We start from the raw sequence: 72,089 nt of genomic DNA, 5'->3' as shown, positions 1-72,089 counted from the left end.
CCCTAGGAAATATTCGTAAAGGAACATTTGTAGAAAGATGGTATTGACTGGAGACACCATGTTCATACGACCAACAGAGCGTTCCATGTGGGAGTGGACGAGGTCGAGCTCGTGATAAAGGGACCCCAAGAACATTGCAGCTAGAGGGAAACTTTGACCCTGAGAAAGTTTAATGGCTAAGGGAGCAAGGTCAGGGCTGGGCCCATCGTCAGGAGGACCCGGGAAGACGAAGCGAGAGAGCCAAATCAATAAGAAGCCAGCATGGAGAAGTTGGTCTAGACACTTCAGACCATTGAAGGTGTCCTCCCCATCCAATTCCCTAGGTGGGAAATCCCGAAAATAGTAGCGTTGGAGAGAAGAAAAAGTACACTTATTTTCTGTTTCAGGAAAGTCCTCTTGAACGCCATTCTTTTAATAGCGTGTAGCGAGCTTGCCAACCAAGGTAACGGCACTCTAAAACTCAGCAATACTTTTGACCTCGACCTTAGGAATGACCCAAGTGCTGGGATCGTTATCACCAAACAAGTTCATGCACATTAGTTGTACCACATCCTCGAGGGTAGGGGTGAACTCCCTCTAAGAGGTGACAAAGGTATGAGTGTGTGATACCCCTCGGATCCGAGCCACGGGTTGATCAGGCCCAGGCCCAAACCCGAGGGAAATATCAAACAATTAATATGTAAAACGAACACGGAATACAAGGTGATAAAAAAAATATATATATAATGAGCTGAAAGATATCTAAAATATAAAATCCTTTAAAATTAAATACTTAAAATCCCAGATAATAATAATCCAACTCCAAAACCTCCAAGGGTACAACTCAGGAATCCATCCGGTAGACCCCTAATAAGAAAACCAAATTGAACTGAAAAACTAAAAGAAAACCATATAAATGGAGCTCCTATGTTGTTGGAAGAATGAGTGGTCGCATCTGCTCAGCACGAACAAGCTCAAGCCTGGAACTGACGTACACTTGAAAAATAGGAGTGGGTCAGGCCCACGAACAAGTTTTATCATACTACAATCCAAGCAAAAACTCGATATGCATATACACTCTAACCAACTCAACAATAACTATATAATCCGTGTCTATATATATATATATATCCACACTATGGACTCTTACTGGACTATGATACGGGTCTCAACCTGAGTAGATGGTAACATGCAAAACGCACCTGAGTGGGCATGACTACTTAAGCCTAATAGGGTACACCTCAACCAGCATAGCCAGTTACGCGTCCTATTGCATATACGCTCTCTAACCGTTGACTCTGAGACTCAAACTCAAGTCATGGTACCATAATAATATATTTAAAATCCATTCACATTCATCCATAAGAAATCCAGTAAGTCGTTCAGCTTATTCAACCGCACAGACTTAAGTCGTTTAGCTTATTCAACCGCACAGACTTATACATAAAGAGGATTCTATTTTTGTGATCCATACCCTTATTACAAAGTAGGTAGGACTTAGCAATTTGAGCTAATCCAAACCTAATATGTCACCGTCCCATATCGGTACATACAATCCAATCCATCCAACAGTTGATAGAATACATAATTAATGTACATAGCAACTGAACCATAATAAGTATAAATAGAGATATAGACTAACATGCTTACTCCAGTAACTGATAGATCAAAATAATAAGACATATCAATTAATTTCATGATGAACACAAATTAAATAGATAAGCATCATGTTCATCCCATAACTCCGTTACAAATTATCTTACTTGAGCATGCAGATAATTTATTCCTCTCGTCCATAAAACCATGACAAGTCTAATAAAAACCATATTTATTACCATGCTTGTCCATTATTAATAATATCGTATTAATAAAATTGCCACTCACAGAGAATAAATAAATTAAGGTTCAGTAATTTAAAATTCTTCTGTACTGAGATAAAAAAACTTCCGTCGAGACTTACCAATGTTCAAGCTATAAACACCTACTGGTTTATTAAGCATTAATCCACTCTCACAAGTGTTAATTAGACTCAGAACATCTCAAAACACCCAAGTATAGCTTCCTACAGAATCTGAAAATCCCAAAATCCAAGTTCCGTAGCCAAACAAGTCGCAAAAAAACCAAAAACTGATAACCGGTTGAAAGAGCCTGCTCTTGCAAAGAAAGAACTTGCTCTTTCTTGCTTGGAGCAGGCTTTCCTAGTCTTGGAGCTGGCTCCAAGTCCCCTAGAGCCGGCTCTTTGGTTTCCAAGAGCTTGTTTTTTGCTTCAATGAGCCGGCTCTTTGAAATCTTGAGCCGTCTCTTCTTTGTGCTTCATCTCTTCTATGTCCGGCAATTTTCCGACGAACTATTCTTCATCCCTAGGGTTCCTAAGTGTTTTAATTAGATTCCAGTAAGATCAAAAGCCATGTAAATTCCTTATTCAACCAACGGTACTAATTAATCATGAATTATACCACCAAGAATTTAAACTGGAATGTTTTTCCCCTCCAAGCATATACTGTTCAGATGAACACCCACATGAACCATAACCAGTTTAATGATGTCCCTAGGGTATTTCAAAGTTGATTAAATCCCATTATTCATTAATTAACATGAATGAAATTTTATAGTTTACAGGAAAAACATCAAACAACAGTATATAATTTACAAACATCGACAGTTTTAACACAACAGAGCATGGAAAGTTTCAGTTTAAATTTCAATCCTTATATTCCCTGGAGTTGTATTAGATATGCAAAGAACATGAGGCAAAGGGAAAGAGTTAGGATTAGAACTTGCCTATAAGACTCGGTTCAGAAATCTCAGCGTCTTTCTCCTAAGTTGTCCCGGTGATCCTTTGGTTTTCCCTCTCTGTTCTCTCCTAGACTCCTTCAGATTTCTCTCTGTTCTCTTTATGTCGTGAATAGGGTTCTCAAACCCTAAATTGAACGTAATACTTATATTTATAAGTTTACACCAAAACCTTAGTTTAACTAAACCCTAAACTATTTCTTAGTCGGTCCATAGAAAACCTAATTAATACCTGCGTTGGCTACATACGTGACTTCTAAAAACAAAAAACCCTAATTATAATTTCATAACGAATAATTAATTAAAATACTTCTTAAATTAAAACATTTAATAATCAATTCAATTAAAGGCGAACAATAAATTCCAATTTAACGTAATACGGAAAAAAAAAGTGTATAATTAATACAGAATTAAAATACAATTTAATAATTAATTAAGTCACAAAATTACCTTTAAATAACAAGCCATCAATTATTGCAAATAAACAAGCCAATCAACAATTTAAACAAATTTAAAATTCAATTAAAACAAGAAATTAAATACCATGACAATCCTTTTGAAATTAGGGGTATTACAGAGTGTCCCTGCTCCACTGAGATAGCAAAAGTGCGAGGCCTGAGCAATCTCGACTAATTGACAATTCGCGAGTGTTGAGAATGGCGTCCGTTATTCTCGAGTCCTTCAAAATCTTAGCAAACTCGGCATCACTCAAGATGGCATCCGTCCACAGATCCCATCCTCGACCATGACCAGTCTGGTTTGTCTGGGTCGAGTGACGGAAGTCTCCTCGCTCCACTCGGAGTCTTAGTATCGAATTCGGAGAAATAAGAATGCCCTCCCGCGGTACGATTCGCCCTCAAAGAGAAATGACCCCTTTTAGACGTGGTCCACATTGCTCAGTGCGTCACTACTAAGCCAAAAAGTATCACTCGAACCAAAATAAGGCGCAACTCGCTACTCGGTTAGAGGAGGGACACTAGGGACGTCGTCTCGAACTGATTGGGACATAGTTTATGACTTTGAATTTGAACAAGCATGAAGAAAATTATCTACTCGAGCAAGGGTCTGACGGGGAGAAAATGTGTTCTGTTTTACAAAATTTAGACAAATATAGTTTAAATAGTGAGAGGATAGTTCCCGAGGCGTCATATTCCTGACACACGAAAAGACGCGATGCGGAGCTCGAAGCGTCTGAACATTTAATGCACCTATAAAAAGCTAACATATTGACCGAGGGAACCAGAACGACATGACCGTTCAATAAAAATTATTGATATTTACGAAGAGGCATAATAACTTGCTCGAGCTCTCCCTGCCTGCGACCTCGAGCAAGGGGGCAAAATGTTAATGAATACGCCGCATCACCTGCTTATGTGGCATCACCTCTCCCAAAAGACACACCTGGCTAGAATCTGTCTAGCGTGTCATTGAGAAAAGGACAAATGGCCCCGGGCTACTCGTCTCATAGTTGGAAATACTGGCGAAGAAAGAGTCACTACCCTGCACTCCTCTAAGGATGTGCCCCTCTCCAGTCGGATGGGTCCCTCCTCATTGTATTATCACCGCTCGAGGTTCCTTCTTGCAGACGGGACCTCGGGAGCATGTTACCTCTTTTACCTTGAGCTCCCTTTACCTCGAGGACTGAAGTCTTTCCACCTCGAATTCCTGACCTGGAATTTGAGAGAAATTCGAGGACCAAGGTCTGTTCACCCCGAGCTCTTCCCACTCTGAACTCATGGGAGTCTCGAGGGCCATAATTTGAACGGGATCTCGCGAGGTCAAGAAGGCAATACCTTGAGGGGACTTGTTCTCCATTTTTAAACTCGGGAGTCTGAGGAAATGTGGACAGGTGGCTGGGATTCAAGGGCTCGCTTCTCGAAGGCCAACACAAAGGGAAAAGGATACCGATACCCAGGGTTGAGCTCTAGATAGGACTAAAAGGCCTATTAATTATGAAAGACAGCCGACATGACCCGTATTAATGAGGAAGCGCCATTTTCCTTTTGGACTGGGGGGCAAAGTAGTTTTTCCCCTCTGGACTGAAGGGGGAAGATACCTCTACCCGATGAGTAATGTCTCATCTGTCAGAATAAGGGGTCCTCGACCCTTTGAATAAGAGGAAATTCACCTATATAGCTGGTGGGTATTGACCATTCGGAAGCACTATAAATTGGAGAAGTTAATTAGCCTTAAAGGCAGAGTTAAGAAGTTCTCAATAACTAATTACCATCGAGCTTGAATTTACCTGGTATTGCCATACATTGGCTTCTCTTTCTTAATCTTTGGATTCCAGAGAATCCTTTATGTTACTTGGGTCCCCACTTGGATACTAATCTCAGCACTCCCGGCTTACGTGGAATATAATCCTCATTTTGTAAAGAATAACTATCAACAGACAAAAATAGTCAACCTTTCATTTCGTTTATCGAACATGTAAGAAATCTATAGGGGAAATAATTTCATATAGAACATCAACAAATATTTTATTCCTACTGTTTTTTAATTGAGGAATTCAATTTTACAGTGGCTATGATTCTCTGTAAATGGGTACTCATGCTGGCATGCTGTGCGTTAATGATAAAGTAATAAAGGATAAATTGCACTAATACCCCAAGTTTGAATTAAAGATAATCATTTACAACTTAAACACTTTATGGACAATGACATTTTACAAGTTTGGTAAACTGAACAAAGACACTCCCAAACCATGATAAAAGTACGTACTTGCCCTTTGATATCTTAATTGACTCGTGTGAATTATTATATTGCCTTTATAACCTCCTATTAATTGACCAAAATGACCCTCAAAAATGAAAAAATAAATAAAAGCCATCATTTTCAGTGAGGGTATTATTAGGATTCTAAGTGTTCGATATATATATATATTTAAAATAAATACATAATTTTAATTAACTTGGTCTCGTGTAGCTCCTAGTACTAAGTTTTTATAAAATTTAATCCTTTCATCCATAATAAATATAATTAATGATGACTTTTATTAAAAGTGTGGAAGCTCTCACTTGGTTGGAGATATTAAAAGTGTCTTAATAAATTGATGGATTTTATTTGTGTTATTTTTAAAGGTCATTTTAGTCAATTAATTGGAGGTTATAAAGGAAATCTAATGGTTCACATGGGTCATTTTAGAAGTCAAAGGGCAAATATTTGCTTTTATTATGGTTGTGGATGTCTTTGTTCAATTTATCAAATCGGGGGTATCATTGTCTAAAAAATATTTAAGTTATAGATGGTTATCTTTAATCCAAATCTGGGAGTTATCAATGTAATTTACACAATAATAAAATAAAATAAAATAAAATCAAAATCAAAATATACTTTCTTTCCGTCGTCCTTAATTGTACGCTTGATTGATATAAAAGAGATTTTTTTTTTATTTTTTTACATATGAATCAATGAAACCTCGGCAAACATGTAAGACCAAACTCGTACCATGGGATTGTTTGGGACAAACTAATCAATAAGATGATTAAAGGTCTTTAAGAGGATGATGTGTGGGCGAATTCAAAAAGAAGGGGGCGAATAGAGAAGGATATATTCTATTGAACCAGAATGTTGTTCACACATGTTTGAGGCCTAAGGATTGAGCTAGAAGTGGTCCATTTTATAATTATATGATGGTATATAACGGTTAACGTGCATACAAATTGGAATACTTACCAATGATTTGGGGTGCTTGTAATGAAGCTTACTAACGAACCTAAAAACGTGTATTGTTCTGGATTTAATTCATCGTAAGGATGTTGAATTCGTTACACCCATTCCGAGTGAAACCACACAAATCCACTGCCACCACCCACAACCATACTGCCACCATTCACAACCACACCCAAACGTATAGAAATTCAAGTAATTCATGCACAACCCCACTGCCACCACTCACAACCCCACCCAAACATATAGAAATTCAAATAATTCATGCTAAACCACACATTGTCAAATCCAATTGAACTACACAACCCATTTCTGCTACCACCATCACCGATACCTCACTAACCACGGTATCTTAATCGTTTGAAACTCTAACAATTCAAGCTAAATCATACACTAGCAAACCCAATTGAACCCTATAAGCTCACTGCCACTGCCCCCGTTACTGCTTTTTCCTCTGATTTCTCCCTTCTCCATCGTTAATAACCTGTGTACTGTTTACACCAGAGTGTTAAGACTTTCTTGTTCGTGAGACTGTGTATTTTCTTGCCTTTTATTTTAAACGCGGGTTTATCCTTGCTACTGAGGTGAAGACATGTTCATCCGCTTTGATTTTGCATATCTTACTCCCTTCCTCAAAATCCCTTTTGGAGGGTCACATACACCCCTTACAGTCCACCCAAATCATTTTTGTCTTACCTTTCTAATTTCAATAAGCGGACCACTACATCTCCCCATGGCTTTGGTTCTCGATCAGAGATCCATGGATGAGGAAGATAATGCTCTGGTAGTGTTTGGGTGTAAGGCTAGGTAGTGTTTGGGTGTGTATAGAGTTATTAAGGTGTTTGGGTCTAAGGCCAATAAAAGGGTATTGTTGTCCTTTAAGGTTCATAAGGGTATTATAGTCTTTTAAATTTAAAATATTGGTCATGAACAGTAATATTCAACCGGCCAATCGCCGGATAGGGTCATCTGCAACAAAAATGTATAATTTGGGAGTTTCTTGCAACTTTTATAATTCAGGGGAGTTTGTTACAAGTTCACTGATAGTTTAAGGTTTTTTTTTTTTTTTCTATATTTACCCCGGTTAATATTATCTTCCCTTCTCTATTTCGTCATGAGGATGAAAATTTATAAAATAAGTAAAAATGACTTATTTATCCGTCATTTGCTTTCCTCTTTTTTTCCCTCGTACCAAACAACCAAACTTATTCTATCGTTCTATCCTTCCCTCTCACCACCATTTCCTCCGGCCAAACTGAGCATTAATGATTTGACATTTTGGTGAAGGTTTTTGCTCAATGCTAGAACTTTTTTCTAACTTAGTAGACATGGAAAATTATTATTATTATTATTTGAGATAAATAAGGCACACTAGAACATTTTTTGTTTCAATTCATGTGTTTAAACACATGATGGTCCCAGACTCCCCAGCAAGAATTTTATTTTCCCTCCTTCCCTGCAACACCTGGTTAGTAAAATGAATAATCAAAACAAGGGTGAATTGCAAAAAAAAAATTTCCTTATATACAAAATATACAAGAAACACTCATACTATTTATTACTGTGCATATTGACCATTTTTTTTTTTTTATTTCTTTATTTATAAAAACTCCAAAATGCCCTCAAATGCAAGTAAGGAAAATACATATATAATTTCCTAACCGTATCTTCCCCCTCTTATCTCTATGATTTTTCTCCCTCTTTGCCTCGTCTCTCTCTTGTCGGGTGGAATTAAAAATAAAAAATAAAGATGAATAAGAAGAAGGTAGTAAATTAAAAGAGGAAAAGAGACCAAATGAGAATTCTCCGGTCGATATAATCTATTTATATTATGCCACATTACTAGCTTAATTGAAACAAATATTTTTCTTGCTTCTATTACGAACTCAATTGTAAAACAGAGGTTCTATCCGGTATGTAAATTGATTAAGTCACGACGTAGAGGAGGTCCAGCTACCATCTCCATTCTTCAATTAATATGTTTGCCTTTCTTTTCTTTTCTTTTTTTGTGTATGAGTACGTGACATTGACAGTTGCTCTAAACGTCTTTAAACACTTGATAAATTGTGAACGGCAACGAAGAACCCACCAAAGATAGTATATACAAACATATATGTATATATATACACACATACTGCTATTACATGTGGAATCGTATTTGTGAGAATACAGAAAATACCAATTTATCATGAATGTTTGTCGGCAAGCTTGGGCGATATGTCAGACACAGGTGGAGAGAGAGATCACTGGGGTGTGGTGGCATGGAAATGGGCAGTGGGGTGGAGCTGGGTGGTGGAGGGGTGGGTAGTGTTCATGGACGGTACATGCTTCAGAAGGTGTTTAGAGTTAGTATAGAGTTTGTAGTGGAGATGGGAGTGGTGGGGAAGGTGGCGGCAGTGGTGGAGAGGAGACAGAGAATTGCAGAGAGGGATGAAGAGAGAGGAGAGAAAAATAGTGTTTTTCTAATAAAAAAAAAAATAATCATTTTGGTAAAAGGGTTTTTTTGTTTAACAGAAAATTGATTTGTTTAAATTAAAAATGTAGGGGATTTTCTAAACACATATATGCACATTTTATATATAACAGTTTTTTGTTTTTGTTTTTTTCGTGTGTTAAAAAATAAGCCAAGAAAAACTTCAAGGAAACAACATAATTTCGAATTTTTAGCTAAGAATGTTGATAAATTCGTAATGCAAGCCCCTTCGTCGCCATTCAAAATAAATAATCATGTAAATCATTGAATCAATATTTAATTTTCAGGAATAAAATCGGGATTTACAATAAATGGTATGAATCAACGAAGGAATGGGTCATTTTTGGAAGGTGCATTCCAAATGAACATTAGCAATATGATATGCAATGCTTTAATACCTTTTCATGGTGTAATTGATCCTTTTATTTCAAATAATCAAAAGCAATCAGCTTTCCACATAAGAGAACAATTGTTGCAACTTACCCAACGTTCTAACTAAGCCAGCCAATACAAAATATAAAAATGTGGAGGTTGAGCTTTTGACAAAAGCATTGAAACAATCAAGAAATACCATAAACGAAAATCACGCACCACAACTCTATCATCTGAGATTGAGCTTTTGATGTTGACATTGATCACAACCATCCTGTTATTATATGATATCGATCTTTATTATCCAGCTTCCTTGCAATGGATAAACATGGTTAGACATGATAATTGAACATAAAATAATTACTTGTACATCGTTTTTGGCTTGCCGGTCATTAGTCAATGGTTGAAGTCCGTTTCACGAAGACTTTCCAAATGCTCTTATCTTTTCTAACCCAGAAAACACAGCACACTGAAATTCTAACTTGTCATTAAAAAGGAATATTTGATGGTTCATTCTTTTGTTGTAAACTTATGTCCAATATTGGAAGGGGAAGCTTACTCAATGGTTCACACTTTGGTCATCAGAAGTCCATTCCACCAAGAAGACTTTCCCAATGATATTATGTTGTTTTGTAAGAAAACACGACACAATGAAATTATTACTTGTGTGTGACTTTTGTCACAAAAAAACAAGAGGAGGAAATTTGATGGTTCTTTCTTTTGTTGAAATTTTATGTCCAATGTTGGAAGGGGAAGCTTACAGGAAAGTGTGGGCCATCAGACCGTGGCCCTTGATATATAGACTATATATATCAAGGCTCAAATCTCTGAGAGCCTCTTTCTTTTTCAGTCCCTCTCAAAGCCACAATCTGTTTGTGTCTCTCTCAAAGCCATCATAGACTCGCTCTCTTTAATTTCTATAAAGAAGCGCTATTACTATTATGGAAAATAAGATTGTAGTAGTAGTGTTATTGCTTGTATCTTGCCAGCTGGCTGTGTCGTCATTAAGCAGCGGCAGCAACTTCACAGATGAATCTACTCTTGTAGCCTAGAGAGCTCATATCACTTCTGATCCCAAAAATAACATCTTAGCAACCAACTGGTCACAAGGAACCTCCTTTTGCAATTGGGTTGGCGTGTCTTGCACCCGTAAGCACCAAAGAGTGACAGTCTTGAATCTTCCAAACATGGGTCTTGGAGGTACCATTCCCAAAGAAATTGGCAACCTCTCATTCCTTATTTCCTTGGACATGAGCAATAATAGTTTCCATGGCAATCTCCCTCATGAATTGAGTCGTCTGCATCGACTGAAATCATTAAATTTGAGTTTGAATGACCTTAGTGGGGACATTCCTCCAAGTTTCGGATTCCTAACCAAGCTACAAGTCATGTATCTGACCTGCAATCATCTCTCAGGGTCTCTTCCCCAAGAGATGGGTTTTCTTGCTAGTTTACAGACACTAGCCATAACCAACAATTCTATTTCGGGATTCATTCCTTCCACCATCTTCAATATCTCCTCCTTGCGGGAGATTTGGATTGGAAATAACAACCTATATGGGACCTTACCAATGGACATGTGCAACAATCTGCTAAACCTACAACTGCTATATCTTTCAAATAATCAACTAAGCGGTCAACTCCCAAATACTTTGTCCAAATGTAATCAACTTCGATCTATAACATTTGAAGACAATAGATTCACTGGAAGCATACCCAGGGGGATTGGCAACTTATCCAAACTTGAGAAGTTATTTCTAGCAAATAACAACATGACAAGTATGTATGTATGTAATATGTATACATATTATTAATTCCACCTTAATTAATTCATTTGTTCATCCATCCTCCATTCAGCAATTATTTGTCCCTTTCTTTTTTGATATATTGTAAAGCCTGCACTTAGTTGAATTAATCTCTCTGTCATTTAATAAATACTCGTACACAGGAATCATGGAGAGTGAAATCTGGAACCTGTAAGCACTTAAGCGTTAGCAGTGGGCAGAAATAAAATGACAGGTAAGATTCCACCTTCAGTTGGTAATCTGTCCATGTTAAAGGCCTTGGACATTAGTGAAAACAATTTCCATGGCAGCATTCCTTCTGAATTGGGGCAACTATTGAATTTGTTTCGGTTATCCATGGGCGATAACAACCTTGCTGGTGTAGTACCACACTCAATTTTCAACATCTCTGCATTGCAAATCCTTTACCTCTCAACGAATCACTTTTTTGGGAATCTTCCGTCAACTACAGGCCTTGGGCTTCCAAATCTTCAGAAACTTTTTATTGCTGTGAACAAATTCAGTGGAACAATTCCTAGCTCAATCTCAAATGCCTCAAAACTTACCAAACTCGATCTAGAATCGAACTTGTTCAGCGGTAGTGTACCCACGACTCTTGCAAATTTACCCTACCTCCAAATTCTCAACCTTCAATCCAATAACTTGACCAACGATCAGTTTGGCCCTGAAATAGGCTTTCTTTATTCATCGACAAACTGCAAGCTTTTGAAGATTCTAGCTATAGGAGGTAATCCCCTTAATGGCATTCTTCCCAAGTCCTGTCGAAATTTGTCCATTTCACTAGAAGAATTTCATGCAGGTTCTTGCCGCATCAGAGGCACGATTCCTAGTGAAATTGGTAATTTGAGCAACTTGGTTTCATAGGATTGGGAAACAATGACTTGACAGGGTCAATTCCTAATGCACTGGGAAAACTAAGGAACATCCAAGGTTTGGGAATATATGAAACTCGAATACAGGGGTTGATACCCAACAATTTTTCGCACTGACTTCCAAAATACAACCAGCTTTGTGGAGCCTTGAGGATGTCAACATTCTGGATTTGTCCTCTAATCTTCTAACTGGCTCTCTACCCCCAGAAATTGGCAATTTGAAACATATCACAGAGTTGTATCTATCAGAAAATCACTTCACAGGTGAAATTCCAAGCACCATTGGGCAACTTCAGTGTTTGGAAGCCTTAGATCTATCTCATAATAGATTACTAGGCTCTATACCCTTGTCATTTTCTGATTTGATAAGCTTGAAATCCTTGAACCTCTCTCAGAATGAGCTTTCAGGTGTGATCCCCAAGTCGTTGGAGAAACTTTCAGATCTTAAATATCTGAATGTTTCTTTCAATAGACTAACCGGAGAAATCCCCATGGGAGGACCCTTTGCCAACTTGACCGCCAGTCTTTCAGGCAAAATGATGCATTGTGCGGAGCACCTCAATTCCATGTCAAAGCTTGTAAAAATCATAGAAAATCAGGGAAGATTCGGACTGTCCTAAATGTAATGTCTGTGTGTGGTGCAATTTAAAAGTAAAAGAAAAAGGCAAAAAAAAAAGGTGGGACCCACTCCAATTTTAAGTCTATGGGTGTTTTTTTTTTTTTTTTTTCTTCTTCTCTCTGGGTTTACTCCCCCTCTGCCCGCTTGCTTTTCCTTTTTTTTCTTCTACACGATTAAGCTTGATTTCTCCCTCATTTCTTGGCGGATTTAGGTGCCGTTTGAGGCAAAACGAATCCTACGACGAGCTCTGCACATCCATACGAACAATTCCAGATTTGGTGCCCTTCTTGGAGTTCGAATTTCAAGACCCATTTTAAGGGTTTTGTACAATCTTGAGGTAGGGGCCCTTAACTCATGATGTTCTTGCTCTTTTGTGAATTATACCTCCTAAATTGTTGAAAAGCATGCTTATTTTTGAATTGATTGTATTAAAGCTGATGTAAGTGTTATATGTGAGGTTATGATTAAATGTGTTACTTGAATTGTATGAGAACATGTTTATTTGACTAATTTCCTTGTCTGATAAATTGATTTATCATGCTTATATTGTTATAAAACTTGCTAGAATGATATGGGATGGCATGTGTAATTTCCCTAGAGTACTTGTAATGTATGCACAATTGGATAATGTGAAAGCCTTCACTTCCATGGCATTAAAAACATGATGTACATGCATACCATGAGACATGATTGGGAAGATTGTTTTTGAAATGAAAATAGGGAGTTTTGGGGAAAAGTATTTTGATGAAAGTGTTTTTGGAAAACCCGGTCGTCGTGGGAGTACCAAAGGGCCGGAGTGTTAATATAGCCTAGAGGGGACTAGGGAGTCGCCCTAGCGTGGTTGAGCTAGCTGGACCCCATAATGACGCCGCGGGGTTACCAAAGGTCAGGGACACTAGCCAATCCTCCTCTCGTGTCGCTGCGGGGTCACCAAAGGGTGGGTTATATTAACAGTTTGAAAGAGATGGATTTTAAATGTGAAAACGGGGAGCAACATCGGCATGCATTCGCATTTCATGGCATTGCATTGTTTGTACTTGAGTTTGATTGGAATGTTGTATTATCCCGATATTGTATGATCCCCATTCCCATTGACCTATTCTATGTTTGGATTCACGGGAACACAAGATACGTGTCTTAAGTGTCACCTACTGAGCATATAGCTCACCCTGCATACTTATTATTTTTTTCAGGTCATGGCAAGAAAACAGCGGATGACAATCCTCCGCAAACTTGAAAGTTGTTAGAAGGTTGTTTGCTATTTTGTATTTTGACCATTCTATGTATATTCATAGTTGTGGAAATGTAACTAAGTTAGTATTCATGGCCTTGTAATTTAAGAACGAACTTATCTTTTGTTTAATGTAAATGAAACTAATGGAATCATGGTATATATTTCCATGTAATTGTATCATGTAACATTGTAAGACATGGACTTTAGATCTTAACCATGTATTTTGGGACTGTAATTATGATAATTTGGATTAATTGGTGTGTGCATGTTCTACCATGAGAGGAACTATGTTGAGGTGTAATGAATGGGATGCTGGAGTATATTTTTTTGTTTTGTGTATTGGGACAGGTTGTTGAAGGACCACTTTTAGGGGAGGTCATGCCGAAATTTTTGTATAAATGGTTTTAGTTTAGGGTCGTTACAAATTTGGTATCAGAGCGATGGTTCGAATACCATTAGGACGACGGGTAGAGGCTTGCCTAGGGTTGTCTGGGAAGTCATTTGCATTGTTATTTCCTTGTTTGGAAAAGTGTTTTGCTATGTGAAAAAGCATGCTTAACTGCTTACTTACTTACGTGTTTATGTGTTTATATGCTTACATTAATATGTTCATTGCATAGTATTACATGCTAAATGTTTGTACAGTATGTTTTTGCGTTGGGTTGTTCACGGTTGGACCTTAGTGTTATTGTTATTGAATTGTTTCCTTTGTTTTATAGAACGATGTCACGGCGTGAGAAAATCAGGGAAGTTGGCCCTAGACCGACTAGGGGTGATGTTGGTGAGAGCTCCAGCTCCAATCCGGAGGAGCTAAATGATGAGGACACACTTCTTAGGGACTTGATTCCCTCGAGAGCTGTCCCCACAAGGAGGGATAATGTTGAAGCACCCGTAGAAGTGGGTGAAGGTTCTGTGGCACTGGAGTTTAATCGTTTGTTGCAAAATGTCGTGAGGGCAACGATTGCTGCTCAGTCGCAGTCGGCACCACAACCTACAGTTCAAGTTGAGGAGACACCAGCTCAGAAGCGTCTCAAGATTATTAAGGGGTTTTCTCAGCTGATGCCGGTTATGTTTGAGGGCGGTGCGGATCCAATAATAGCAGATGACTACATGGAGCAAGTTGGGACTCAATTGACTTCTATGGATGTGACAGAGGATCATTTGAAGATCATCCTAGCTACTTATAAGTTTGCTAAGGATGCTAAATTATGGTGGAAGTCGGTTACGAGCCGATACAAGATAGAAGAGATGAGTTGGGATAAGTTCAAGGAATTATTTTATGAAAAGTACTTTCCACTTTCCAAAAGATGGGAGTTATAAGACCAGTTTCATAACCTTATCCAAGGGAGCATGTCAGTGGCAGAATATGAAAACAAGTTCACTTCACTTTGTCGCTTTGCTTCAGAAATGGTGAGAGATGAAGTTAACAAGACTCGGAAGTTTGTTTCTGGTCCTAATGATCGGATGAGGCCGTTGATCACGGCACAGTTCATTAAGGTTTACTCTGAAGCAGTGGAAAGGGCTTTGATTCTGGAAGCTGATAATAAAGAGAAAGATGCAAGAAGAGAGCAGTTGAAGCAAAAGAGGGGTGCAGGGCCATCTTCAGAAGGATCTTCTTGGAAAAGGAACAGGGGCGGTCTATCTCAGTTTCAGGGACAGCAGTCTGTACGATCTGCTCCTACCACTCCGTTGCTAGCTGGGTCTGATAGGAGTGCAGTTGTTTGCTTTCAATGTCAGCAGCCTGGGCATTACAAGTCCAGTTGTCCCATGAGATTAACTTCAGTTTCTTCAGCTCCGAAGGCTTGTTATAGGTGTGGCCAGCAGGGTCATTTGATTCGGGACTGTCCGAGTCAGGGAGCAGGCACCACTAGTGGCAAAAGGCCAAGACAGAGGCCGTTACAGTCGGCTACGGTTCAATCAGGTTTCAGACCACCGCCGCCACCACCACAGCCTGCCTTATCTTCTCAGGGTTCACGACCAGCTAGGAGGGATACTCCTACTGTGTCGGCACAACAGTCTGGTGTTCAGATTAGTAGTTCACAGGCACAGGCACAGTAGGGGCGTGTCTTTGCCCTTGCACCGACTGATGCATCTCCTGGATCTTCAGTTCTCCGAGGTATATTTCCAGTGTTTGGTTCTTGGGCCCGTGTTTTGTTTGATTCTGGTGTATCTCATTATTTCATTTCATCATCATTTGCACTTGCATCAGGGTTAGAGGTCAGTTTTATGGATCGGGCGTTATGTGTTGATACGCCAGTTGGAGTTTCAATGTCTTTGAGCCGAGTCGTGAGGGACTGTTCCATTGTGATAGCCGGGCGGACTTTTGTGTTTGACCTTATCCTCCTAGAAATGACTAGCTTTGATGTCACTCACGGGATGGATTGGTTAGCTTCTTTTCATGCCACGATCGACTGTTTCAGAGGAAAGGTTACAGTTTGTACTCCCGAGGGAGACTGTTTCTTTTTCGTGGGAGATCGGAGTGATTCTCACATTTCATTATTTTATGGAATTCGTGGACGGAGTCGTGGTGATTACTTTTTGGCTACCCTTATAGCCGAAGAGGATGATATTGTGGAAGAATATTATCCTATAGTTGTTCGTGATTTTCTGGATGTGTTTCCGGAGGATTTGACAGAGTTGCCTCCACACCGAGAAGTGGAGTTCTCTATTGAGTTAATGCCAGGTACCGCGCCGATTTCTATGGCACCGTATCGTATGGCACCAGTTGAACTGGAGGAATTAAAAAGATAGCTTGATGATTTGAGGATGAAAGGTTTCATCCGACCGAGTGTGTCACCATGGGACGCACCGGTCTTGTTTACTAAGAAGAAAGACGGTTCTTTGAGGTTGTGCATCGATTATCGGAAGTTGAATCGCGCCACCATCAAGAACAAGTATCCTAAGCTGTTTTGAATTGGGAGCAACCCAAGAATGTGTTTGAGATCCGTAGTTTTCTTGGTCTAGCGGGTTACTACCGGAGATTTGTGAAAGATTTCTCCCGTTTGGCAGCGTCTATGACCCGTTTAACCCGAAAAGGGATTAAGTTTGCATGGAATGAAGCCTGTGAGTCATCTTTCCAGGAATTGACAAGATTGACTACGGCTCCAGTGTTGGTGATACCTGAGCGTGGCTTGTGTTATGTGATTTATTGTGATGCTTCACGTGATGGTTTAGGGTGTGTGTTGATGCAGGATGGTAGAGTAGTGGCTTATGGGTCTCGACAGTTGAAGACTCACGAGTACAACTACCCTACTCATGATTTGGAGTTGGCGACAATTGTGTTTGCTTTGAAGTGTTGGAGACACTACTTGTATGGTGAGAGATTCGAGGTGTACTCGGATCATGAAAGTCTCAAGTACATTTTCTCCCAAAAGGACTTAAACAATACACAGAGAAGATGGGTTGAATTCTTGGAAGATTATAATTTTGACTTGCAGTATCATCCGGGCAAGGCAAATGTGGTAGCAGATGCCTTAAGCCGAAAATCTCGTGGAACTTTAGCCTGCCTGGTTATTCGGAAGTGGAAGATGCTTAAGGATTTGGCAGAGATGGGATTGTATTGTTTTGATGATGATGTTGACAGCGAGTCGGCATTCTTGTTTAGTCTTATGGCTCAGCCTACTCTTATTATACGAGTGATTGAGTCACAGAGACAGGACCTGGATTTAGATGCCATTCACGCTTTGATCTCCAGTGGTGAGACAGTGAAAGATTGGGCTTTGTATACAGATGGGGGTCTACGGTTCAGGGGTTTGTTGGTGGTTCCTACTGTTTGTCATGAGGACGTCTTACGGGAGTTTCACACTTCTCGCTTTGCAGTTCATCCAGGTGGTACCAAGATGTATCACAATTTAAGACGTCAGTATTGGTGGAACGGGATGAAAAAAGATGTTGCACAGTTTGTGGCTAGATGCCTTACCTGTCAGCAGGTGAAGGCCGAGCATCAAAGACCAGCCGGTTTGTTGCAGCCATTACCTATAGCGCAATGGAAATGGGAGCATATTGCTATGGATTTTGTGACAGGTCTTCCAAGGTCACGAAGGGGCAATGAGTCCGTATGGGTTATCATTGATAGATTGACCAAGACAGCTCACTTTTTGCCTATTAAGGCAACAGATGATACAGAGAAGTTTGGTGTTCTTTATTTGAAGGAGATTGTAAGGTTGCATGGAATTCCAGTAACCATTGTTTTAGATAGGGATGCTAAGTTCACTTCGAAGGTTTGGGAAGGACTTCAAGCAGCGTTTGGCTCAGCGTTGCACCTAAGTACGGCATTCCATCCACAGACTGACGGTCAGTCGGAGCGTACTATCCAGATTTTGGAGGATATGTTTCAGGCATGTGTGATTGACTTGGGTGGTAGTTGGGAGGATCACTTTCCACTTATTGAATTTGCCTACAACAACAGTTATCAGGCGAGTATTCAGATGGCTCCATTTGAGGCGTTGTATGGTAGACCTTGTAGGTCTCCTGTTTGTTGGACTGAGGTAGGCGAGACAGCCGCCTTAGGACCTGACATTGTACTCGAGACTACTGAGAATATTAAGTTGATAAGACAGAGGTTACTTACAGCTCAGAGCCGACAGAAGAGTTATGCGGATAAGCGGAGACGGTCGTTATCCTTTGAGGTGGGAGACCACGTTTTTCTTTGGGTTTCTCCACGGAAGGGATTGATGAGATTCGGGAAAAGTGGCAAGTTGTCTCCACTATTCATTGGACCATTTGAGATTTTGGACCGTGTAGGAGAGGTTGCCTACAGACTTGCTTTGCCACCACAGTTGGATAGGGTCCACAGTGTTTTCCATGTATCGATGTTACTGAAGTACGAGCCAGATCCATCTCATATTTTGAGTTGGGTTGATGTAGACATTGATGAGGATGTTTCCTACGAGGAAGGACCAGTTCAGATTCTTGACACACAACAAAAGGTGTTGAGGAACAACACGATACCAATGGTAAAAGTCCTTTGGAGACACCACGGAGTCGAGGAGGCTACTTGGGAGCTCGAATAGGAGGTTCGCTCCAAGTATCCAGAGTTTTCTTCTCCAGGTATGTCTTGATTTCGGGGACGAAATCTTTTAAAGTTGGGGAGAATGTAATGTCTGTGTGTGGTGCAATTTAAAAGTAAAAGAAAAAGAAAAAAAAAAAAAAAAAAAAAGGTGGGACCCACTCCAATTTTAAGTCTATGGAATGGGTAATGGGTCATTACAGACCCACTATTTTTTTTTTCTTCTTCTCTCTCGGTTTACTCCCTCTCTGCCCGCTTGCTTTTCTTTTTTTTTCTTCTACACAATTAAGCTTGATTTCTCCCTCATTTCTTGGCGGATTTAGGTGCCGTTTGAGGCAAAACGAAGCCCACGACGAGCTCTACACATCCATACGAACAATTCCAGATTTGGTGCCCTTCTTGGAGTTTGAATTTCAAGACCCATTTTAAGGGTTTTGTACAATCTTGAGGTAGGGGCCCTTAACTCATGATGTTCTTGCTCTTTTGTGAATTATACCTCCTAAATTGTTGAAAAGCATGCTTATTTTTGAATTAATTGTATTAAAGATGATGTAAGTGTTATATGTGAGGTTATGATTAAATGTGTAACTTGAGTTGTATGAGAACATGTTTATTTGACTAATTTCCTTGTCTGATAAATTGATTTACCATGCTTATATTGTTGTAAAACATGCTAGAATGATATGGGATGGCATGTGTAATTTCCCTAGAGTACTTGTAATGTATGCACAATTGGATAATGTGAAAGCCTTCACTTCCATGGCATTAAGAACATGATGTACATGCATACCATGAGACATGATTGGGAAGATTGTTTTTGAAATGAAAATAGGGAGTTTTGGGGAAAAGTATTTTGATGAAAGTGTTTTTGGAAAACCCGGTCGCCATGGGGGTACCAAAGGGCCGGAGTGTTAATATAGCCTAGAGGGGACTAGGGAGTCGCCCTAGCGTGGTTGAGCTAGCTGGGCCCCATAATGACGCCGCGGGGTTACCAAGGGTTAGGGACACTAGCCAATCCTCCTCTCGTGTAGCTGCGGGGTCACCAAAGGGCGAGTTATATTAACAGTTTGAAAGAGATGGATTTTAAATGTGAAAACGGGGAGCGACATCGGCATGCATTCGCATTTCATGGCATTGCATTGTTTGTACTTGAGTTTGATTGGAATGTTGTATTATCCCGATATTGTATGATCCCCATTCCCATTGACCTATTCTATGTTTGGATTCACGGGAACACAAGATGCGTGTCTTAAGTGTCACCTACTGAGCATATAGCTCACCCTGCATACTTATTATTTTTTTCAGGTCATGGCAAAGAAACGGCGGATGACAATCCTCCGCAAACTTGAAAGTTGTTAGAAGGTTGTTTGCTATTTTGTATTTTGACCATTCTACGTATATTCATAGTTGTGGAAATGTAACTAAGTTAGTATTCATGGCCTTGTAATTTAAGAACGAACTTATGTTTTGTTTAATGTAAATGAAACTAATGGAATCATGGTATATATTTCCATGTAATTGTATCATGTAACGTTGTAAGACATGGACTTTAGATCTTAACCATGTATTTTGGGACTGTAATTATGATAATTTGGATTAATTGGTATGTGCATGTTCTACCATGAGAGGAACTATGTTGAGGTGTAATGAATGGGATGCTGGAGTATATTTTTTTGTTTTGTGTATTGGGACAGGTTGTTGAATGACCACTTTTAGGGGAGGTCATGCCGAAATTTTTGTATAAATGGTTTTAGTTTAGGGTCGTTACACTAAACTTCATTGTACCATCAGTTGTTGATTTAGTGGTGGTTGGAGTAGCTCTCTTAATTTGGTGGCTACAATTTAGAAACAAAAAGAAGCAAATTCTAGTTCAAGTTGATCCACCAATTAGTATAACACAGAAGAATTTCATATCATGAGATTCTTTATGCAACAAACCATTTTAGTGAAGGCAATTTGATTGGGAAGGGAAGCATTGGCACAGTATACAAGGGGACATTCTCTGATGGGATGATAGCTGCTGTAAAGGTCTTTGATTTGGAGCTGCAAAGAGCATTCAAGAGTTTTGATGCAGAGTGCGAAGTAATTCACAACATTCGTCACCGAAATCTTGTCAAGATTATCAGTGGTTGCTCTAACCTTGATTTCAATTGGTGCTTGAATACATGCCTAACTAGAACCTTGAAAAGTGGCTTTACTCTCACAACTACTTTTTGAATATTGTGCAGAGGTTAGACATTATGATAGATGTGGCATCTGCCTTAGAGTATATGCATCATGGTTATTCAACCCCAGTTGTGCACTGTGACCTGAAGCCGAGCAACATCCTATTAGGTGAAGACATGGTGGCGCACATAGCTGACTTTGGAATAGCAAAGCTCTTGACAGAGAAGAAGTCAATCACACACACAAAGACCTTGGGCACCATTGGGTATATGGCACCAGGTAAACTTAATTCCTTCTTTAATGTTATATACGGCAATATTTCATCTCCCTATCAATCACATATCTACAGAGAAAAACAACAAAGACATATAAAAACTTTGTTTCAATCTTATTATTTTCTTTGCATTTATATGCTCACTCGTTATAAATAATGATAGTCCAATAATATAAGATTCATAATGTGTTATTTCTTTGTTGAGTTGACCATGAGTAGTGATGTGGCAGAGTACGGGTCAGCCGGAATAGTGTCTGTTGCAGGCGATGTATATAGTTATGGAATCGTGGTGATGGAAACATTTACAAGAAAGAAACCCACGGGTGATTTATTCATGGGAGAAGTGAGTTTGAAGAGTTGGATATCGGAGTGTTTTCCAAGTGCAATGATGGATGTTGTGGATGCTAATTTAGTGAGTGAAGGGGAAGATAACGTTACTGCCATTCAAAATTGTTTGTCTTCTATCTTGAAATTGGCTCTGGAATGCACATCAGATTTACCTGAGGAGAGGGTTAATATGAAAGATGCCTTAATTAGGCTCAAGAATATCAAAAACATAATTCTTGAGAATTTAATGAGGCCCTGAATAAAACCACTTGGCTGCAAGTAGTTCTGGTTTCTTCTTTAATTATGAAGTAATGTCTTACGTAGTATGGTACAACATTTGATGTTGGGTTGAAGTTAGTCATAAATGCTGTAACTTAATAGTATTGTTTTTATTTTTTTATTTTTATTTTTTTCTTCCCCTCAAGCAAGTAGCTTCATGGTTTATGAATAATTGTTTTGCAATATCTTAGAAATTTTTAACTTGTTCGGTTTGCATCCGTCTTACTATTATTATTCTTATAGAACATATAAGTTTTTTCTTTTTTCTCTTTTAACCAAATTAGATTCATAACCTTTACTGGCCGCATCAAATGTCATGAGAGTTGTTAATTGGGTACGCTAATAATACCATGTTATTGGTTATGTACGTAACTAGGCACAACGTTATATTTTTCCCGAACATTTTTATATGTAGAATAACTCTGTTTTCTACTAAATGGATTTAATGAATGTTAACCCTTGTTAATCCATAAAATTTGTCCTGGCCTATGAGTAAAAAATATTGACAAAATGTCTCAATTGGCATTATGCATGCGCACCTAATATCTTCTTCCCAACTCATCATCTAAATTTTGTTATAAACGGATTTAATGAATGTTAACCCTTGTTAACCCATAAAATTTGAGACAATGGATGGGATTAAGTTTATACTTTAGAGCCCAAATTTATTTTAGGTGGGATTTGGACAAATATTTTACTACCCTGAACAACCTAAAGATCCTTATATATAAAAATAGTTTATATCTTTTTATATTTTTAAGGTTATACATCATTTGTGTAAAATAAAGTTAAAATTAGATTGTTCAGAGTATCATCATGGATATTCAACAAACTTAAAAATTTAAAGTAAAAAATTATAATAATTAAATTTTAATTGGGGAAACAAAATAATAAATAATATAAAATTTTGAGCTCTTTCCAAATGCTAATAAGAATATATTCTACTAACTCCCACAAATTTTAATCATACAAAGTCTCAAAGAAAATATTAATCGGTGTTTGCTGCTATTATTCTCATAGTTCGTTTATAGAAAACTTAGTGTGTGAAACTCTGAATGAATGATTTTTCTTTTATTACAAGTTAAAATTATTGCAATACTGTCATACTACACATAATTTGGTTTATTTTTGTAACATTACCGATTTTTTTTCTTTCTATTTTCTAAATTCTGGAATTTATTTGATTTCTCTAGATTATTTTAATCCTTGCCTCGTTTTACATGCCATGCGGGTTCCGAGGGGCGTTTTGGTCAATTATTGAGTCGAGGGTTTTAGAAGTGTATTTTTAATCATTTTAAGTTAATTAGAAGCGACGGTGTCATTTTTAGAATTTTTGGAGGTCGGCACGATTTCCGGACTCGGGAACTTCTCCCAGTTTTCTCACTTTAAGTGAGAGGCGTTTTCGGCATTTCATATGTGTATGTGTATATTTATACATTTATGTATGTTGTATTAGTGGTATTTTATGGAAGGAGGTATTTTATGGCAAGGTTAAAGTTACAAAGAAGTTCAAGGGGCATTGTTGTCATTTTGACTCATGGAATAGCCTAGAGAATTCTAGAGACAATGAGGTGTCTCCTTTTGGCCCATTTCTTTCTTTCTTCTCCTCATTTTTGGACCAACCCACAAGCTCTCTTCCTCTATTTTCTTCTTTCTCTCTCTATATCTCTCTCCTTCTCTCTAAAATTTGTTCATGCTAGAGAGGATTTGGTTTAAGCCATTGTTGGCAAATTGTAGACCATTGCAAGGGCTACATCTTGGTACTGATGTTTCAAGCTTTGGGAGGGATTTGAGTTGGGAGCTTGGAGCTTGGAGCTTGAGTTTCTATCTTGAGGTAGGGGGGAGTCTAACTTACAAATTCCTATAGTTTTAGTGAGTTTCTATATGTCTCCTTGCATGATAATTTTAAGGTTGTGAAGCATGCTTATTTTTAAAAAAAATTTTGGTTAAGATGTTAAGCATAGATTGTGATGATTTAATTGTTGAAGGATGAGAAAATGATGGTTTCTTGTATTTGTGCCAAACATGCCACTTTTCTATGAGAAAATGTGAAAGTATAATCTATGTTATCAATTTGTATATTTGGATGTTTGATATGATAACTTAAATGTAAATTATGAATTTCATGAATGTTAAAGTGATTTAATCCCATGATCCCTTTTCTTTGAATCCCATTCTCTGGTTGTGGCTCACAGGATTTTTAGGAATGTGATTTAGGCTTTACTCTACTGAGCTGTTGAGTTCACCCTATCAATATTAACATTTTTCAGGGACTTGAGATGAGCCGGTAATTGATGTACATCCATGGATATCAATGTAGATAGGACTTCATTTTTTTTATACCAAAGCTATGTAAATTTTGGCCATGGAGGCCTTACTCTTGTATTTAATTCTTTGCATAAAATGAGACTTTTGTAATTCGGTCTTTAAATGATGTATTGGACTTGTATTTGGGGATACAATTAAATACAATCTCACAAAATCATTGGTGCATTTTCTTGGAACGTGTTATGTATCATTCAAAATATTTATTACCAATATTGTTATCGTATTGGGTTTTGAATTGTATATAAATACGTACACGTGCAATGGTGGTAATTAGGTGATTGGTTATTAAAGTTGGTGTACATGGGACAGTGGGAATTGCGAGTGTGGATAACCCAAAACTAGTCGACGTATAGCATGAACCGGTCGACGTATGGCATGAACCAGCCGACGTGTAGCTTCCCACATGTCGACCGGTATCCTGACAGTGAGTTTTTCACTATACATGTCCCAAACCAGTCCACGTGAATACCACACGTCAACCGGTATCTTGGCAGTGAGCCAATCATTGTGCGTGACCCAAACCAGTCGACGTATAATGTGTACACGTCGACCGATTCTTGTTCCATAAATTTTTTATTTGGTTTCCCTAATTATTCATTTATTTAAAGTTACGAGTATTTATTTTATGACCCAATAAAACTCAATAATTATATTTTAACCACGGAAAGGACTATATTGCCCGGACTTTATCTTAATTATTATGTGATATAAGTAAATGACTATTATACCCCTGAAGTCTCAAAATAATAGAATTGTGACGAATGACTATCTCGTCCTCGTTGGACTGTTATATATAAATTTAACGTGAAAGGACCATAATACCCTTGGATGATTCTGGGTTGGGTAAGGACCCGTTTAATGATCCGGATCCATGAGGAGCTGGGTCGTTACATTTTTGTTACATGATATGAGAAAATTTATTTCATGTCAAATCTATGTGGTCATACATTTTAATATTTTATTTTATTGTAATGTTTATTTATTAATAGGTTATTAGAATTTGGGTAACTTAAGAAACTCGTGCGATATAGCATGGGCTAAGATGAGATACGTTTCTTGAAACTTGTACTTAGCGCACGCTAAGGTGTTAGAACTTTGATTTTGACATGGGCTAATCTCTTGGCCGGCTCAACTCTCCCAAATCCCACCCCTATGACAAAGGAATATCTAAAGAATTGTTATATTTGGCTATATAAAATTGGAGTATTGGAATTAAAATTGTGGCCAAATACAGCCTAAAAGAAATTTCTATGGACAGTTACAAGGCTAGTTGCATTATATGGGACAAAATGTTAAAAAAAAAATAAAATAAAAAATAAAAAGGAGAACTTTCATGTAGTTTAAATATGATTAATAATCAACACATTGTAAGATAGATGGACCGACTAGAAAAAATATGATTAATAATCATGTGAAGGAAAAAATTAGAAGTAGATCATATTAGTAATAAGAGAAAGTAAATTTAAGTGGTATTGGCGACAGTCCATTATTGAAGAATTTAAATATTAATGTTACATAATTTTTAGGGACTTTAGTTTTCTTTGAAGATATGGTGGTTAATAAGGTTTCAAAGTAAATTCTATGTGTTCAAATTTAATAGCACCTTGATAATTAAAATTGAAACACGTGTTAGACCCATACCTGAGGATGAATTCACGTGGAATGAAATGGTTAAAAAAATAAATATAATAGGTACATGGATTAGTAATCACTTGGTAGTTCAAACCAAAAATAAGGAATAGGAATAACCCATCTCAATAAATATACTTATTAATCATACTAAAAATACAAAAAAGGCTTGTGCAACATATAATTACAGTGGCCTAGTTGGTAAAGTATCTAACTCCCTGAACGGGGTGTACCCATCAGCCCGTGATCGAGTCCCCCCCACCCCCTAATTCAGGCCAGGCCATGGGCATAGACGGTTGGCCTATCGAAATCAAACACACTTTACTCTTCTTTTCTCTTTTAGAACGAGCCCTAAACATTCGGGCTTTGCATTTGAAAATTCATCTAGGGCCTCTCAAAATTTTGAAAATCTCAAGCAGGCCCAGAACTAATTTGCCAGGAAAAATAAAACATTTAGTAACAAATTGAAGACGTGACAGATGAAGCAATGATTTGGTTCAAATGCGCATGGGCAAGCAAGAGAAATCACAACCTTTGTTCATTAAAGTTGAAATATAGGAATAAACTCTAAAAATTGCCAGGCCACAATTCCCCTGAAAATACAGCATTAAAGTTTGTGAATATTTGAACCAGTTTACATTACATCTAACAAATCAACCAGTTCTACAGTATTTTCGACATTGGTGGCTTCTACGGTCGAGGCTAGTTGGATAAATCAAAATTTTCATCAGATGCAAGTTTGGCAAGCGTACAAAATCGTCTCCACCAGAAGCCTATTACTACTACAACAAACTAGTTTCTTCACCAAAACCAATGACCTAAGACCAAAAACCCTAAATGATAGTGTGCACAAAACATAAGTTAGCAAGGAAGCATATATTACTGGCTTTGACTGGTTTCACACACTTCACCAGAGGTCCTATGCCTTGGGAGACTGGGTAGCATGAAAGCTAGAGCAGCTACCTACTTTCGAAGATGGTCTGTTATATTTCACCAGTGGCACCAGTGACTGCACAACATCTGCCATCAATGGCCTGTAATCTGCCTCTGGTTGCACACACATTGCAGCAATAGCAGCCACCTGAATAACGTCCTTCATTGAGTATTGACCCTCTAATGCTGGATCCATAATTTGTACAACCTTCTCCCTATCCGTGAGGCAGGGCAAAGCCTTTTGCACAAACCAGCAGTAGAAATGAGAAAGTGTAAGAAAGCAAAGGAAAATAAGAAAGAAAGAAGAAAAGGAAAAATAGATTATGTCAACAGATGGGGTGGACCTTAACAACTAAGAGAATTCCTATCATGTTATAAAATGGAATTATCAATGTAAAATCAATTGCAGAAAGGAGATGAGAAAACCCACCCAAGATACAAGAACACCTTCTCCAGGAGCTCTCTTCATATCAACTGGAACTCTGCCAGTAAGCAACTCCAGAAGGACAACTCCATAACTATAAACATCTGATTTTGTTGTCAGATGCCCAGTTAACGCATACCTGTACAGGGGACCAACCAAAGTTCAACATAAAGTAATAAAATTTGCAATGGTGAATAATTTGTTGGAGAGAGAAATAAATCCAACAATTAATAAAGAATAAAGAACCCTCTATATGATGGACGCCTATGAAGCACGGACACGGGTACTACACGACATGGACACGGACATGGTGATATGACAGATTTCAAAAAAATAGGACACCGACACAAGGATATGGCAATAAAATAATAATATATATACATATACATATATATGCATATACATATATATACACATATATATATTTTTTTTTACTCAATTTCTAATTTACATTTAACATACATAACTTTAGGCCCATTATTCTCTTAAAAAATATAGGCCCAAATACCTTTAAAATATAAACAAAAAAAGGAAGTGGTATATATTTGTATCTAAAAGTGGAATTGTTATTCTTATAACCAAACGGGTTCAAAAAGATAAGACTGCAATCTTATCACTTCTCTCTCCCCCTAGGGTTTGTTATTATCTTTTTTTACGCAGCATCCCCGTTATCTTTAGGGAACAAGATGACAGAGAGGAGGAATTGATCGCAAACAACCAGCCTATTTTAGAAACTTTTCACCAGTCGAAAAGGGCAAAAAGTCTGAAAATGGAAGTTCTCTCTCCTCCTGGACCGAGTCTCTCATTTCCTCCATCACTTAGCCTCTTTATCTCCCTCAATCTGTATTTCTATGAATACATTCAACCACACACATCTATATATCTCTTTATCCTCTATTTTTTTTCAAAAAAAAAAAACTGAACCTGTCTCCTATGCATGTTGCCGGCGTGTCATTTTTCCGTGGCCCATGTTCGACATGAAAATAAAAATTAAAAAAATAGGACACCTCTACAGAGGTGTCGGGCACGTGTCCAACACCAGTACGACAGCCCATTCCCACATGTCAGGTGCATCATAGATGGACGCAAAGATTTCACGGGTTCTTACTCAGGGGCAACATATCCCTGGGTGCCTAGTACTCTGGTGGAAACATGTCCACCAGCTTTGTCAGATCCAAGCTTAGCCAATCCAAAATCAGAAACTTTTGCGTGAAAATTTTTGTCCAACAGGATGTTACTGCTCTTAAAATCTCTGTGAATCACTGGAGGGTTGACACGTTCATGGAGATATTCCAAACCCTTTGCTGCTTCCAAAGCTATTCTCAACCGGGTTTCCCAGTCCAACTTTGAAGAAACAGACTTGGAACCTGCAGATACAGACAAACCAAAACATTAATATAGTAAGTACAAAAACTGTTATAAAAATTATTTAAGCGACCATGAAGTCGAGATACAAGAAGGAGAACACAAACTACATAATTTATACCAAAAAGACTGCTCAACTGCAAGAAAATTTACCAGCAAACCAAAAATGCCTTCTAGGATCCAGACATGCATATAGACTGCGACAAACTCACATTTGATCAATTGATTAAGGTTGTGCCCACAACAGGTACTTGAAAGAACACAGGTTTGATGTTTTAGTTTATAAGATGATTGCAGATTTTGCATGCAAGGCTTGAAATTTTGGCCAACACCAGATGAGCCAAAATGAGTTCCCATCATCTCTATCTCAACGAGTGGCAAGAAGAAATTCTGATCAAGTTACCAGAACATATTGAAGCTTTAAAAGATCATCCAAAAGAAGAGTCTGCTCGCCTGACAGGTGATAATATCAGAAAAATAAACCAACTTAAACTTGCTGCCTGAAACTTTTTCCAGCCAACCCAAGTCAAGCAGAGACTTTTCTGTTGGAAAAAGGAGCTCATTTGAGTCACAAAGCTAAACCTCTTGCTTCTGTTAACCTCTAAAGGACTCTAGCAGTGTCTTTTAACATCTAACTCAAAAGTTCGACCACAATGAGCTAACAATTCGTGATTGTATTTATAACAGTTAAACCTAAATTTCCTGCATAGAAGATATCCCACTGTTGAACCAGACAACAAATTACCTGATACTGGCAATGGAAAGAAACACCATCGAATGGGGGCCAAATAAATATTCAACTATACAACAAAAGAAAAAAACTATATCACCCGAGTTAATTCTTATAGAACATTTATGATGAAAGCAAATTTAAGTGACGTTAAATGGCATATATCATCACATGAAATCCATTTGGTTTACTCTATATAAGATGGCTCTCAATCCTACATTGATCCTAACAAGCAAGGCTAGAGATAAACATACATGATGCATTACACTAGACAAATTTATCAGATATGGGATTGCAATAAAAACTTCAACTCAAGACTTCTTGAAGAGCATATTGAAACAAATAATAGCAAAGATGAGTTCAAGAATAGTCAATCTGGAAAATCTTCAATGGCCACAAGGCCCACAGTGTAGCTGTTACAAATTCATTTCAGAACAATGGTACTCTGCAACAATCCCAACAGCACCATCATCATCTTCTCTATTGCAACTTTTTTTTTTTTTGATAAATAAAAGAATATTATTAAAAGACGCTCAAGAGGGGAGCGAAACCCAAGGAAATACAAAAGAGCACAAAGGACTCAAGCCTTCATAGAAGCCAAAAAATCAACAATTTCCCCCAACGATCTATGATCTCTCCCTAAAACCCAACAAAAAAGAGTTGAAATAATCGAGAATTTAAGCACTGAAATCGACATCACCTTTCCTTCAAAGTATCTCCTATTCCTTTCAAGCCAAATACACCACCACACACAAAGTGGCGTAGCTCTCCACGCATCCTGACTGAGAGCCCCCACATGGCAACCTCTCCACATCTCAATCAACTCTCTAGTAGATCCTGGCATAACCCAATAAAACCCAAATAAGCCAAGCATCAAATCCCAACACTCTAGCCAAAGAGCAATGAATAAGAAGGTGATCCACAGATTCCTCATCACGAAGACACATATAACAACGATTGACCACCACCTGGCTTCTCCTTCTCAAATTATCCTGGATTAAGATCCTACCCAGAACCGAAGTCCACACAAAGAAAGCCACTTTGAGAGGAGCCTTAGAACACCAAACAGACTTCCAAGGAAAACGAACTCCAGGATCAAAAGAGAGGCACTTGAAGAAAGACCTCACCTCAAAACGCCCCTTGGAGTTTGCGACCCAATACCAACAATCCGAATCCTCCACCACAATCCTCTGGTGATATAACAACTCCAAGAGACGAATTGCCTCATCAATCTCCCAATCCTAAAAGGCACGCCCGAATCGAACATCCCAAACCAGTCTCCCATTATCAAGATGATAACAGTTAACCACCAAGGCCTGCCTATCCGAAGCAATCCTGTAAAGCTGAGGAAAGGCAAGAGCAAGAGGAGCATCACCACACCACACCACACATCCTCCCAAGAACAAATCCTCCTCCCATCTCTAAGACGAAACCGAATGTGCTTGGAAAAATCATCCCAACCCTTCCGAATAAATTTCCAAACTCCCACCCCCCGAGGATTTCTAACTTCCAAAGAGCTCCACCCTCCTCTCATCTCTCCAAAACGACAAGGCACAACCCTCCTCCAAAGCCAATGTCTCTCCACACCAAACCTCCACAACCATTTTCCAAGAAGGGCCTTATCAAAGGGCACCAATCTACGAAGACCCAGCCCACCATTCCGAATAAGCCTGCATACCTGATCCCATCTCACCAAATGGAACTTAAACTCTTCACCTCTGCCCCCCCACAGAAAATTACGCTGCAACCTCTCAATCCTCTCCGCAACTGAAGATGGAATCTAAAAGAGAGAGATAAAATAAGTGGGAAGGCTAGAGAGGGTACTCTTAATCAGAGTGACCCTGCTGCCCTTGGAAAGATACTGCTTCTTCCAACCTGCCAACCTTTTCTCAAATCTATCCACAACTGGATCCCAAATCCCCACACACCTCGAAGGAGCTCCCAGAGGCAAACCTAAGAAAGAAATGGGAAAAGCACCAGTGCGACATCCAAGGATGTCAGCAAAAGTCTCAATCTCAGGAACCTCCCCAACCGGCACCAAAACGCTCTTGCCCACATTCACCTTAAGGCCGGAGACGACTTGGAACCAAATCCAGACACATCTCAGATATCTAATCTGGGACACATTCACATCACAGAGAACCAGAGTATCATCAGCAAACATCAAATGAAAGATCTCCAACTGAGAAGCAGCATCCCTGCATACCCGAAAGCCTCTCACAAGACCCAAATTAGCAGCCCTTCGCATCAATCTACTAAGGGCCTCCATCACAAGCAAGAACAAGAAGGGGGAGAGAGGATCCCCCTGTCTCAAGCCCCTTGGGCTAGAGAAAAAACCGGTAGGAGCACCATTAACAAGGACCGAAAAGCGAGCACTGGAAATACAAAACTGAATCCATCTCCTCCACCTAACACCGAACCCCATCCTCTCCATCAAGTACAGAAGAAAGCTCCAACTCACATGGTCATACGCTTTCTCAATGTCCAACTTACAAAGAACACCCGGGACCCCACTACGCAATCTGTAGTCCACACACTCACTAGCAATAAGGACTGAATCCAAAATCTGACGGCCTCCTACAAAAGCATTTTGAGAGTCCGAAATGATACCATCCAAAACTTTTCTCTATTGCAACTTGCACCCATTGCACCCATCAATTAGCTAACATAGCTACATTACAACATATTGTTGGTTTCAATAGGCAGAAGAATGCATGGTAAGATAAGAAAGGATAAAAATAAAAATAAACACATTTGTGAAACAATTGAAGTGAAAAATTTTGGAGATAAAATGCACGAAATACAATTTAAATAATTTGATCACGTAGAGAAAAGACCAATAAATGCACCAATAAGGAATAGTAACGGTCTATATCAAGGATAAAGGAGAAGGGAGGGGGTTAAACTAAAATTAACATTTGATTGAGATGGTAAGGAAAAATATAGCAAGTGGGTTGACTGAGTAATGGAATAATGAAAAGCATTTACGTATCCAACTACAAATAGTTGGGAAAAGCCTTGTTGAGTTCAGATTATTGTTTGCTTCATTAAGCATTCTATTGAACATCAATCCCACACCTGCTTCTTCCTCTTGTTTTAAAACCCGCAGATTGACATTACCTAATCTTGGGCTGACCAAAGAGGTGTTGCCATTCTCAATGCTTCAGCCACTTACAAACAGCCTACAGCCTGGATCTTTAGATCTACCATGTTTTGCAACGATATGTCTCCAGGAAACCCTTCGTAACTTGGCTTTTCAAAAATTACAGGGCCAGGTGATAGAGTCACCTGCTTTCTAGACTTCTGATTTACCTCATTACTTTAAAATTCTACGCCAAGTTCGTTTTCTTCTCCACTTAGATGTTGGCTATAAGTTACATTAACATTTTTTCTGGCATATGGTAATTAATAAATAGCATGAATACTTTAGAGGAAACCATGCCAATATTAGACAGAATACTACTCCCTCTGTCCCAAGAAAAAATGTCCAACTCTTAAGGAGAGGAAGTAAATAAGCCCCAGCAACGCAGAGCCCCATTCGCCAGTCGCTCACTATCCTATGAAGATTCTTTTGTTAATAAGTCTCTGTAAAATAAGTTTGCCGAAGCCATGCATACCCCTTACAATAGAACAATAGATACAATAGAGTGCTTCGCGCCACACTGGACACTTTTTTATAAGCTCCTAGTGCACGGAAAGTCCCTCCAAATCAGAAACACAAGATTTTGAAATAGAAGATCGCCCCCTTACTCAGTGGTGGAAGTGTCTGAGATATTTTGTTGGATGTTAGGCCCTAAAAATTACCTGGAGGGGGCCTCCTCTCAACCAGTCCGTTAGGCCTCTGGGGAGTTTGTCGATGAACTGTCTTACGCTTGTTGCGTTCCCTAGTTCGAGTGCTAAGAGGACCTTATGTCCTAATATCCTTAGTGTGAAAAGCGTTAATCATTAGATTCAGAAATCTCCTCTTTGACCGAGGGACACTAACTAGTTCAATTGTGGATCCGCTCTAGTTGGCTAAAGTTCAATTGAAAGAGCAGAAGAAATCAGCCACGCCAGCAGACACATCAGCCTAATTCCACAGCATGTTTACAATATTGCAATTGGGATAAATGGAATGGAAGTTTTGCTTTCCTCAGTTACTCAGCCCCTTTCCTGCGGCCGCCGTGAATAAGGCCAACGCTTTGAGTTAGTATTGAGAAGCTTGTATCAACCAATTCAGATTATAGGATAGTCACATTGGATTGCTCCAAGTATGCCTCCCCCTAGACCATTCATATAGATGAGAAGGGGACCTCCAGCTGACACCTGTGGTAGTTCTCAGAAAGGGCAGCGACTCAAAGAAACTAAAAAAAAAAAGAAAGAGACATAATGTCTCGATGGCGGAGAGAGGTGAGGCCTAGATTCGAATTACTGTCATCAGCCTGTTATCCCCGGCCTATCTTTGATCCGTTGAGCGAGAGCCCTTCTAGGTCTTTCCATTTTTAATGGCCCTAAATGATTCTTTTTCAACTGTTCGAAGCCAAAAAAATTTGTTGTCCCAAAATAAATGTCTCATTTGAAAAGTCAAAGTACTATTTTTTGTAACATTACCAATTTAAACTTCTTGCATTCAACTTATAAAAGTAAGCAATCACATCGATGTGGACCCACTATGGATATTTTGGCAATTCATTCTCTACCACTATAATAAAAAAATACTAACACTCATCCCCTTAAAAAGTTAGTTTACCTAAAAGGGACGTTTAATTTGGGACGGAGGGAGTACTAAAAGTCTGAATCATGCATTGACACAAGCTGCCCAAAGACTGGACAAGTCCAAAATTTAAGTATTAGTTGCTGATTTCAGATTATCAGTTAACATATGTACTAAACTGGTCAGCATAAGTATCTGTGTCAGTAATCAGGACATGATCGAACCATTTTTTCCCACATCATAACCTTCTTTCACCCTCTGTCCTAATCCGCCACACTTCTCTACAACCCCAATTATTGACACATAACGAATTCCAATTAATATAGTAGACATTGACTTGAAACACCTTCTCTTCAAAACAGGATTAAAAACTACTAATTCAAAAAAATTTAAGAAATAAATAAATAAAAAGAACCACTCCAGACAATACATTTCAAGGAAGCCGTATAGACCCGAGGCTTTCTAGTTCCTCATTAACATAATCAATGTTTTTCTTCTGAACCCTAACTTCATAAATTAACAACTTTGATTTTGTTGTCTGTCCCCGTCTTTTCACCATATCTGGTTTTTGGAGTGGTCCATTCTCATAACCGCTTATTGATTCTTATCCACAAATAAAAATAATAATAATAAATAAATAAATGCTTATTGATTCATGACAACTTAGTGACACAATCAATTCCTATTTATAATATAATCTACCTGTTCTGGAATGACAAAATAATTGTGTAATCTTACTAATTACCATGCGTCTAATCAGGCCCATTTTCCAGGGAACAATGATTTAAAATTTTAGAACCCACTTACCACTGATGGGATACAAATGCTCCTGCAGACCACCATTAGCCATGAAGTCATAAACCAACAATTTATGGTTATCATCTGAACAGTAGCCTATCAATGCCAGCAGGTATGGTGAACAGAGTCGACTCAACAGTTCTACCTAATTATTCAATAAAACCAACCAATCAATAAGAAGAAAACGCAATCCCATCCGACACATTTCATATAGAAGATGTTTAGACTTTAGAGAGATCGAACCTCTACTTTAAATTCCTCTTCTCCCTGCTTTCCAGCTCGATCCATCAACTTGACTGCAACCTTCCTCCCATCTTGTAGAACTCCTCGGTACACTAACCCAAACCCACCGTGTCCAATCACATTAGATTTGCCAAAACCACCAGTGGCCGAATGTAGCTGCTTAAAGGTGAAGAACCGTAGCCCTTTCTCAGTAGCAACTTGAATATTCAAAAAAGTGCTACCTTTATCCTCATAATCAAACCCTTCAGAAAAAGAAAGCATCAAAAGGTCAATAAATTACTCCTCTGGCTTCTAAAAACATTACAAGAAATTTAGAGAATATATATATGTGACTACGAAACTATTCTTCAACTGAGACACAGTAAAACAAACAACACTTAATTGTGACTAAACAACCAAGCAAAATGGAATTTTAAACATAGAAAACCACTAATTGTTTTCAGACAGAACCAAGGAAATGGCCAGAAATAACGAATTTTAAGTCTGACATTTTTCAGTATACCCAGCTTCACTCAACCTAAGCCTTATTCAAGTGTAAATTAACCAATCAAAAACAAAGATTATGCATCAAAACAAGAGACCTTATTTTCCTCAAAAAAATCTCAGCAACCAAACAACAGGTGAACGAGACAAAAGGATGTTAGCTAATTTTTAGGGTTTCGACGCACCAAATCTCGCGTATCAGGAATTCAGAAAAAAAAAAAAAAAAAAAAAAAATACTAATCAGATTGTTATACATACATATATATAGAGAGAGAGACTCACTTTTGTGGTTCTTTAAGCGCTTGGCGACTTTGTTGCGTATGTAGCAGTAGTAGCTGAAGGCGACGAGCAACGAAGCGATGGCGAGTGAAGCGAGCACTACGATTACCACCAGAGCTATGCTCTCCTTCCTCTTATAATCGTCTGATTCCATTGCTTCTTGTAAACATACAAAAGCCCTAATCCAAACCCTAAAAAATGGTTGGGGAATGGAATGGTGAAGCCAGAGAGAGAGAGGAGATATATATATATTAGGAAAGTTGAGAGAGAGAGGAGATTTGAAATGAAAGAGCTCACAGTGAATCAGTGAGCGTCACTTTGTCTCTCTCTTCGCTTTTGTTGTTTTGTTTTGTGGCGCGGAGAAAAGTAAACAATAGCCCAAAGATTTTCAGTGATGTCCCCGTACTTTAGTGAATTTACGATTTAAGTACTTTCAGACTGTCATATTTATTGTAAAATGCTAAAAAAATTATGAAAATGAGTTTATCAGAATTGGAATGCATAAGTTTTTCACTTCATTTACCCTCATCTATTCTCACACCGGGGGCTGATTGGTAGGCTATTTGATTTTGACTTTTATTTTGATTCGAAACAAAATAAGTGTTCTATTAAACAGTATTTTGAATAATAATCAAAAATATGTTTGGTAACATCTATTAGTTGCAAAATTTTTAAAAGCAAAAAAATCAAATATATTTGATAAAAAAGTGTTTGCAAATTTAAAAATACAATGGTTAGTCTAAAAATGTCATTTAAGAGTAACTTTTTTTTTATAAAAAAAATTACCATTCATCACTACAGTGTCAAACACGATAATACGAAAACATATATAAAGACACCGGCAACTATTCACCAAAATGTTACAGAACCCGACAAAAACAAAAACACCAAAAATAAAATGCGTACCAAACATGTCCTTATTTTTTCATAAGAAGTAAGGCCAAATGTAAAATTGGCTCGGATTTGAAATTCATAAAAAATTAATTAAAATTTTAAACTAAATTTAATTGGATTTCAAGTTGGGCGTGCTTCTAAATACAATATTAAAGTTTTGAGTGCAAATATAGAAGAATAGAAGGGCCTTAGAACGAGAAACGACCCTTTTCAGGTGCTTTGTTATACTAGTATTTTTTGTAAGGCCGGCAACTGGGGAGAAAAGACAGAAAAGTGTTCCCTACTTTCTGAGTTAATAATGTTCTACGGACACCAATTATTGTCCTTACCACCCGATGAGAAATAAAGAAGGTAAATATAGAAAAAATTACATCGAGAATGCTAAGAACAGAATCCATCGTGCAATGGGTAATGATCTTAGGTGCAAGTTCACATAAAAAAAATCTATAACTAAGATTGGTGCAGATCCTTAGAGAATATTTTTAAAGAAGTTTGTTCTGCATAAATTCAACTAGGTGTCTTTTTAAAGATGAGAACATATGTTTAAGCAGTTTCCTTTTAAGGAAGAAGATTACTCCACTTCTGCAATCTAATTTTCTTTTTCGAAAAAAACTGAAATAATATAATAAACCTTTAAAAACACACCACAATAATTGTAATAGTACTCTTACACCCAACTAGGTAATTTTGTCTTTCTATTTAGTAAGAAGTGAATCTCTCCCCAAAATGCTGTCATTCAAAGGAGAAAGGCGTGTTACCACAACTCAATTATCAGCAATAAAATTTCAAAGAATCACTTGCTCCCGATTTTGAAGATACTGATCTACCCATGTCAGAAATAAAATACTCCGCAGATCAAATTGAATCATATTAAAGAACTCACCCGTCGCAAGTCACGCAAAAGATTTTTTTAACTCAGAGATAGACATTGATTAGTCATAAAATATCCTCCGAGCAGTGTAAGATCCAGATGTTTATGAATGACATTAAGCAAACAAAGCGCAATAAGCAAGGGACGTGCCAATCTCATTGTCAAATGCCTTACCAAGGATAACAGCGTTATAACAGAAAACATAGGGAACTTGATATCCATGTATCCATCCCATCAATCATAGCCCAACTCCTCCAATCATAACAGTACATGATAATGAATTATTACATATGAAATAAAGCTGAAAGGAAAAAAGAAAAGCAAAAAGAGAATAAAAGTTGAAAGAGATAGAAGAGTAAGAGAGGCCTCGCTTCAAAAATGGAGAAAATGAACTTCAATTAAAAAATCAAGCTGCAATCCGATTTAAGCTGCAACCACCACTGACAATGTCACCTCAGTTGCAGTTTGTTGTACTGATCTGCAGCTATGGACAATGATTGTATTGAGACAGGAAAAGCTGGGCCCATCTGCATATTCCAATGAACAGTTTCACAAGGATTGAAAAGCAAGTATGAATGAAAAATTAGAGAGTAAGACGCAACCACCACTCAATATCGGGTAATGTAAGCACCCACAATTCCACAAACCATTTAACCTACTGGATGCAGAATATATACATATACATGAACTCTAGAACAAAAAAGGAAGGGTAAAAAAAAGAAAGAAAAAAAAAAAGATGGGGAAAGTTGTTTGTTGATAGATGATGGGATTTGAGACATGATCCACTGCCTGTATGAATAATATTCCCTTTTATTAGAAAGCAGTGCTTTTCCATTACGTTCATGGTTAGAAAGGAATGCTAGAATCCTCCATGCTGAAAGAACTCTTGGATGCTTTCTGGGGGTGAAGTTAGTTTCTTACCGTCATCCTTGGGGACTAAGGCATTTAAAGAAGTGCGTTTAGAGACTCTTAAGAGAATCTCAATTTTAAGCTTAAGTTACTGTTGCATAGCACATTCATTTAAAATCCATACAAAGTTTTCTACTTGGAGAAAAATATGAAGCTTAATTTGTATAGGTGCTGACATCACAACTAGGTTATTGGAGGTATAAGCACTCAAGGCAATAACATTTGTTCCAATTGTAGGCTAGCTGGTACAAGGTTTGCTATTGGAGTGATATGGACTCTTCTTTAAGGCGACAAGAATCGAAGTCTATGAAGCCCAAACGCATAGTCATGAACTTATGGTAGATGATTCATTGGTACCGATTGAATGTTTGACGAGAGATGGTTCTGGCCAATGAATTCAAGTACGCTGGATATATCGTGGGCAATTATTTGTTTCAGGAATACCCCTTGGCTATATAATTCCCTCAAATGTTTGGTTCCACAACATCACAATTCTTCAATCTTTTCAAGAGACACTAGGCACTGTTAGTAACATAATACACCTTCAACTATCCGTCTAGGAATCCTACTTCTTGCATGATCCAACAATTCTGAATCAAATATCTATCTTCCTGTAATGACTATCTTAAAATTTGAAGTGCCCCCCAAGGTTAAAAGTTGAAAACTTTGGCTTGATGGTGGTCCATGTAAAGGTTTACACTTCTGAAATGCTCCCAAAGAGGAGGGCTCACAAGGCTCTTACACAAATGTTTGGATACTTTCTTTATGTAATAATGTGGCCATCAATTTTTCCCTTTTCATGCCCGGGCACATACTCCGTGTCAGAGGATGTCTGCTTTTTTTAATGGTAACTGGTGTGCAACACAACTTTTCATCTCCTCTAGATGCTGTCTTTGCCAGTTTTAGCAAGGAGAAATAGGTTGCGTTTAATGACTACATATTATTTATGCTAATTTTTGGTGCATTTGAGTTGAAAATTATTATTTAAATTTTCAAGATTAATAAAATGACATTATTCCATTTGAATACATTCAAGGCCACTAGGGGTCGCAAAAAATGACCCAACCCATCAACCCACCAAGTAATAAATGAATTTGGGTGAACCATTTTATAGTCCGGGTCAAAAATGGGTCAGACTTAAAGGACCCTTATATATTGACCTGTCCAATATCATCTAATTCATCTCTGCTGCTCTCTCTCTCTCTCTCTACGATTTCTCTCTCTACCACGCTACCTCTATCACGATCTCTCTCTACGTCTCTCTACGATTTCTCTCTCTCTCTCTCTCTCTCTCTCTCTCTACGGCTCTCTTTGGATCCCTTCTCTCTAATTTTCTATCTTGATCCCTCTCAATCTCCAAGATTTTTGTCCTTCTCTCTCTATATATATATGTATGTATTTCTGTGTATATTTCTCTTCCAGCCTGAGTTATCAAAATCAATCAACAATACAGGTTAGGCACAGGAACTTTCACTATTTACATTGATTTTTTTTTTTTTTTCTTTTTTTTTTGGTTCCTTTCTCTACCACGCATTTGGCTCGATTTGGTACACACATGCACAATCTAATACATCACTGTGCATATATATATATGGGGGAGGGGGCGTGGAATATACACACACACATTGGGAATCTAGGGTTTTTTTAGTAGAATTATTTCAAGGCTAAACGGGTCGGGTCATGTTAGTGGGTCGGGTTTTCTAAATGAGTTGACCCGTGGTACTTGGATTTATGATATTTGAAGGTTAAAATTATATTTTGCTATGTGATTTGAGAATGATTAGTTATTTCTAAATGGTTGAATGGTTTTTTTTTAGGTAGAATTGTTTTAAAGGTTTAGCATGTTAGGTTTGTGTAAATGGGGTCTTATAAATGGACCGGATCTAGTCAACAGGTCATCTCATGTTAACCTAGATTTACATAATGGAAATTTTATAAAATAATATAAAAGAAGAATTTTGAAAAAAGATTGTAGGATATATATGAATGGGATTTTTCAACCTTTACTTACCTTCACTCGAATAGCAATAAAAATAATTTTTTATCCCAATTTTTTAGTAAATTAAGATGGAAATAGACTTTTACTGGAAAAATAGCAAGAATGTATTTTTTTTCAAAATGGGGAAAAAAAAAAAAAAGGGTCATTACAGGTTGACCCAGTCCATTTCGACCCAAACCATATTCAACCCGTTACAATGGGTTGACTATGGTTTACAACCCATATTTGACGCGGACCAAATCTGACACAACCTGCCCGTTTGTCACCCCTTAAGTAATTAACGAGTGTTTTGGTACGCTTGTAAAATGTCTACTATTCAGTCTTGGAACTCTTTTCTGACTAATAGAGTCAAGTCAAACTATGATGGATTTTTCTTGGTAATCCAGGTAAGTTAAGATTGATAGAAATATAGTTCCTTAACAATCTGTGAGTATTTGATGCCCTTTGAGTGAAATGAGGCTCTCCCTAAACATGGCCGCAAGCCAAAAATTTAGATCTAAGTTGCATCTAGGTGGACGGTGAGTCCTAAATCATCATATATCAGGCAAAAGCAAGTAACCAAGCAAGTAGGATATATGGGCATGAGTAACAAGTTTTGGATCCCTTGGGGCTCACTTTTTCTTGGGTATATCAGGCAACTAGTAACAAGCAAATTTTACAGCTATTGGAAGATCTAGATTAGGGCTCCATTTGTATTCAAAATGAATGGATTCAGATTCACTTAACCAAAGGAATGAACTTTCAACCCAACCTCACACCAAATTCCTTTACATACATCAATACTAGAGTTTCGGTTAAGCTTGAGTTCGGAAGTTTGATATGAAAATCGGGTTGGGTTTGGTTGACAGCAACCAAAGAACTATTTACCTCAAAATAACAAAGTAATGAAACATCCTTCCAGAATTACTTCTACCATTAAAATGAACAATTAAACCATGATATACTGAATTAACAATTGTCCCCTAGAAGTGAAGTATATAAAATTTTGGGTCAGGCTTGGTTTGACAATTTTTGGATTGGCTTCAGGTAACCTAATAACTTGCAGATTAAAACTAAGCCCAGCCTGAGCATTAAAAAATGCTGTTCATACCCGTAAAAATCAGGTTAGGTTTAGGTTTGCCTGCACAAATTGTAACGCTAACAAGGTTTATGTGATTCACTTGAAAGTGTGTCGCCTTTAAGTGTGCTTTTTAATAAAGAACAGGAAATCCCCCGAGTCTGAGCCATAAGCCCTTTAAAACCTAAGATAGAAACAAAATCCTAAATAGGAATATAATATAGCCCAAATGAAAAATCATTAACCACGTCATAAAGTTTCTTAAGACCATGACTTTTGACATTTATCAGACCTTTCGCAAACAGAGTTTTTAGTTTCACTAGATTTCACTTTGGTGCAGCCTGTTCCATAGAAGTAGAATATATACAGGCCAAGTTTGAGCAGTTTCATTTCAAGAATCTTTGCAATAGAATACTTGTCAAAAAAAAAAAAAAAATCTTGGCAATAGAATATGCCAAGAGTTTCTTGTTAAATTCTGTTTACGAGTTGGTAATTGCTCCAAAAATATCTGAGAGTAAGGTTCATGAGCTCACCGTGCTGCATAAATGGAAGGAGTTTACGTACCCAGCATACTTGGAACCTGCAAAAGAAACAAATATATGTCAAGGAAAAAAGAATATCTATGCCATGGCCATGGCAACAAATTCTAGAACAATTGTAACCCAAACAATCTCTCTTCAGTTTGACAGATTCTTTTGTGAAGCTCTTCAATGATATGGGAGTGAATTTTGGTTCTGATCTTGTATAATCATTCTACTAAAATTTTACATGGGTTGCAGGGTTGTGCCCCCACTGGCTCTCTCATTGAAATGGCACTAACTGATAATGAGGGGGAGTCATGGCCATGTGCAATGTAAAACAATCTAGTTATCCACTAGATCTACAGAGAACTGAATCACATTGAAGAGACCAAAAGGCCGAAAAGAAGGGAAAAGAATGTGGTGGAGATTCTGAGAAAAAAGATAATTGTTATGCATTAAAACGATAACGTTATAAAAGCTGGCTGGAGAGGAGAGACAATGAAGGTGACCTATAAAAAATAAAATCAAGGGTTTCTCGAGTATAACCAAGTGTTATTATATTGTTATTAATCATGAATTTCAATTTATTTACCCTGTAACTTTACAGGTTTATATATAAAGCATTGGCATGACTCAATGAACTTTGAAACCAATTTCTGAAAATAGGTATTTTGAAGTATAAAAAGTTATAAGAAACATAAAAACAAGGTTATTAAAATTAAGTTATATGAAAGCTGTTATGTTGGTATATGTTTTCAAATATGCTCGTCAGCACAAACTTTTTTGGTTCCAAAAATCATATATGTTTAGCATGTGTTCAATTAAGAATGTTCTACTCTAAATTTTTTAATACTCTCTTTTAGCATTCTGAAATTTTCACCAGTCTGAAGACTGAAAATTTTGAAATATGAGGCAAATTTATTACAAAGAACAGTTAGTATAATTGAATAATCTGCATCAACAGGCCATTGAATTGTGGCCCTTGTGGGGGAATCAGAATTTTATAGTGTGTTAAGGAACCACGTGAGCACCTGCCCTCGGTGGTTTCTGGATAGCCTATCATTAGCCTGTTGTGCAATTATGTTCCAAGTTCATATGAATTAGATTTTCATCCAATTTCGTGTTAGCCCATGTAAAACAATAAGCATTTTATTGATATAAGCTACTTACTCTTCTTTAAGCCTACAGGTTTTGCAAGCAAAAGAGCATTCACAAATGCACCGACATTTTCACGTAAAGCCTCCTCTGAAAAACTCACCTGTGAATAATCATCAATTTCAAGAGAAGTGTCATTTCAAGCACATATTTATTTCATTATAAAGCAGTAAAACAAAGTAGAATAACTGTACCTTCCCAAGCCCTACATGCACAATTGCAGATGGGTCTTTCTTTAAATCAATGTTTTCCTTTGCCTCTCTCACCACTCTCGCAACATCAGTCGTCACAGTACCACTCTGTATAACATATTGTGACAGATAATTATGAGGACACCTGAGTTGTTTATAGGATTGTAAATTTAATTAAGAAAATACTATAATATGAACTCACTCTAGGATTTGGTGTCAAACGGCGAAGAATTTTTGATATCTGCAAAAACATTGCAAAACTCCCCATATTTGGCAATGCATTTGATTAATTAATAAATTCCAAGACAATCAAATTCACAAACCTCTTTTCCAACAACAGGCATTATTTTTGGAGTGGCAATACATTTGTCAAAATTGACCTTAACATTGCCTGCACACGATTAAATCAAATTTTAGAGCCAAAATCATAAGTTGGCAATAGTCCAGATAAGAGAACCAGGTTTTAAATCAAACAGTTTCCTATTCAGGCCAAATAAATCAGAAATGCATTTTGTATCTGCAGAGTATAAAAAAGAAAAGGAAAAAGGTGAATAGTTGTCCATGAGTATTAACGCCAAACGATTGAAATCACTAGATGGGAAGTGGAGGGTAATTTGGAAGGAAAGCCATGGTGGATGATTCCTTTTGCCTCTCACTAAACAACCAAAAAAAAAAAAACACACACACACACACAAAAAAGAAAGAAACTGATTCATGACATGAATTAAAAAATTAACAAAGAAATTTGACTGAACGTTAAGAGTGCAAAGAAAAACATAGTATGCTTAGGTATTGGCAGGCCATAATTTGCATCTATTATTCACAGTAGGGACCATTGCTCGGTGCTGTAAAAGTTTGGACTGCCAGGCATGAGAGCGCAGAAAGAAAATAATTTTACTATAGCCATTATGTGCCTATAGAGCTAAAAGTTTAGATTTGTACCTAATAAACTCCTCCCAACAGATCACTACAATAAGCCTAGCAATAAGAAATAGGGAATGTCAGAAACAGTTCACGTGTATCTAGTCAATTCCTGTGTTGTACTTTTTGTGCATAACCCATGCATAGTCAGCTTCGATTTTCATTTCATTTAGAGTATGTTCTATTTACTTTATGAGTACATGCCGGCACAAATTATCATAGTACAACAATTATAATAGAAACGGTTCACATGTGTACCTAGTCAATTCCTGTATTGTACTTTTTATGCAAAACCCATGCATAATCAGCTTTGATTTTCATTTCATTTAGAGTATGTTCTATTTACTTTATCAGTACATGCTGGCACAAATTATCATCATACAAAAATAATAATCAGTCCCCATGGCGTACTAAAAACAATAACAAATTTACCATTCTTGATTTCCTCGATAAGCTCTGGACCGCCAACTATATCAGCTCCTGCAGCTCTTGCTTCGTCTGCAGCTGTTCCTTCAGCAAAGACAACCACCCTAACAGACTGCCAATTGACTATTATCAGATAAAACAAAATAAGATTACAGAATAAAATGTCCAAAATTATACATTGATCAAATATATACTGTACCTTTCCAAGATTATGAGGCAGTTTCACAGAACCACTAAGCTTCTGCACTTCGATTCAGATAGCAAGGTAAGCTGAATCTCTTAAAGAAGTGAAAAATGAGATGCTGAACATACTAATGCCTTAAAAATATGTAAGCAACAGAATTCAACCAGAGAATATACAACAAACACTTTGCATGCCATTCTAAACAAATGATAGTGATCTAATTTCATATGAATAACGATTAGATATGCAGACTTTCCGGGGGTTAAGGAGCAACTGAGACACAGTGGAACCCAGTGACCAAGTTTGAAGGAATCACAAATCCGATAAAATAGAGTAGACATGCCAAGTGACAAGTCACACAATGAGACTAATTGTACAATTTGAAATTTTACTTGTAAGTTGTAAGTGGTGTTTAAGTTTAAAAATCTATGTACTTGTTGATGGTAGTTCGTGATGATGTGAGGAGATAATTCCACGTCTGTCGGGGATGCTGAGATCAGAGGCTGAGTGGAGCTCCAAGCTAGCACAAGGTACTCACCGTAGAGGAGATTGAGAGAGAGAAGGCAGATTTGTTTAACACCCTATGGTAGCTCGAGCCCTAGAGGACCATTCTCAATGGTTATGGTTGTGCATATGTATATTTTTCAACCTCCATAAATGGTGAGAGTTAAGCCCTATTTATACTACTTTCATTTGGGTAAGGACCCTTGGTCATAAGAGCCAACTCCCTCTTTATCCAATGGTCGCTTTACCTAGGTAAGGACCCTTGGTAACGAGGGTAGCTCAGTCTTTATCCAATGGTCATTCTATGAGATATATATTTAATGTATTATGTGGTCTCTATTACTCGAGCTCAGCTATTAGGTATTAAACATTCTCTCCCCCTTGTGTAGACCTCGAAGTGAGGCGATTCCTTGTAACTCAGCCACCTAACCACTAATACTCAAATTCCCGCAACTGAAGATAAGGAAAGAGCCTTCCTCGGGGTTCCGCCTTCTCGCCCCGCGGGCTCTATCCTAGATCTGCGCCTCGACATCCCTACAGTTAAAAGGGAGCTCGAGAAGAGAAAAATGCCCGAGGTTACGCCTGCAGGAAGCAACCTCGGAAAGGAAGGGAGGAGGGGCCCATCTGACTGGAACGGGGCGCGTCCACAGGAGAGGAAGGGTAGCGACCCCTTCCTCGATCAGTAAATTCAGTTAGAGGACGAGTAGCTCGAGGATACTTGGTCCTTTCAGGAGCGCGCCAGATAAGTACTGACCAGGTGTGCTTATTTTCAGAGATGGTGCCACTCGAGCAGACGTTGTGGCACGTATATTAACGTACTCATACAGTACCTCTGAGAAGTTATCTTCTCCATGCCACAATTAGTGATATACAGACACGTACATGGTGCACATTGAAACAAGGAAGGTAAATGTGAACATATAAAGTTGACTGTGCAAAATGTCAAATAAAAGAGTCATAAGGGAATTAACCTTTTAAATAACCCAGATGGAGGTAAGATCACAATCTAATCAACTTCAAAGAAGCAGTAGGGGCATTTTTTTAAAAAAGTAGCACTAAAGAACTAAAGAATATTGTACAGCTTATATGAGAAAGTTCCTTGTGTTAGTGAAAAGATCCATAACCTAGATTTACGGGATATTAAAAATTTGTAAACGTTAAGGAGAATGGACGATCTTACCACATATGACAACGAAAAAGCATGTCTAGTAAATGATTAGTTGGACTTTTCTAGTAGAATGGGAGGCCACACTTCTACGAAGTACTGCAGACAATATAATACGTAGTCGCTCAACCATGACATCAATACATCTTATATGGTTTGTTTGTATCTCTGATATCTCAGTTGGAGGGTATGCTGGTTATCTCCATGTATATAGACAACCAAACTTCAACTTTCATTCACCATAGGGTTACAAATCTACCAAATGGATGGAGTATGAATTAATTCTATCAGTGGGAGAATACTTTCTTTCCCCATATGTCCAAGAAAAAGGAAAGGAAATTGGGGAAGGCGAGAGTTATGGGCTCAAATAAACTCATCGGTTATATTCCACATAGAACCCTTGAAGATCAATATGAACAAGCAGATCACATTCTCAACTCTAGATAAAATATGTTACATGTGAAAACTAGAGAAGGAAGATATTTTTACCTCTCGATAACAATATCATGACCTGGAAAATAGCTTAGTGAATATAATTAACTGCCATTTGAAGCCACCGAAAGTGGACATGTTCAATCACCATCCCTGAACTAGTTGGTCATGAAAAGCATAGTAGAGTATCTGAAGTTATGCAATTGGCATCATAACTCTAACATACATGACATGAACAATAACAAATATGAGAATAATAGACTTTAAGTTGAATTGTGCTCAAACAATTACAATATTTTTCTCAGATTCCCATTTTTTTTTTTTAATTATAGATACTTCAAATTTGCAAGAGCACAGCAAATAATCCAACAAACAATATACTAGTTCCATAGCCAGAATGATGCATAATGAGTGAAACATTTTTACACATGTTATAAAAAATACCAGGTCAGTTCGACGTAGTTCAGGAGCCAAATTTACATGAGCTTCAACAGTTTCATTGAAATTCCGCTTGGCATTAGCCTGAACCACCAGTACAAACACATAGAAATTAGTATTAAAAATTCAAGCAAAGAGGAAAAAAAATTAAGCAGAAATATTTAAGAGCAACGAAGCAACTTATGGGAAAGACATTTTCACTACATTAATTAATGGCAACAACTCTTCAAATAATTTAGATCGACGAAATACTGAATGAAAAGAACTTTCTGGTGGAATAATTGTAAAAATAAAATAAAAATCTTAATTTCCAAAACATGTAGGGAATGGTAGTTCACCACCCAACCAGTAGTAATCTATTCACATTTCCAGCTCCCTACACCTAGTTTACTTTAGTCTTTAATCCTACATCGCAATAAGGGGCATAGAAGAAATGCATTTAGTTATTGAATGAACGGCAGTTAACAATGTACTACAGGATTATATGAACAACCTTGCTATGAATATGATGTATAAATAAGAATCTCAAATGTTATATTTGTCTCCAGTCTTTCCCTTCCAACACCCACATAAGCTGAGCATACAGTCATAGGGTAATGTCTTTTAAGCAGTTAAGTATCACTTAAGATCCAAACTTTCTTAAGTCTGGTTTCAATTTATGTACATTCTATATAATTATAATCTAATAACAGCACGTAATCTACATAAACTACTTTTACAAGGCAAATTTGACAACTTGAGTAGGTAAAGGGGAAAATAAATATATATATATATATATATATATATATATATATATAATTAAAAAAAAAAAAAAAAAAAAAGAAGGAAAGAAAAAGGGCATTAAGGATAACAGAAACGGATTCACATTCATCATTAAAGCAACAAATGAATAGGAAAGACTGACCTTGACGAGCCGAATTGCCTCCTTAAGATCGTAGATAACCTTTTCCCCCTTCCTCTGTTCAACCTTAATGAGAGTCGGAAATGGAACCTTCTCCTCTTCAACAATATGCCCCGGCCTAATCCTCCGATGATCAGCCTCAATCCTCTTCCTCTCTCTCTCGAATTGCTCATTCCCCTCCTGTCTATCCTCTCTCTGCTCATTTTCTGCCGACACGTCAGCTCTATCTTCAGGCAGTGGCGCCACACGAGATGGATACGACACCGGCGTTATCGATGGCACATCTTTTACGTACCGAATATCTTCTCGAGTCCAAGTCGGTGCCTGGGCGTTCAAGGGTCTTTCGGAGATTGTATCAGCGGGTTGTGGCGTTCGATGAGGGGCTGTGGATTGAGGAGGCTCTTCTTGAGGCGGAGATGGGTCTTTGGGTTTTACAGGGTACGAAACTGCTTGTACAGGCGGAGGTGTCCTTGTTAGTTCGTGAGGTCGAGTCTCTGAGTTTGGTTCGGAAGATGAATCTGGTGGTGGTGGTGGTGGTGATGAAGAACTGAGTGATCTGTGAAACCCTAGAAATGACTTGGTCAGAGAGTAATTAGTAGTGCGGAGGAGGAGAGAAAAATGAGAGGGAGTTCTGGCGAAGCAATGACGGCGAGCTTGAGAGAGAAGGAGTTCGAAAGCCGCCATTGGTTTTCAGTTCGGAGCTCCAAGAGAGAGACAGGGAGAGGACAAGACGAGGGTTTTGCTAGTTAGCAAATACTCTCAGCTTTACCTTCCCAAAAAAATTAAAAAATCTAATAACCATCGGGAAAAAAAAAATTACCCTCACCTTTTCAAAAGAACGAAAATGAAGTAGGTGGTCGAGTTTGAGCCAACACGAAATAGAAAAAGGTGAATTTCAATTAATTTTGTTAATTTGATTAAATTTATTTTCAATTAATTTTTGATAGCTCAACTCATCTAATCAATTTAATTACTCGTATAATATATAACAATAATAAATAATAATAAAAACAGTGTACAATAATATAAAATAAAAAAAATTCCGTACACTAAACTTGAGATTTGGAGGATGTAAACAAATTTGTTTTAAAATATTAATTAATTGAGTAATTATTGAGATGAAATAATAAATAAATAAAATTAGTCATTTAAAAATTGTTGGATTAATTGTATCTCTTTGATTCCTGAAATGTAAGATGTTAATATGAAAGATTAAGTTTCAATTTTTTTTTAGGACAATACTTGATGGTGAGCAGGTTAACTCTACTTATCGATTATGATTATGTGTTCCAATGATAAGTGGACACATCAGCTTTAATGACAAATTTAAAAAGTAATAGAAAAAATAGAATAAAGTCAGATTGACCCGTTTCAATTGAATAACTAACAACCTATATTCAAGTTCTATTTTTTCTCTCTCTCTTTCACCCCTTCCAGTTTCTCCATTCTCCACTATTCTTCTTCCTCTCCCAAGACAAAATCAATCGATAGGCCTCGTATTGTTAATTCTCTTCCTAGTGCATCTTCAATGGGTTTGTAGATGTACCTCAATTAGATTATATAATTTATGTTATTTATAACATTTAATATGATATATAAAATATTTTTTCTCAATAAATAAACAAATCAATTAGAATTTTTTTTTTTCGAAAATTAATCAATCAAATTTTTTTTACTAACATGATTGTAGCAGAAATTTAAGAAGCTCTGTTTGCTATTACATTAGTTGCATTCTTGATCTCCAAACATACATATTCATCGTTACATAATCTATATACAAACAATTCGTACCAGAAAGCATACATAATCATGATAATAGTGATCAAATAGGATCAGAAGTTCAACTTATTAGGAAGTCGTGAGAACAAGCAAGAAAAATAACATCACAGCCCACCCTTGCCTATTGAGTGATATGAAGCCCAAGAGATTTCTATTGATTAATGATGTTCCATGAAAGCTGAGAGGAAGAAGAATAGTGAAAAGAGGACGGCGTGAATCTGGGAAAGGGGTGAAAGAGTGAGAAAAGAAATACATAGGGTTTGAAGACAGGCTACCCAATTGAAGCGGGTCGATCCGGTTTTATTCTATTTTTTTATTTTGTCATTAAATCTGACGTGTCCACCTATTATTGGAACATATAATCGATCCGTAGAATAAACCTACTCACTAGTGAGTAGGCAAGTATTGTCCATTTTTTTAATCTTAAAACAAAAGGACAAAAAAAAAAAAAAAGGTAGCCAAGTTGTTGATTCAGCTATTAAATTTGAAACATTCACAAATAAAGATTGTCTCTACACTGAGAGAGTAGCAATTTGAACTCCAATAATACACTAAAAAAGAAAACTTGTGATTTGAATATTGTTATGTTTACTTCTATTTTCAAACTAATTTCAATTATTAATAGCTTATTTGTAACTAAATTAAGATTTAAGTAACTTGGTGTGGTATCAAGTTTCAGTTAATGCGTAACAATAAAGTGGATTATCTTGAAATTGTAAAAAAAAATTAACCCCGAGTGTGCATTTGTTTGAAAGAGAAAACTATTCTTACGAATAAACAAATGTATTTTTAATGCCTCCCATATTGTTTTAATCCCTCCCATTTTCAGAGCAATCCACTCAAAAAGAGGAGAGAGAATATTCTCATCATATGAATGAAAAAGAGAACTTACACTTCCACCATCACACACAAGATATGACCAAATAAAGAGGAAATAAACGACAAAAAATGAACATTGTTATAAATATAATAATAGAACATAATAAATTGATAGAAAGAGAAGAAACACAATAAATTGAGAGAGAGAGAAGAGAACTTTCTTTATTTCTTTTATTTTTTTCGTAACTATAGAACACCAGAATGAGCTAATATTTATAGTAATACAATTTGCTTGTAAAGGAAGCTAAGAGTGCAATTTGCTATATGCATGCCTCATGATAATTGATGTGTGTTTTTATTAATCAATAATAAAATATCACTCGTAATAGAATGAATCTTTGTAGGATAGGGCTATGTTGAGCGTGTTGAATCTCAAGGACTATGGTGATTTATTGAGTCTTCAATTAATGTTATTTTAATTTAAAAAGAGATTTGATTTGTTGTATTGTGCTGCAATTCAATAACATATAAGAAAATAAACGGAATAAAAAGATTGAGATCAAGAGAAGAAATACTTAGAGATTGAATTCACCACGAATCTCATACTATAGTCATCTGTTCAACCTTGGGATTTCAATAATTATGTATTATATGGAATTAAACTCAATAACATTCTTTTAATTCAGATTTAAAGAAAGATGTTTCATTGAACTTAGCTAACTATAACCTATCTTCGGTTGGCACGAATTATCTACCAATTTACTTCTAACTAATGTTGCAGTATAACTCGTCTTCTCTAGGCATATAATATGAAAACATTCATCCATGAAAAACGTTTGAATACCATTGTATGATCTCCATTCTTATGTCCGACAGGGCTCTACCAGATATCGTCCAATCAGAGTGGGTTGAGAATAATTTATAAGCAGTTATATCTAAGACAATGTAATAACTAGTCAAAAACTATTAATTCATTAAACACCAGTTGAGTTGGCTCAATTGCTCAAAATCATGCAATCAAAATACATAATATATTAAAGTTTCAAAGTACAGAACAATCAAACTATAGTATTCGTATTTGGGCTACATCAATGGCCTAAGAGAGGAATTAGCTACTCATGACGATGCAAGATATCATCTGTATTGTTGTGGTCTTCATCGCCATGAACTGCCAAAACTCCTTTAGGATCTTCTTCTTCAAAACCCTAAAAGCCGCCGTGAGAGAGAGATACGAGACAATTGATGGATAAGAGATGGATCCCCCCTTTTCTGTGGCCTTCTCCTCTTCTTTTATAAGAGAAATTCAGTTCCAATCCCCTTTGGATTGGTTTTACGGCTTTTAGTAACAATTGGGCCCATAAGGAAATAAGGAAATATGATTTTTGGTAATTCTCGCATGTATTTACGACTTCCAGGACGTCCAAGCTCGAGCTTTAGAGTCCCAGGCTCGAGCATTTGGGTTCAGGCTCGAGCATCACCTGTCAGCAACTTTGTTTGACTTTGCAACGCGATTTTGACCTATTTAAAGTGCGAATTTGGAGATGGCTATTAGAGACAAAAACATTAGGCTTCGAGTCTTCTTTCCAAAGCCGCTGAGTTTGCTTAATTTGCAGTTCTGAGTCAAAAGTTATGGCCAAAATACTAAAGAAGGTTTAGAGTTTTTAGCCATGTTCGAGCCCGAAGTGTTGGTGCTCGATCCCAAGGTGTTGGGCTCGAGCTTTGGGGCTGTAGGCTCGAGCTTTAGGTGTTAGTGCTCGATCTTTGAGGTTAGGCACGAGGTCTAGGAGCTTGGAAATTAATTCTTCAAATTCCGACGCCTTGTGCTCGAGCTTAAGGGTCAAGGCTCGAGCACCCTATGGTCAGCCTCGAGCATCCTTTGTTCAGGCTCGAGCCTGAAGGTGCAAGGCTCGAGCCTTAGACTCTAAATTCTTCCGAACTTCACCATTTAAGCTCTCGGCTGGTTCTGGACGATCGACAACGACGCGGTAAACTTCATTATCATTCTTTTCATCATAAAAGCCCGGTTTTAACTGCTTCTTTGGGAAAACACCTAAAAACATGAAATAAATATAAATCAGTATAAAACATGATAGATATATCACTTTAGGTTTTAACATATGCGTATTTAGGGGCTCAAATATGCAATATTTAGCGTTTATCAATAATCATTACAATTCAACAAGCACGGTAATCACAAATGCAATTTGCAGTATTCATAGTCCCAATGCACATGTGTATTAATTGTGTATTAATAATTATAGAGACCACCTATATTGTAACACTCCCCCTTGGGATCCAAAATGCTACACTAAGAACATGTCTCGTTAAAACCTTGTCAGGAAAACTCATTGGGACAAAACCTGAGCGAAGGAAAAATAATACAATATTCTTGTGTGTCTGGAAAAAGTATTGCATGGTTTACAACTGCCTCATTAAAACCTTGTCAGGAAAACCCATTGGGACAAAACCTGAGCGGAAGAAAAAGAGTATAGTAAACGTCAAAGCCTTTTTAAGTTCTCCCCCTCGTTAATTCTAAAGATCTTTAAGTTGTCGCATCTCAATGTTGTGTACCAAATTCTTGAATGTTATGGTTGGCAGTGCCTTAGTGAGCAGATCTGCTGAATTTTCACATGAACGTATTTGCTGAATATCAATTTCACCATTCTTTTGGCATTCATGTGCGAAAAATAATTTTGGTGAGATGTGTTTCATCCTGTCACTTTTGATATAACCTTCTTTCATCTGTGCAATGCATGCAACATTATCTTCATATATTATTGTGGGGTTATTTGTTGTTGATGAGAGGCCACGTGTTGTTCTAATATGTTAGATTATGGATCGTAAATAAATGCATTCCCTGCTTGCCTCATGAATTGCGAGCATTTCATAATGATATGAGGAAGTGACAATCATTGTCTGTTTCATAGAGTGCCATGAGATAGTAGTGCCACCACAAGTAAACATATACCCTGTTTATGATCGAGCTTGATGTGGATTAGAGAGATACCCGGCATCTGCATATCCAATTAACTGGGATTTTGATTCTTTTGAATAAAATAATCCCATATCAATTATTCCACGAAGATATCGCAATATGTGTTTGACTCCATTCTAATGTCTACGGGTTGGTGTAGAATTATGTCTTGCTAATAAGTTGACTAAAAAAACAATGTCAGGTCATGTGCAATTTGCAAGATACATACGAGCACCAATTGCACTAAGATATGGTATTTTCAGACTAAGGAGTTCCTCATCATCTTCTGGAGGTCGAAAAAGATCTTTCTTAACATTAAGTGATCGGATAACTATTGGTGAGCTCAAGGGATGGGCTTTATCCATATAAAAATGCTTCAGAATTTTCTCTGTATATATTGACTGGTGGATGTGGATTCTTACTGATAAATGTTCAATTTGCAGTCCAAGACAAAAAGTTATCTTTCTGAGATCTTTCATTTCGAATTCTTTCTTTAAATACGTGGCAATCTTTAGGAGCTCTTCAGAGGTTCCCACCAAATTTAAATCATCAACATATACTGCAACAATATCAAAACCTGATTCTGTTTTGTTAATAAAAATGCATGGACAAAGATGACTATTCACATACCCTTTTTTATTAAGTACTCGCTGAGGCGATTGTACCACATACGCCCCGATTGCTTCAATTCATACAAGGATCATTGTAATTTTATTGAGTACATACTACGTGGTTTTGTTTCTAGCATTTTGAAACCGTCGGGAATCTTCATGTAAATATTATTATCTAGTGATCCATATAAGTATGTCGTTACCACGTCCATTAGATGCATATGCAATCTTTTTGTGACTGCCAAATGTATTATGAATCTAAAAGTTTTTGCATCCATTACTGGAGAGTATGTTTCATCATAATCAATACCAGGACTCTGTGAGAAACCTTGAACTACAAGTCGAGTTTTGTATCTCACAATTTCATTTTTCTTATTACGTTTGCATACAAATACCCATTTGTATATAATAGGCTCAACACCCTCGGGTGTTTGTACAACTGGTCAAAATACTGTTCATTTAGCTAATAAACTTAGCTCTACCTGCATTGCTTCTTTCCATTTTGGCCAATCATTTCTGCGTCGACATTCTTTCGCTGAGGCGATTGTACCACATACGCCCCGATTGTTTCAATTCATACAAGGATCGTTGTAATTTTATTGAGTACATACTACGTGGTTTTGTTTCTAGCATTTTGAAACTGTCGGGAATCTTCATGTAAATATCATTAACTAGTGATCCATATAAGTATGTCGTTACCACGTCCATTAGATGCATATGCAATCTTTCTGTAACTGTCAAATGTATTATGAATCTAAAAGTTTTTGCATCCATTACCGGAGAGTATGTTTCATCATAATCAATACCAGGACTCTGTGAGAAACCTTGAACTACAAGTCGAGCTTTGTATCTCATAATTTCATTTTTCTCATTACGTTTACGTACAAATACCCATTTGTATCTAATAGGCTCAACACCCTCGGGTGTTTGGACGACTAGTCAAAATACTGCTCGTTTGGCTAATAAACTTAGCTCTGCTTACATTGCTTCTTTCCATTTTGGCCAATCATTTCTGCGTTGACATTCTTTTGCTAAGGCGATTGTACCATATACGCCCCGATTGCTTCAATCCATACAAGGGTCGTTGTAATTTTATTGAGTACATACTACGTGGTTTTGTTTCTAGCATTTTGAAACTGTCGAGAATCTTCATGTAAATATCATTATCTGATGATCCATATAAGTATGTCGTTACCACGTCCATTAGATGTATATGCAATCTTTCTGTGACTGCCAAATGTATTATGAATTTAAAAATTCTTGCATCTATTACCGGAGAGTATATTTCATCATAATCGATACCAGGACTCTGTGAGAAACCTTGAACTACAAGGCGAGCTTTGTATCTCACAATTTTATTTTTCTCATTACGTTTACGTACAAATACCCATTTATATCTAACAGGCTCAACACCCTCGGGTGTTTGGACGACTGGTCAAAATACTGCCCGTTTAGCTAATAAACTTAGCTCTGCTTGCATTGCTTCTTTCCATTTTGGTCAATCATTTCTGCGTCGACATTCTTCGACGTTTCGAGGTTCCGGATCCTCATTTTCAATATTAAGAGCAATGGAATATGAGAATATGTTGTCCACAACAATTTCATTTTTATTCCACCCTATTTCATAATTTAGTGAGATCTCATCAATTTCAGGTACCATTGTCTTATCAAGGGCATGTGCCTCATCAAGGGCCACATTATCATTATTTACTGTCTTTGTCTCATTAAGACTTATCATTTCATTAGTTTTAGGTACCTGGGCCTCATCAAGGGCTATAATTCCAGATTTATCAATAACTTCTATTGTTCTTTTTGTAGCCTCTTCAGGAACTCCAACTTTTCTTTGTGTTTTCCTTTTGCGAGGAACAACATCTTTTGCACCAACTGGTCTTCCACGTTTTAGCTATATTCTAGATGCATTTGCTGCATTAACAGATTGTCCTAAAAGGACGTCAATTTTTGCTGGAAAATTTACAGCTGGTACATGTGATTTTATTATTTTTTTGTATTAATAAATACATCAGGTAATTGATTTGCAACATTTTGCAAATGAATAATCATCTGAACTTCTTTTTCATATTGATTTGTGCGAGGATCAAAATGAGATAATGTTGAGGCATTCCAAGTGATCTCACTATGCCTTTCAGAAATTTTCTTTTCTCCCTCTAATGGTGGGAAAACAGCCCCATCAAAATGACAGTCGGCAAATCGCGCTTTAAATACATCACCTGTCATAGGCTCAAGATATCTAATGATAAAAGGGGAATCAAAACCAATGTATATTCCAAGTCTACGTTGAGAACCCATTTTAATGTGTTATGGTGGTACAATAGGAACATACACGGCACAGCCAAAAACTCATATATGAGAGATACTTGACTGTTGTCTAAACGTAAGTTATAATGGTGAAAATTTATGGTAAGTAGTGGGTTTATGCGAACTAATGATGTAGCATGTAATATGGCATGTCCCCAAGTAGAAACAGGTAATTTTGTATGCATAAGTAAAGGTTGACCAATTAACTGAAGTCTTTTAATAAAAGATTCTGGAAAACCATTTTGAGTATGAGTGTGTGCAACAGGATGTTCAACATTAATTCCAATCAACGTGCAATAGTTATCAAAAGCTTGAGAAGAAAATTCAGCAGTATTATCAAGACGGATTGTCTTAATTGGATAATCGGGAAAGTGTGCCCGCAATTTGATAATTTGACCAAGAAGTCTAGTAAATGCAACATAATGAGTAGAAAACAAACAAACATGTGACCACCATGTTGAGGCATCAATTAAGATCAAAAAATAATGAAATGGTCCGCAAGGTGGATGAATTGGCCCACATATATCCCCGTGAATTCGTTATAAAAAGGTGGGGGATTCAACAATGACTTTTGAAGTGGATGGTCTAATAATCAACTTGCTTTGTGAGCAGACGATACATAGATGATTATTTGGTAACAGGATTTTTTGAACCTTTAGTGGGTGGCCATATGAATTTTCAATAATTTAACGCATCATTGTAGTCCCCGGGTGACCAGGTTGATCATGACAAAGCATAAAAAGTTTTGGGTCACAAGATTTTTGGTGTATCACAGCATTTGATTCAACTGTCCTAATGGTTGTATAGTATAACCCAGAAGAGAAAACATGAAGTTTTTCAAGTACATGCTTTTTAGAAGTAATGCAGAGATATTCTACATTTTCTTCATTCGTGGTTTCAATGTGATACCCATTTTGACATAAGTCTTTAAAGCTCAACAAATTTTTTCGAGATCTAATATAATACAAGGCCTTATCAATGTGTATTATTGTCTCATGTAGTAAAACAATATTGGCTTTTCCAGAGCCTTCAATCAAACTTGTGGGACCTGAAATTATACTAACACTACCCTTAGTCAATGTTAAGTGGGAAAAATATTTTTTATCTCGAAGAATTATGTGTGTTGTTCCACTGTATGCAAGGCATATATCATCATCATTAACCAATGCATTTGATAGATCCATGCCTATATATATCATGAAAAGTTCATATTTAGACTTTATGACAATAGAAACTTTAATACAAGGATAGTAAAAGAAACTTTTAATTCAAATTCAACTAAAGAAATTTCAGTACAAGCACAACAATAAGAACAAACAACAATAAAATACAGATTAATGATGGCATGATAAAAGAAAGTAGAGTTTAATTGGTGTGGACATTTCCATCACCAATCAAGTGGTCAATTTTTCCATCATCATCCTCAAAGAAATCTGACATGTCCAGATTTGTGATATTCACTGGCTTATTGAAATCAGTGAAATTCATTTCTATCTTTTTCCCCTTTTCCTTCAGTGAGGCTTGGTATAGATCAGCCAAGTGTTTAGGTGTACAACATATACTTTGCCAATGCCCTGTCATTCCACACCGATAACAAATATTTGCATCTGTCTTTGAAGTTTGGGCCATACTTTTTCCTTTTTCATTATAATTCCTTTTTTTGGGATATGGTATGAATCTCTGATTATTAGAATTTAAGGATTGATAACTTTCACGGTAATAAGAATGATTTCTTCTACGACCATATTCGTCATTATGACCATTTCGATTACTACAACCATATTCATTGCAATTTAGACCACCACTGTCGTGACCCATGTTTTTCAACCCGGTGCGTCAGTGATGACCCAAAAGTTAATCCGATAACGAATTCGAAATGCGGAAGCAAAGGATAAAACCATAGTCCTTTGAGATATAAATCATCTCTAAGGCAATGTGACATTCCATAATGTCACGGAACTTAAGGAGAATGAAAGAGAAAATTAGAGTTAAAATGGGCAAAATTCGTTAATGAAGGGCAAAATGGTTAATTCACAATTGAAAGGAGAAAATTGACTCTAAACAAGTCAAACAAGGTGAATACAACCTAATCTAATCATTTTACAACATTCCAAGAGGTTCTAAGAACTTTGGACAAAAATCCCACAAAACGCCATTTTCCCGGTTTAAGCGAAAACTGATACTACCTCACTAAAACATGAATAACTCCCACTGTGATTGGAATCTGAGAATGGCATAGGTACCATTGGAGAGATGACTCAAAATCCTTGAGTTTAGGCTCAAGAATCACCCCATTTGGGTTAGAAATGAAGGGGTTATGCCCTTTTGAAGTTGGAACTTCAGTGTTGAAACCCAAAAGAGAAGCTGTGCATGTTCAAGCTATTTAGGTCGACTGAAATAGAGTTTCGGTCGACCAAACTGGACAAAAATTTATCTGAAATCAGGATTTTAAGGAGTTTTTGGTTCGGTAGACTAAATTGAACCATCGGTCGACCGAAATAGGCCATTGGTCGACCGAAATGGTACTGAACAGTAAAAATGACTACTGATTGAAGGTTTATTGTGCATGGATGTTACTAAAAGCCATCGGTCGACCGAAATGAAGTGTCGGTCGACCGAAATACCTCGAAAACCTACTGAAAGACCTACTATGTGCCAAGTGTGTAAAGGTTCAACCCATGCTTCAAATCCCCTCATGTAATGTACCAAAAATGAAAGTTCAAAACTGATTTTCATGGAGAAGTGAGTGTGTGGACATGTCAACAAGTGTAATATGAATATGGAATGTAAAACAATGGTTCATGGCTCTTTTCATGTCAAATACAAGGATTTCATATGCTAAAACCCTAAGGTTGGTTAAAACACATTTTTAAGTGAAAGTATGATACCAAATGAATACAAGTACAAAAGCAACATGCTTGACCCTTGACCTCATTACATACATGCTTATAATATCAAAGTAAGTGCTTAAGTATCATTACACATTAAGAAAGCCATATTAGCTTTTAAAATACCATACATCCATGATATGCAAAAATATAACATCCAAAAGTAACGCATGCTAAACACTTGTATGTCAATATACAAAAATGTTCCAAATTGCTCATTAGCCTCTAAGGATAATGAGCATCCAAGAACATAGTCTCCTTACCTGAAAAACAACCCAAACCACTAGGGTGAGTAATCAAGTTACTCGTAGAAAGAAGCATATGCGTATACCCTAAAGTTTTAATATCATTGCAAGATCAATATAGACGAATACAAGAGAGCATTCCACTTAACGTCTATGTTCAAGGTATTCTAAGAGATCACCTTAAGCTAATGCAATGATTCCATCATAACACAATAACAATATCAATATACTTAACAACATTAATTCGCCAATAACCAAATCACAAGTCACAATTAAACATTGGTTGTCAACTTGGAAAAAGAATGCGAAATCAATTAGTGGAATACTTGGACATCAGATCTTGGATAAAGCCAAGACCTAAATGGTTATTTCGGGCATTAACCCGCTGGGAATATCACCCTAAGTGCGCACTATAAATGGGGAGAACTCATACCTCCCGCAGTAGAGCCAAACTCTAACCATATCACTTGTAACAACAATGTCCCAAGATAATCCAAAATAAACCAAATAAGTTCACAACTTATATATAATTTATATAATGCACGAAATCACCTTCCATGCACAAGTAGGTTGAACGCACACAATCTATGTCTTAGGGCTTCCAAGTCTAGAATGACATGATAAATGACAAGTACTCATCATGATAAATGTGCAAAACAATATCACCAACTTATCAATTTAAACCATTCTTTAATAATAAGCTTCATATACTAGATTACCACATTATAGTATTAAGTTTCTAAAATAATTACAATTACCAATAGTAATTCACTAGAAAGTAAGATTGACATCACAATAGTATAGTAATTCAAATAAAAAAGAGTTCTATACAACATTAATAATCCTACTCAAGATACATACACAATATACATGCTTAATTCATTAAATCCTAAGTCAATCTTAAGGATTTCCTATAGTATGCAATACTACAATTCTAAAAGCATGTACACAATATATATTAAACCCCAAATGATTTTAAAACACTTAAAATATAAACATACTACCACCCCTACCTTAATAGAGAATTGAATCTCTATAATCCAAGCAACTAAACTCAAAATGGAAAACATGTTTAGGGTTAATGAAGAGGAGAGCAAGAGAAAACTTTTGTGTTCCACTGTTTTAAGTCTAGGGTGAGTGGAAGGAAGCCAAAAATGAAGTTAAAGTTATTAACCAAGCTTTTCTCCAATGGTGGCTAGGTTAGGGTTGTTAGAAAGAAGTGAAAATGAAGAGGATAAAGTGAAAATGGTGAGTGGAAGATCTAGTATTACTCCATTCACTATGTGCTCTTACACTACATCTCACACACACACAATGCAAGACTAAATTATGATCATACACTTGTCACAAATCCAATCTTCCTAGGCTTAATCCTAAGCCTATACTTGTCAACCATCTAAGCCAACAAATGCTCCAATCCTAGGCCAACAAGTGAGTGAATCTCCACCCTCCAAATGTCAATAGATTATGCTTCCAAGTCACTCCACCCCAATGCCAACAAGTGACACCATGAGAATGTGACACTTGTCACATTTTTCAAAAATTGCAAAAAGGTCCTTTTTGAAAATATCTTCCAAAATAAATTGCAAAATGGTCCCCAAGACGAAAAATAATTAATTTATGTAATTATACAAAAACCCAAAAAATAAAGAATAATTATAATAAAGTATGCATCCATGCCCTTTATGAAAAAGTAAGCAACTAGAATGTATTTTCTACAAAAGTAAAAATACAAATAACATGGAAATCAAATATCATGAATACATACTAAATCGGAATCAAATCCGAGCACAACAAGTGATGTTATGCAAGGAAAAATGAAAAACGGGAAAAAGATGAAATAGGGAAAAAAAACAAAATAGGAAAAAGACGAAAAAAGAAAATCACCGAAAAATGAAAAGGAGGAAAAAAGAAACCGGGTCATTACAACCACGGTCATATTCATACCATGCCCACGTCCACATCTACGTCCATGTCCTCGTCCACGAAGCGAGGCAATGTATGTTTCAGGGATCGGTGTCAATCCAGTTGGACGGGACTAGTGGTTTCTTAATAAAAGCTCGTTATTTTGTTCAGCCATAAGTAAACATGATATTAGCTCTGAATATTTTTCAAATCTACGCTCTCGTTATTGTTGCTGTAAAAGCACATTCGAAGCGTGAAATGTGATGTATGTTTTTTTCTAATAGGAGCTCATCAGTGACAATATCACCACATAATTTTAGGGTATAACTGATTTTAAATAGAGCCACAATTTTGAAATCCTGCAACCGCAGCTCCTGCCAATCGGCTCGAGCTTTTGGGAGGATAACAGTTTTCTGATGATCGTATCTTTCTTTCAAAATTTTCCACAAATTCAGTGGATCTCTTTCAGTGAGGCATTCAGTTTTTAGTTCTTCACTAATATGGCGACGAAGAAAAATCATTGCCTTTGCCTTATCTTGTAACGATACATCATTTTTTTCTTGAATTGTGATTCTAAGACCCATAGCATCTAAATGAATCTGAGCATCCAGAATCCAAGATAAATAATTTTTGCCAGAAATGTCCAGAGCCACGAACTCCAACATTTTCAGAATAACCTTTGGAGTGAGCAATACAATATTCTTCAGTAAAACAAGCAAACTCAACAATCTATCAAAACTAATATCACAAAATAGATATATAGAGTTGAGATAGAAAGAGGAAAAAAGAGCTTTTTTTCTAAGTCTCAGATAGTTAGAGCTCGAACTAATAACGCATTATAAATATAATAATAGAACATAATAAATTGATAGAGAAAGAAGGGACACAATAAATTGAGAGAGAGAGAAGAGAATTTTATTTCTCTTATGTTTTTGGTACCCATAGAATACCAGAATGACCTGATATTTATAGCAATACAATGTGCTTGTAAAGAAAGCTAAGAGTGCAATTTGCTATATGCATACGTCATGGTAATCATTACAATTCAACAAACATGGTAATCACAAATACAATTTGCAGTATTCATAGTCCCAAAGCGCATGCGTACTGATTGTGTATTAATAATTGTGGAATCCTCTAACAAACATATATTTTTTTGAGAAATGCTTTTTTTGACGACAGATATATACCCAACAAAAAACCGACTACCACGTGGCAATAACCTATTTGCGCACAACACTTTCCTTGATCTCTTGCTCTACTCACAGCCTCTCTCCCTCTGCAAAACCTTCCAATCTCTTTGAGAATGAACAACAATCCAAGGATGAAACACAGTTTCGACGTCCCACCACCACCACAATTTTCACTTCTTGTCTAGTGAAGCCCCGCCACCACCACAATTTTCACTTCTTGTCGCCACAACCAGTGACTAAAACACCACCACCATAACTGGCAGTCACCGCATCACCACCACTACCGACGGGGGCTGCCACCCCACCACCACCACCCTAACCCCCACAACTACCACTACCACCAGCATGGTGGTAGAATGATGAAGTGATGACCATGGAAGATTCAACGAGGCCGGCGGCGAGCAAGGTTGTGCTCGGAGAACGTCGACAATAAAGGACAGCTACGAGATGGTCGTGACGACGACAGGGTTGACTGGTGATCGGCGACAAGGACTGATGATGGCAGAGAACAGAACGCCGGCAAAATGATCGGAAGTTGCAGGTTGTCGATACAATCTGATATAGAGAGGGTTTGGTGCGTACAGACGCGTGGTGCACGATTCCGGCGATGGGCAAGGAAGGAAGAAAACACTGCGAGCAAGGATCAGCGTTGAGTACAGGATGGCCGTGACTGACTGCAACCTATGAGCTCTGTGAGGATGGCGTCGAAGGGTGATTGGTATCACCGGGACGGGTCTGTGATATCATCGGATCCGTAATCGGATTCCGACCAGAGACCGAACTTGCTACGAATCCGTGGCCGATGTCTCAACTCCGTCAATCTCTTTGCTCCTGACGAATCTCCATCACCGATTGCTTTGCTTGATGGTGATTCCATGGTGCTGATGCCGACCATAGGAAAGAGAGAGGAGAGAGATGACAAAGGAGTGAGAGAACTAAAGAAAAGTGGAAAAGAACGGTGCCGCAATTCTGCAGCTGACACGTGTTGTCAGTTTGTTCGGGGAAAAGCAAGTCGGGTAGAATAGCATTGCTCTATTTTTTTTCATTGGTAAAAAATATACTTACACAATATGAGGACTTAAACAATTGACCTTCTATTTAAAAAGGCGAGAAAGTATGACTAGACAACAAGGCCCTTAATGATACAATAAGATTTATGAGAGAGATATCCGGCTAATGAATGTCGCCGATAATCATTTATACTCCGTATTTTAAAAAATAATTCCACACAAGTTGCATTCTTATTCATATTAAACCCTACCACCTGGCAGCAGGCAGCATCTAAAAGAAACTTGAAAATGGTAGCACTTAATCAAATTAAGTAAACAAATCATTTGAAGTTGAAATCACTCCCAGAAGCAAACTAGCAGTACTAGATGGAAATTTTAGGCGAGCCAGCATCTCACTAAAATAAGTTTGAAGACGAGAAACTGACATATCATGCACCATACTGGGCACATGGCAACATATAGAGCACATGACATTAGAAAATAACACAGTAAGTTTAACATAATTCAATTTCCATTTTTGTATGAGATAGGCTAGACCACCCATGAGATACATCTATCAAAGAGACTTTCCTTTTCGTCCTTCAAGAGGGCCTCTAAATGACAACAAACTAACTCTGATCAAAACAAGTTTAGAACTTAAGACATATATTGCAAGAAATTTGGCTTTTCCAAATTGTATTTTTTTCTCTTCAGTGATTTCCATTAAAAAATAAAATAAAATTTGGCTGACCTAAATAAAACTAGAGTTCCCCAAGAGTAAATCAAACATGTCGTTAGGACTCAGAAGAGTTGTTCCACCAAGAATCAATTCTATATCAGGTCTCCCACTTTCAGATAATGCCTCCTGAGCTTCACGTACCTGGGAATACAGTAACAGGGCAAGGTCTCATTATGTTTCAGACAAAAGAGAGAATTTATTCTACTTTAATAGGAGGTTAAAAGAGGGTTATTTTAATTTTTACTTTGTAAAAGAAAAAAATTCCTGCTACACGATGCACCATCAAGCCAAATGTAATGTTATAACATTTCATGGGAAAGTCAAATAGAAGAAAGATGCGAGTGTGCATGTGTGGATTGAAAAACAGATATTTGAAATCAAAAAGCAGATTCTAAGAGAGAGTATATAGTCACTAAACAATAGTGAAACAAGAGTTGAAGAAAATCTAACCTCAACGCTGTTGATGCCACCAACAACAAAGACCAGAATAACATCATAATCGGCAAGACTTGGTTTTGCCTGTAGAGTTTTGAGGGAAAAAAATCAGGACATTATTGGTATAAAAGGAAATTTAGACATTAGAAGCAAGGGACCAGAACTACCTGTCCTAGGCCAAATCTCCCAAACCCGCTTTTAAAAATTCGACCCACAGTAGAGGAATGGTACTCCAAACCAGGTACATCATACTTCCGCAAAATTTTTGTCAGAAGTTTGTAAAGCAATCCTTTACTTGGGTACGAATCACTATTAAAGTTACTTTCGACCACCAATGTTCCTTCTCTCAGCGGTATATTCCTCTTCTTTAAATTGGACAACTTGTGAAGAAATTTGAAAAGGTTATCCACCCTATCACGCAACTCCAGCTTCAGCTGCATATTGTCATACACTTGCTGTTTATCAGTATGTTTATCAACATCTTCATCACCCCAATTACCCCACTGATCATCGTCAAAATCATTGGTTTCTAATTGATTCAAAGGCTCTTCCTTCGCTTCCTCTGATTTCATCTTGCTTAAGTTGGCTTCTAGCTCTTCTGCTAGACCATGGAGAAACTTCATTTTTGCAGCTGCTGGATTTTCAAGAATTGCATCCACAATAGCTTCTTTCAAGAAATGCTCCTCTTGCCAAGAAAAAGGCCCCCCAGACCCAGATGTCGGAAAATTCTCACCCGCCAATATATACCCAGTAACAGTAAGGAGTAAAGCATCTTGAAAAGAAAGTAGCACCTCTGAGGCTTCCATTTTTACATTACTATGTGCTTGTGATCCTATCAAAGAACTTTTGTTTACAACATCACTGATTTGAGCAGCAAGGCTTTGGCTAGTGTCTTCAGCGCTTACATTCAATATTTTCTCAGCACTGATAAATGCATCCCATCTGGCAGAATGTAATTCGTCCAGGGCATGACATGTAGCTGCTGCAAGCTGAATAATTCCTTTATTTTTCAGTAAAGTTGACTGGCTTTTAGCCAGCGCTTTAATCATAGTTTGCAACTCTGATTTTGTAACAAAACCAGGACGCATTTTCACATTCACGTTTATATTTTCCCGACGCAAAGTTTCTTGGAGCCACTTCTTTACCAGTATAGCACCATCTTTTGTTCTTCGATCTAGTATGGCTTCCAGGTATGGTGTTCCATGAAAATGTTCAGCAGAGATAAAGGATCCACTAAATATCTCACTCTCAGAATGAAGTGATTTTTCACCCTGAAGTTTGGTACTTAGATTAGTCAACTCCAAACGTTTAGATGAGTCGTGATAATTCCACCCATGTAGAAAAGCTTCAATGCTTTCTAGGAGCCCAAAATTCTCTGCAGGAGAATGTTCTTCATGGAGAAGTTCTGCAAGTGGTATTTTGACATCAAGAGGAGTACGTTGTAGGCCAGCAGGGCCATGTTTAATTTCAGTTTGTGAACCTTTCATGTGGGTAGAGGATGTTCGTTCCCTACGGGGAAGAGATGAAAACATACGGTCCACAAGCGAGTCTCCATGGAAGCATGGAGTAAGAAGATCAAGCGTACGGTCAATAAGTAAGAGCCCTGCTGATCGTTTACGACGACCTACGTCATAAAGACTTGACATGTCTGTCAAAAGCTTCCCAACACTTTTTGATATATCACCAAGGGAAAATATTTCCATTTTCAGATCCATCTACATGTTTTTGAAAAAAAGAAGATCAATATCATGATATGGGGTTGACAAAAGTAATCAGCATAAACAGATAAAATATCACACTAATAAAGGAAAAACAAGGAGGATATATAAGGGCACCTCTTCCTTACGAACGATATAATTCCACATATCCAATGTTTTCAAAAGGTCATTCATCAGTTATTTGTTTGATACTCATTACGGTGCTCCTGATATTGGAGAAACAATAATAATACAGTTTCATTAAGAGCATAATGGCACACCCTCACCCGTCCTTAATATTGAAACGTGTTTCAATTCCCAACAGGATTAGGCAATATTACGGGGGATGATTCACGGATATTTTTCTCATTTGATGCATTTCATACCTCAAAGTAGAGAATACCAACACATGATTTTGGTCAATTCAACTTCCACAGTATTCAGTCCATAGCAATTTTATTGCAAGGGTATATTGCATAGAAATATACCACTTCAGAGAACAAAAATGAATGTAAAAGAAAAAAGATTATGAATAGAAAATGCCAAAGTTGTAGCACAGCGGTTAATTGCTGGCATTACACCAAAAAAGAGCATTGAAGCTGGAGGTTTGGTTCTTACCATTGGTTAAAAAGGAAACAAATAGAAAAGATCTGGAACATGGCACTGAGAGAACATGCTCAGGTTCAACCATGAATAACACCAATTACCTTCGCAGCCAGATGATACAGAAACTGTGCTGTGAGAATCGCCCCAGGAACAATGTCATCACCATCTGAAGGCAATCCAGTACTTAACGGAGGCAACCCAGGGCTAAGGGAATCCTCTTGTAGAGCTGATAAGTATGCCCCAGCAACTGATCCCTCTGAAGGTAATACAAACACTTTTGGTGAAAAGGGACACAAAATCAAAGGGAAGTGATGGACAGAAACAACCAATTTTTGTCCTATATCTTCTGCATGGCTTACGGTATCATCTTCGTAAGAATCTACTGCACTTGAATTAGCTTTAAAACGAGACATGTCTTCTTCACTAGAAGTGAGTCGTGACCATCCTTCACCTTCCAGGGTCAAATTTTCCTCAAAGTGGCTTTCTCCGGACTGTCTAGATCTCATATCACCTCTCTTCAAGAGCTCCTCATAATCTTGGACAAGCAAGGATTCATATTCATGAAAAGCATCTGGTCCTAAAGGCGAATCAGGATATGCTGAGTGAGCTGCCTGTAATTGTATGATAATTGGTAAGATTTTGAAGAAGATACACAATCAACAAAAATGAGAGTAGATAAATCACAAAATATTTAGGTAACCTTTCACACTGTTACAATTATTAACATATTCTAAGCTTATGCGGCTTATGCCCCCTGCTTTCAAACTCGGATCCGCATTCTCAGAGTTGGCAGCCAGTTTTGTTTTCATTGCACCCAATACATATTTGCTAATTATAATAGTGGCAGATAATCTAGAGCCGAAACACTTTCTCCAAGGGAGATCACCAGGCTTTCAGCATTCATTCCTTCTCAAGAATTCAATACCAATTAAAACAAAGATCTCGATTTATGGATCAAGTGAAAAAAATACAAATCAGCTATTTTTTTCTGGACAACACACTAAAAATTCATTTCCAAAGGGAGATCAACAGAGTTTAGCAACCCAACTAATATATAAGATGCTTAGCTTGGAAAGGATAACTAAGGAGAACATATTTGTCAAATAAATTCATGGACTGAAGAAAATATTAAATAAAAAAAATTGGAGGACTTAAAATCAGAAATCTCTTCATAAAAATGCCAGATTGAAAAATAAAATAAAAAACCTATAAAAAGAATGTGGACGAATATGTAATGAACACATAAAGAATGAATTGCTAAAAAACAAAAAAAGGGGGATTAATGAACTCAGACAACCAAAATCAATAATGCCAAAGAAGTACCTCAGAGATAGACGTAAATATAATGCAACGGAAAACACTTTGATGCGTACTCAGGCAACGTAATATATACCGGTGGGCATCACTTAGAAAACATGATGTAATGACCACAATCTTCCTAGCTGGATCAAATTTTGAATTCCAATCAATGACCTGGAGAAAGAGATCATAAAGAAAGTTACAAGCAAATCAAGGCACGCTTGAGACTACATTATCAATACATAACGAAAATCATAAAAACATTCTAAGCACAAAATGATATATTATGAATGTCGTCTGAATGCTACCACTTCTGATTCTAGCTTTACTATAGCAAACAGCTTAAACTTTAAAAACCAAATGAAATTTTAGGAGCTGGGTTAAGGTTGGGGAAAGAAGAGGGAACCTTAATTTATTAACAAGATAACAACACAATCAAACTGTTCTCACCGTATCAAAAGAAGACATGTTTTCCAAGCTGCAAACAGCACGTACTCCAAGTTCAAGTAACAAAGGGAACGCCCCAATTAATTGGAAACTTTCGGTACATCCAGCATCTAGGTATATAATGGAACCTTCAACATGCTCTGATATCTGAACAACACAAAGTGAAATTTTAAGAAGAGTTATAACAAAATGCATGAAGATAATTCCAAGCCACTATCACCACATAAAGCTCTGAGCAGCATATTCCAAATTCAAATTTTAAATAAGAACAGAATCATCGGCAACAAAGAATTGAAGGAAGCATATAAGCAAACAGATACAATGGAAATCCAGTATATTTCCCCTTAAGAAAAAGAAAAAAAAAAAAAAAAAAAAAGGCTTACTTGTCTGACAGAATCAAGGCAACATTTGATCACATCAACCAAAGCCATTTTTGTAGTTGCCAATCTTCAGTGCATGAAGCAAGTAAGAAATCTGCAAAAGATTCAAACATGTCTAAGGGCCGGCCCTGAGATTTCAAATATTTTGAGAGGCCCTAGGCGAACTTTCAAATGTGAGGCCCTTAAGTTTCACACGCACAAAAAAAATTATAAGAGTGCGGAATTTTCACACGATTTTTTCAAATTCTATAGCTAATATAATTGTGCGCTTGTGTATTATGCATAAGACAACTAATTAATAACTATAAATTTATCACCACCAACAAATAATTGTGCACCTGGGCAGTTTGCATAAGACAACTAACTTATAACTATAAACCTATCGCCACCAATAAATAATTGTGCGCCTATGCAGTGTGCACAAGAGAGGTAACTGTGCGAAATTTTCACAGGTACAAAAAATTTATAAGAATGCGGAATTTTCATTAATATGAGATGATAAGAACATAAAATATACACACAAAAGAACACCCGGTCTTGGTGCTTTAAAAGGAGTATGATCCAGTTTACATCAAAAAAATTAAAAGGAAATATTCAACACAACTAGTCACAAAAATCAAAATTCAACTTTATATCAAAGTAAATGTTCAAGGCAAATAAACTCACGAGATCCTCAGGAGAGTGTCCTGTTAGCATGTGAAAGAAGATCACAATTAACATAAAACGGATGGAGAATCAAACGGAAACAATAATAACTAAGCATTGCCGATCGTACAATAAATATAATACTAAAAAAATCTAAAATCAAGCAGTTTGGTCGAATGATCTCCTGGCTGGAGTTTTCAATGGAGCTTTGTGTGTGTTTTTTGGGAACCAATTACCCCTTTCTTGATTTCAGGATGAGGAATCAACTTTAGTAGCAGTGATTGATTGATCATTGCTACAGAAGACCTGTGCAAATTAATAGAAAAAACCATTAACAATTGTTTTGTTAAAGCTTGCTCTTGATTTCCATGTGTTTGTACATTCTGATGGCAAGTGCTTTGACAGCATTATTAACTCAAATTCTAGCTGAGCCAACTTCAAATAACATCAATAATGGTGGCATGTATCTTCATATAAAAATAAAATAATTTTTTTTTAATTAAAAAAAACCCTTAATTTGGCACTTTTAAGTATGAGCATAATTTAGAGATCGAAAAAGTTAATTATTACCTCAGGTCCTCAACCCACTAGAAGGGATCCTTAATTTTCGTAGAATTGAATGTGAAAATGCAAAAAAATAATGAGGAAAAGGGGTATGGTTGCTGCTATTATGAGACTGGAGTGGACCTAGGGAGAGGAAAACAAAAAGATCGATTCATGCAAAAGGAGAGAGAAGAGAGAGAGAGGATGAACATACCCTGTCACGGTGACCTGAGCCTGAGGCGATAGCGGAGGCTGCGTCGTGCGGAGTGTCGAAGCAGATTCTCTCTCTCTTTTTTTTTTTTTTCTGTTTTTTTTTGCTCCCTCTAAAATTTGAGACTTGCCCTCACGCTAACTCCCCCCCCCCCCCCCCCCTCTCTCTCTGTTTTTTTTTTTTTTTTTTTTTTTTTGGTTTTTGTCCCGTCCATTCCTTATGGGCCTCAAAATTTGAGGCCCAAGGGCCAGCGACGACCCTGACATGTCTTAAAAGCAACAAGTGAAAGTTGAAATGACATTAAATAGTTTGGTACCGCCAAATGCACCCACAAGCTCATATTTCAGATGGAGAACAATTCATACACCATAATTCTTAATTGAGCATAAGAACGCCAAGTTAATGCAAAAGCCGAACAAAAGTTAAACAAACGTTGATGAAACCTAGTTTCTCCAGGTCTTCAAAACTATGATTGGCTAAATATCATCCTCTTTTACTTGTCTATCAATGAAGCAGTGTTGCATATTGGAGGTAGCTTTAATTGTAAATGGATCCGTAAAAGCATCTGGAGTCATTGTCTAAAATTCACAGTTAAATAACAAGTTAAATGCTGCTTATTAGGCTTTTTTTTGACCATTAATTATTGAAATATATATATATATTAAATGTCAGGAGATCAGTTCAATAGAAATATGCATAATTTACAAGACAGCGTCATGCTTAGATAAAAAAGAGAAATATAAATTACAAAAAAATTGAATATCATGGTCTATACGTTTTGGCATTCCCAACCAATAATGAATAAACTAACCAAAAATATATATGAAACGGTCGAATGAGGCACAATCAAGTTCAAGTTCAGATTTCGCTGTTTTTTGGGTTCCAATTGTAAAAGAGAAAATTTGATAATACACAAAACTTCAACATTTGATTTTCTTTAATTTTCTCAACAACCAAATCGAACACCACCAAAACCTATATTGTTCTACGAAATAGAAAAAGAGCAGTGATAGAGAAACCGA

The 72,089-nt window shown here is 37.2% G+C and overlaps 4 protein-coding genes across 6 annotated transcripts; 1 reads left to right on the top strand and 3 right to left on the bottom strand.

Annotated features, from left to right (window-relative positions):
• Positions 1-11,301: 11,301 nt before the first annotated feature.
• LOC132310057 (putative leucine-rich repeat receptor-like serine/threonine-protein kinase At2g24130) lies at positions 11,302-12,586 on the top strand. The gene is made up of 2 exons (XM_059808297.1): positions 11,302-11,932; positions 12,054-12,586. Exons 1-2 carry the CDS (start codon positions 11,302-11,304, stop codon positions 12,584-12,586), a joined length of 1,164 nt encoding a protein of 387 aa, XP_059664280.1.
• Positions 12,587-26,344: 13,758 nt separating this feature from the next.
• Positions 26,345-36,104, bottom strand: LOC132308968 (probable serine/threonine-protein kinase PBL7). Its single transcript, XM_059807284.1, has 6 exons — positions 35,782-36,104; positions 35,017-35,258; positions 34,783-34,918; positions 28,296-28,554; positions 27,194-27,326; positions 26,345-27,001 (listed from the first exon to the last, which is right to left on the bottom strand). The coding sequence occupies exons 1-6, from the start codon at positions 35,930-35,932 to the stop codon at positions 26,750-26,752; spliced, it is 1,173 nt and encodes a 390-aa protein (XP_059663267.1). The 5' UTR covers positions 35,933-36,104; the 3' UTR covers positions 26,345-26,749.
• A 1,554-nt stretch (positions 36,105-37,658) lies between these two features.
• LOC132308967 (uncharacterized) lies at positions 37,659-49,119 on the bottom strand. The gene is made up of 10 exons (XM_059807283.1): positions 48,350-49,119; positions 47,452-47,529; positions 44,922-44,963; positions 44,729-44,834; positions 43,699-43,766; positions 43,578-43,616; positions 43,379-43,483; positions 43,200-43,287; positions 42,042-42,088; positions 37,659-38,070 (listed from the first exon to the last, which is right to left on the bottom strand). The coding sequence occupies exons 1-10, from the start codon at positions 49,028-49,030 to the stop codon at positions 37,993-37,995; spliced, it is 1,332 nt and encodes a 443-aa protein (XP_059663266.1). The 5' UTR covers positions 49,031-49,119; the 3' UTR covers positions 37,659-37,992.
• A 15,460-nt stretch (positions 49,120-64,579) lies between these two features.
• LOC132308965 (sec1 family domain-containing protein MIP3) lies at positions 64,580-71,211 on the bottom strand. Of its 3 annotated transcripts, XM_059807282.1 has the most exons (10): positions 71,071-71,191; positions 70,550-70,619; positions 70,335-70,354; positions 69,672-69,762; positions 69,292-69,435; positions 68,866-69,015; positions 67,644-68,153; positions 65,407-66,954; positions 65,255-65,323; positions 64,580-64,945 (listed from the first exon to the last, which is right to left on the bottom strand). In XM_059807282.1, exons 4-10 carry the CDS (start codon positions 69,717-69,719, stop codon positions 64,817-64,819), a joined length of 2,598 nt encoding a protein of 865 aa, XP_059663265.1. In that variant the 5' UTR covers positions 69,720-69,762; positions 70,335-70,354; positions 70,550-70,619; positions 71,071-71,191; the 3' UTR covers positions 64,580-64,816. The 3 variants fall into 3 exon arrangements, with proteins under 3 accessions (XP_059663265.1, XP_059663264.1, XP_059663263.1); XM_059807281.1 differs by lacking the exon at positions 70,335-70,354; XM_059807280.1 differs by lacking the exons at positions 70,335-70,354; positions 70,550-70,619 and having other exon boundaries at positions 71,071-71,211.
• Positions 71,212-72,089: the final 878 nt, after the last annotated feature.

This window comes from Cornus florida, unplaced genomic scaffold (assembly GCF_030987335.1).
Source record: "Cornus florida cultivar Cherokee Brave unplaced genomic scaffold, ASM3098733v1 CherokeeBrave_3.0.0_Hap2_Chr05, whole genome shotgun sequence".
NCBI classification, from domain to species: domain Eukaryota; kingdom Viridiplantae; phylum Streptophyta; class Magnoliopsida; order Cornales; family Cornaceae; genus Cornus; species Cornus florida.
This window is presented reverse-complemented; position numbering and strand designations above follow the sequence as displayed.

Excerpts from the sequence above, each read along its gene's own strand:
- LOC132310057 (XM_059808297.1), top strand. The coding sequence starts at position 11,302 with ATGACAGGTAAGATTCCACCTTCAGTTGGTAATCTGTCCATGTTAAAG. Across the intron at positions 11,933-12,053 it reads CACGATTCCTAGTGAAATTG|GGGTTGATACCCAACAATTT; the intron begins GTAATTTGAGCA and ends ACTCGAATACAG.
- LOC132308968 (XM_059807284.1), bottom strand. The coding sequence starts at position 35,932 with ATGGAATCAGACGATTATAAGAGGAAGGAGAGCATAGCTCTGGTGGTA. Across the intron at positions 35,259-35,781 it reads GCGCTTAAAGAACCACAAAA|GGTTTGATTATGAGGATAAA; the intron begins GTGAGTCTCTCT and ends CTTTTTCTGAAG. Across the intron at positions 27,327-28,295 it reads CAGGGATATGTTGCCCCTGA|GTATGCGTTAACTGGGCATC; the intron begins GTAAGAACCCGT and ends TCCCCTGTACAG.
- LOC132308967 (XM_059807283.1), bottom strand. The coding sequence starts at position 49,030 with ATGGCGGCTTTCGAACTCCTTCTCTCTCAAGCTCGCCGTCATTGCTTC. Across the intron at positions 44,964-47,451 it reads AACTACGTCGAACTGACCTG|AAGCTTAGTGGTTCTGTGAA; the intron begins GTATTTTTTATA and ends ATCGAAGTGCAG. Across the intron at positions 43,484-43,577 it reads GTTTGACACCAAATCCTAGA|AGTGGTACTGTGACGACTGA; the intron begins GTGAGTTCATAT and ends TATGTTATACAG.
- LOC132308965 (XM_059807280.1), bottom strand. The coding sequence starts at position 69,719 with ATGGCTTTGGTTGATGTGATCAAATGTTGCCTTGATTCTGTCAGACAA. Across the intron at positions 65,324-65,406 it reads GGAGATTTGGCCTAGGACAG|GCAAAACCAAGTCTTGCCGA; the intron begins GTAGTTCTGGTC and ends AAAACTCTACAG. Across the intron at positions 64,946-65,254 it reads GTGGCATCAACAGCGTTGAG|GTACGTGAAGCTCAGGAGGC; the intron begins GTTAGATTTTCT and ends CTGTATTCCCAG.